Below are 72089 nucleotides of genomic sequence, written 5' to 3'. Positions count from 1 at the left end.
CACCAATGCAGGAATGAGTAACATGTCCTGGATATAAGGCCCTTATCTTCCTCTTATCTTCTTTGCTTTCCTCTAAGCTAGAGTGTCAAGAATCCTTGAGATGCTCTGAGCAACTTTAACTTTCTTTTTTCTCTTTCCATTGGGCTCTCTCTCTCCCTCTCTTACTCTCTCCCCCTCTATCTCTATCACTCTCTCTCTCTTTCCTTGGCAAGACCTTTGAGGGCAGCACAGACCATCTCTGCTCTCACCGCTGAGGCACCTACTCTGTCATTTTGGCTCCTGTTGGCTACAAGGAGCCTGACCTGTTTTTCCATAAAATCCAAAATGTATATTTGGATGTTGAAAGGAAAATAGAGGCATTCACAAAACCTTTCTTTTTGAGGCTATTTTACCATGTCTGACTTAGGAAAGATGTGAAGGAGGTTCAGTCCAATTACCAGAGTCTTACACTGAGGCTTGGAGGCAAATACTAAGCAGAAATATTCTTCCATTTCTTTATTTTGCCTCCCATGTGCACCTCCCTATTTTGAGGCAGACCTCATGAGGAGAACTGTCTAGACCAAGGCAGAAGTCAAGTATTTCTGAACACTCTAGTCAAATATAATGGTGATAGCCTCCTAACACCACCCCCTTAATTAAACCCAATCTCCATGACTTCCAAAACTCACCTGAAATAATTAACTCCCTAGGATTCATGGAAATTACAGGGGAGAAAGAGTTGCTGGGGGGGGGGTTTCTATGCAAATTTTTTCTTTCCTCTTCTCACCCTTTTCTGTGACTAAAACACAGCGCACACACGCACACACATATACACACAAGCACCACACAAATTAGATTGAGACGTTTTCTGGAAAAACAATCCATGGTTCTGTTTCCATGGAAGCAATGTATGTCCCCAGTGGCAGCAAATGGCAGGCAGACGGCAGTGAGGGAGCTCACAGCGCCGCAGTGGGCCTTCTCCCTCATCGCCAAGTTGAGCAGAATGCACTGCAGGAAAGTGGGAGGCAGAGTTGAGCTTCACCAGAAAAACCAAACCTCAAGGGAGACAGTGAGCCCCAGCTGTGCCCCCTCTTTTGGGGCACATGTACATCTGGGCACTCTGGGCACAGCTCCAGCCAATCAGCCAGGCTGATCCTCCCACAGCTTTTCACAAAAGGCTGCTCACTCAGAGCAGATGGCGGTGCCTTAACCAAGATGGAGGCCGCCCGGGGGCTGGCGCTGAAGGAACATCCGTTGCTCTATGCAAATGTCCCATTCTCAGCACCCCCGTGGGTAGAAGCTCCTTGCTTCCCTCAGCTCCTAAAGTCAGTCTCCCAGAATGTGACACATGCACCACTAGTGGCACACAAGATGATTTGAGAGCATGGATAAATATGCTTTTAAAATGCTAAGAGTTACAGGCCTCCCTGGTGTCACAAGGGGTTAATACACAACCTATGAAGCTATCCACAGCCACTGCAGCATGAGTTTGATCCCCGGCCCGCCAGGGAGCTACCCACATGGCGCAGCAGACCTCTCCTGACTCACCTGCTGCTCCCCTCAGCAGTGTATTTCAGTACATCTGCCTGTTCTGTTCCCCACTCTGTCTCTGGTGAATCCTCTCACCCTCACGCCTCTGACCTGTACCCCAGCTGTTTTATGCATAAATAAATAATTTTTTAAAAAAATGTTAAGGGTTACATATTTATAGCAATGTGTATTAGGAAAGAAAATATATCGACTATGATTTCATGGATGTTGTTGCTTAGTACACAACTAAACATGGTGTTTGAATAAAATGGGAGTCAGTCTAAGGAATTATTAAGTCAATAATGTATTTCATGATATGACCCCCCAAAAAAAACCCTGTGAAAATTATGTGTCAATAGATAACATCAGGGAAATATGAGTGAAAGATTCCATTGTCCTTTTTCAGGACTAGGTAACTTTCTAAGCCAGAAGAAAAAATTATTGACATGATACAAAGTGGGGACCCAACCATGTAAATTTTCCATTGAGACCAATGTGTCGGGGTTCCCTTCATCTCTCTTACATGGCACCCAATGTCACTACCCAGCATATTGCCAGTGTTCCCAAGAGTCATGAGAGGAATTTTTTTATACGACCAAATTCCTAAACTGGATCAGTTCTCCTGACCAGCTAAGCTCATAATGTAGAAAGTTCGTCTGTTGAAAGACCTCTTTGTCTTCCTACATAGAACCATTTTCCTGGAGGCAGCTCTAAACAGCCAGCAGTCTACTCCTTTGCCCTCAGCCTCACCCTCGTGTTAGCTTTTCAGACTCCAAAGTGTCTTCTTAAAAGACAGCACCTCCAAACCTGAAATGTCGAATTTAGCCAATGGGTGGCAGGGCCAAGACTTCAACCCATGTCCATGGAACTCCAAATCTTGTATTTCATGGACTCAGCTGCTTTCCTTTCATGGTCTTCCTCAAAACTCCATTGTGTCCTTTTGTGCCTGTCCCAACCCTCCCTACTTCCTCTGTGCATGTAGTCAGAGGAGGTCCCTGGAGAGCCCATCAATCTGAACCCCTGTAAAAGGCCATTTCCTCATAACACACCCTGAACATCTGTAAAAACAATTTCTCCTCAAGCCCACAACTGAACCTCATAATAAAAACTCGCCATCCAATATAGCCTTAAAAAAAGTTACGATGGCATTTTAACTACTGGAGGGACTTAGCGATGTTTACTTCTTAGTTATTCTGGGAAGATGCTTGCTACTTGCCTCTTGCCTCTTTGGAATAGGGCTGTTTATGGGTCACCAAGTTACTTTTTTCCATTGGGAAGATTTTGTTGGTCTTCAGTTGTATAGATTGTGCTGCTGTAACGATCCCCAAATATTGACCTCTTAGGTTTATTTCTCACTTAAGCTAGTCAGCCCAAGCTTCAGATGATTCTCCAGATAGCGAGCCTCCAGGTGTTGACTCAGCGTTCAGGTGGCTTCCTCTTACAGCCCTCCCTCCTCCAAGGTTGCCAAGGCAGCAGCATAGTGAACATGGCAAACTACGCATGCGCTAATATTAGGGTATCTAAGCAAGTCATAGGTCAGAGCTAATTCAGAAAGCTGAGAATACACAATCTTACCATGTTCCAAGAAGAGGAGAAACAGAACTATGGGGGATGCACTGTTTATCTTCTATAGCACTGAAAGATTTTGTTGTTGTTGTTTCTAATTTTTTTTAATTTAATTTAATTTTATATATTTTTTTACATCATGATTTTTGCACAATATATGCATTTTCATCTTGGTTATATTCCCCATACAATTCCCGCCCCCCTTGTCTTGATCCTACTCCCTTTGCCCCCCCACCCCCCATAGTGTGTCTGTGGTTTATAGTTGCTTGTTGATTTTGATTTTTACTTTATTATAATTACTTTATTATAATTTACTTTATTATAATTAGTGTTTTTCCTGGTCCCTTATTTAGGTTTTCAAAACTCCTGCTATGAGTGAGACCATCCGGTATTTTTCTTTTTCTTTCTGGCTTATTTTGCTGAGCATGATCCCTTCCAGCTCCACCCATGTTGCTGCAAATTACATGAGTTTATCGGTTTTTTTGTTTTGTTTTGTTTTGTTTTTGTGGGACCCTCGCTGGTGGCCAGGGATCGAACTGGCGCTGCAGAGGCCGCGGGCAGCCTCGCAACCCAGCTCTCAAAGGCTGGGCCACCAGGGGAGGCCCAAGTTTATCTTTTTTGATTGATTCAAAGATTTTTTAACCCACAAGTGCAAGAAGAAGTAGCTTTATCATCAAAAAAGGCTCAGTGAAGAAAGCATATGAGTAAGAGTCAGGAGAAAAGAGTTTGAGATTCTTCTCAACCATTTCTCAGCTACCTGACATTATGGAAGTCACTTGGCCTCATGCTTGCTCAAGTTTCTCATCAGCGTAATGGCTCAGTCAACCTCACAGAGTAATTTTGGTGGTTACTTCAAATTAGGCAATGATTGTGTTTTTCCACATCAAAAAAAAAAAAAGTGTTTGTCATGCGCTAGTACTTTTAACATTCATTTTTTCCGTCATGTGGGAGGCAAGGAATAAAAACAAAATCAAATGACAAAATGTGAGCCAGTTTCCTGTGTCCTGAGTTCACAGCCCCTTTATTAAAGTCATTTAATCTGAGAAACTCAATTTACCCATTTGTCAAATAGATGGTGGTGTTGGTTCTATCTACCCCACTTGAGATAATGAATACAAAGCGCTGTATAAATTGCAAGACTCTCTACAAAGGTGAGGAAATATTATCCTCCCTTGCCTCTTGTCCCCAAGGTTTCTTCTCCTCCCTCACCTTCCCTTCAGCATTTGAACAAGTCCAAATTTTTTTTCTAAAAATTTATTTATTTATTTATTTATTTATTTATTTATTTATTTATTTATTTATTTACACAAGCACTGGGTACAGTCAGAAGCGCGGGAGGGTGAGAGAATTCACCAGAGCCAGAGCGGGGAGCAGAGCAGGCAGAAGGACCGAAGTACACTGCTGAGGGGAGCAGTGGGCGGCAGGAGAGGTCTGGACACCATGTGGGACCCTTGCTGGCGGTCGGGGATGGAACTGGCGCTGCAGAGAATGCGGGCAGCTTCGCAACCCAGCACTCAACCTCTGCGCCACCGGGGAGGCCCACAAGTCCAAATTTTTCAACCTTAAATACCAATTCCTAATTCCCCTGTATAATTTTCTACACAAAGTTATTTCTGTTGACCACCAAATTCTTGAAAACAAGACTACGCATGTGCCTGGCCTCCTTCCTTGCCTTCCATTCACTTATCATAACATTTTTCTTTACCTTCTGCCTCCACTGTTAGAGAAAAGTGTCTCAAAGTTCACTTGACCTCATCAGTCTATTTCTGTCCATCTTGCCTTTCCTTGACCTATCACATTGACAGTAAGGACAACCCCATCCAATCTGACTAGTTCCATGTTCTGTTGATTCCATCTGGGTCCTACTGGTTATATCTTATATATATATAATATTGTTGCCCTTTGATTCTATCACTGCCACATCTCTAATAGCCATCATTTGCTTTCCTCCCTACTCCAGTTATATGTCCTATTGATTCTCAGTTATTGGCTCTATTCCTGAAACTGCTCTTATACCCATCACTTCATTTCCATTCTCCTTGTTCCTACCCTGGTCCAAGCCCCCAATTAACTCTGGCATGGATTATTCCCTTGGCTACCTGGCTTATCTTTCAGCTATAAAATGGGGACTATAAGATCTACTGCCTATGCTTATTATAGAATAAAATTAATTTATGAGCTTAAGGAAGGCAGTACAGCCAAGTGCTGGTACTTACTAAATATAGATCCTTTTCTCCTCCCCAGTTTCATATGCTGTCTATTTTTATCAGGCTATGATTGGTTACCATTCACCTACAAAAGTCTTCTAAATTTCAGCATTTCTTCAAACTCTGGTCCAAATATCTCTTTCCATGCTTATACTCAAGCCCTCTCACCACTTCCTGTTACTATCTGTAACTGAATATTCAGTGTCCCCAAAATACACTACCACATGTATTTAGATGCATTATCTTCTCCATTTGGAATGTACTTCTTCCCTTCTTCGTCTGAGAAAACAATTCTTTCCCTACCCTACACATCTCAATATAAACATTAAATTCTTTGTAACGTTACATTTCTCCAACATAAAGCCCTCACCCTTAGGAACAAATCACTATGCCCTAATTCTCTTTTCCCACACTTGATCCACATTTCTGTGGAAATGTAGCCATTCTGTCCTTTCCTAGATAGCAAGAGTAAAACCATCAGACCACCCCCAGGAAGACAAGTCACTAAAATGTGTGCTTGAGAACTAGTAAAGGGCTTCTTCTTCTAGAAGGAGGCAAGAAGGCATGGAAGAGGAAGAGCAGGACAAGACCCGAGAAGAAGGCAGAGTTACCTTCTTATTTAGTAGGAGGAAGCATGATTCTGGGGTTAAATGGAGCCCTGCCTGCTGGAAGTCCAGGGCAACTCAGTGAATAAAATGGGAAGTGCAAGTGGATTTCTAAGAAAGAGAGCTGTAGGGTGCCTGTGAGTAGAAATGAAACAGTGCTCATCCCTGGTTTCTAGTGTGCTGCTCAAATGCAATATGTAGCACTTTTTTTGTTCTTCCCATAAGTCAAGTTCTGGGAAGGTTCTTCCTATAAATGGAGCTTAGTAGTACATGCACAGGGGGAATTTGGAGTGTCCATGTTCAAATACATCATATAGATCATGCTAGATGGATTCAATGGGTTAAGTAAGAAACTTCAAACCAACCTCTCAAGGGAGAGCAGGTGGCCAGGCCTGGATCACTTGCACAAGTTCTGGAAACCAACAATGGCTTCAATGGCATGGAGCCAGTAAGGTAACAACAGTGGGCTTAGGCAGGCCAGGATTGGTGTGTGCTACGAGGAACCAAGTCTCCTCTCCCTTCCTTCTAGTCTTAGAGAGGCTGCCAAGTCTCAGGCCCCATATTTGCTTCATAAAGGAAACAAGAGCCCCCTCTTCTGCTAGCATTTCATTGGTCACAACAGGGCAGGATGTGGTCACTCCTGACTGCGAGGGAATTTGGGCTGCTTGTCCACAGCCTTCCAAACTCCGTATGAAAGGCAAAGGAAAGTATGTGAGGCATCCTGCCACATCTGCCATAGCTGAATTGAAACAAATTTCAGATTTTTTGTTTTTGCATTTTCTTTATGTTTCAAGCTCCCTGAAAACAGGAACACTGGTTTAGTAATCTCAGAACAAATAACTAAGCAACACCAGAGAGTGGGCATATGTTAATATTGAACAAATATTGTTGAATTAATATCTTGTTGCAGGAAATAATGAGAAATAAAACACGAAAGGTGAAAGCTGGTGGCCAGGATAAGTTCTGCTCCAAGAGGAATGTTCTTAAAGACCACTGGGCAAAGCTGTATATGGAATAGCTATTGAAAACGGAAATGTATCTTTACCTAACATTACTACAAAAAGAGTCATTGAGATCATAGCACAAAATTAAGGTAATCCAAAATAAAGAATTTCTGGATCAAAGCAAAGCAGAACCATCTAGCAACAACTAGGAAGCATTGCAAGTTAGAACAGAAACACATTGAGAATGAGTCATGCCAAGTGGAAGGCCAAGCATCAAAGACCTTGGAGTTGTAGTTTCTAGGCATGAAGAGATATGATCATAGGAAAGATGAGAAAGGCCAAATAAATACAAGGAAGTCATCTGATGGAGCCTGATGTGGTCATTAAGCTCCTTAACAGGCTCTGGTCCAACCTGCTAGAAGAATCTCTCCATTGATGACTGCCAGGGTTCTGGAAAGACACTGTGAACACTTGGTTTTCTTTTGTGCATCCTCACCCAACCCCTTTTAGAGAACAGAACCCATTTTTAGGATTTAACAAAATAAAATAGTTTACGATGAGTCAAGTATGGTAATGAGCACTTAGACATGTCTCAGTTGCTTGGTTTCTGAATCAGGGGATCAACTAGTAAAATTAATTTTAGTTTGAACTCCCCTGTCCACCTGTGACTATGCAGGTGCCTCTCTTCCTCTCTCCTTTGCCTAATAAACCTGTCCTTTTAAATGTAAAAAAAAAAAAAACCCAAAACTTTAGTTTGATTACTGGTCTGTTTGAACTTCATACTAGAAATAAGCCAGGAGTGAGACAATAGACGCTTCCTTGAATGAACGCATCCAAAATATGCTTCACCCAAAATATGTAAAGTGCTTTCACTCACACTGTCACATTTGTTACTCAAAACAAATGTTCATTTATTGAGCAGCTTTCTGGTGATTGACAACAAGGGGAGGGATTGCCTACTGTCAAGGGGAAAACGAATACAGAAAACTGAACACAATGGGATGCTCTCTAGAAGCTCAGAATGGGAGAAGCTGGATCGCTCTGGTTTCACCAAAAGGTGGCTTCAAAGCTTTCAAAGAGTCACGTGGGCTGTGGACAGAGAGGTCGAGGGATGTGGAGAAACAGAAAGAGGAGAGAATAGCAGGATGTTGTTCTGCAGTTGGGCATCAGCAAGGTGCCCTTTCGCCCTTTCATGACACCGCCTTCTTCTTTTTTTAAAAAAAATATATTTATTTATGCATACAAGAGCGGGGTTACAGGCCAGAGGTGTGGAAGGTGAGAGGATTCACCAGAGACAGAGCGGGGAACAGAACAGGCAGATCTACTGAAATACACTGCTGAGGGGAACAGCAGACGAGACAGGAGAGGTCTGCTGCAGCGTATGGGTCGCTCCCTGGCTGGAAATCGAACTCGTGCTGCAGTAGCTGAAGATAGCTTCATAGCTTCATAGGTTGTATCTTAACCCCTTGCGCCATGAGGGACGCCTGACACCACTTTCTTAAACTTTAAGCATGATGGAATTTTATTCCTTGCAAAAAATGATTCTTGATTACAACAGCTATCTCAGTGTTTTTTGTTTCTTGACAATCAGACATAAAAGCCCCATAATTTAGGGGCCTCCCTGGTGGTGCAAGGGGTTAATTCGCAGCACTATGAGGCTATCCACAGCCACTGCAGCACGAGTTTGATCCCCAGCCATGGAGGTGACCCATATGGTGCAGCAGACCTCTCCTGTCTCGCCTGCTGCTACCCTCAGCAGTGTACTTCAGTAGATCTATCTGTTCCACTCCCCACTCTGTCTCTGGTGAATCTTCTCACCCCTTGAGCCTCTGGCCTGCACCTCAGCTCTTGTATGCATGAATAAATAAATCTTTAAAAAAAAAAAAGCCCCATAATTTAGCAGGATTTCTTAGTGAGCACTGGATTCACCTGCCTGGCTCTTCCTTCTTCTTGCCCCTACCTTCTCATCCCACTGACACCACCTCCTCGTCTCTGTCCAACATCACTCTGGTCCTTTTGCAGCCACACTACTCTCCTGCTATTGAGACATCAATGCCTGTGTCCCCTCCCCAAGTCCTGTGTAGATAACTGAGCTACCCAGCTCATGTGACTGGGTAACCACTCAAATCTGCTACTAAAGGCAGTTCTTTTTTTCCCTGAAAACACACCATTAATTAAATAAGCAAAAAGCAGAAAATAAAACACACATTTAATCCATTCCCCAATTATATCATTGTTATCATTTTTCAACATACTTCCAGTTAGGTGAGTCATGTGCTCTTAACTGCAAAGAGTTGAAATCAACTTCAAAATGGCTAAAACAAAAAGGGAAGAGGAAGCATCAGATGGAATTCCAGGAAGACTTTCACAGCCGAGCAGCCAGGCTGCGTGGATTCTTCCACATTCCCCTCCCTGCTTTGCCTTCTTATCTCAACATGCCCATCTCCCTGATCATCACCCTTCACTAATAATTAAAAGTCACTTTGTGCTTATATTGCCCATCTGAGGCCTAATGTTGAATATTTCTCTGTTTTCTTAACTCCATTTTTTTCAACCTGTGCCTTTCCCTTCATTCAAAAAAGTGTTTCTTGGATGGATTTAAATAAATTGCACTATTTTTATTTCAGAGTCCGTTATCTGACTAAAATGTATTCCTTCCTTCCTTCTAGCTTCCTTGGATCCATTTTGTTATTTTTTTTTTCTAACTTCAATCTTCTTTAAAATAATAAAGGAGACATGTGAACCTTTATCAAGCACTTTCCTTAACAATGTTCCCTCCTACACCTTCTTACTCCAAGGGGAGAGTGTGGGTGGGATTGAAGAGGCAGGTTAGAGCCAGAAGCAGCACTTCTGGAAACACAGGCAGAGTCCTCAGACTCGTCACTCCTGATTCTAGAAGGGCCTGAACTGAATTGAGAATTCACATTAGTATTTGCTATTTGCCAGACATTGCACTAGTTGCCTTGATATATATATATATATATATATATATATATATCATGTATGTATGTGTATATATATATGTGTGTGTGTGTGTGTGTATACACATATATATACACATACATACATACACACACACATACACATTCAGAAAGGAAGAAAATATAATCTCCATTTTACCAATATAACAATGCATAAGCTGAAACTAAAGTGATCTATCCACTTACCCAGCTCGTAAGTGACAGAGCTAAAGGGAGGGTCTGTTTATCCAAGCTCATTCCACTACTGCTTGTGTTCCCCCCAAAATTCTGAAAAGAAACCAATAAAGTCATAAGAGAAAAACCTGCCTAGAGCAGAACTATTTGAAGCCAACAAAACTTTTTAAGGTGCTTATATTTAAACTCTCTGGCATCACAGAGGTTAAGTGTTTTATCTGTAGCTCTATCATTCATAAACATGTAGATAGCTATCAAAATATGAATTTATATAGATGCTAATACATATATAGGTACATCACATCGCTACAAATAGATGTATTTTCATATCGCTTATCTCTATAGATGAATTTTCCTTGATTTTCTGAGGAGATGGGCTATGAAGAGGCAGCAGAAGCAGCTGTTTTGGAAATATTGCCTTTTCTTTGTTCTGAATGCTATTTAAACATTGGCAGGGGGCCTCATTAAAGATGAATCGTTGAATTAGCAAGTAGTGTTGTAGCTGGAGGAGACAGCATGTGTTCCTGTGGTGAAAACAGATTTGCACAAAGGAGGGAAGGTTTGGGGGTACGTGGGGGTGGGAGGTGGACAGCGGATGAAAAGACCTGAGACATGGCAAAGTCAAGTGTTTCATTTTGTTCTCCAACTTGCCCACTGCCATGAGGAGGCCCTTTCTGAGGCATGAATGTGAAGAGGGAGTCGTTCACTCTGCAGTGATCCTGGTTATTAATAACCTTCACCTCCAACACTTTATGGTGAATGAGTATCTTGTGGCCTCAGATGATCTAAAGACTTGGGCACTAAGACCCAAAACAACCAAACAAAACAGTGTAGGAGTGGAAATCCACCCCTCTCCCTGCCCCTTCCCTGTGCCCCTCTATCTCAGAAGTGGCAGCGAGGTATGAGGTATCAGCAGTTTTATTTCTTTGACTGTATGTCTCGGTTCCCACATTGTTTTCTTACATGCGTTTGCCTGAGGGTTTGGGAAGGAAGCAGGCAGCCAACAGGGATCCTGTGGGACTGAATTATCCCTCCTCGAGGTAAGCGCTGGTCCTGACAGCCGCTCTCTGCAGTGGAGTCTCCTCTTCAAGGGCTGCTTCTCAGTGTGTGTGTTTCACTTCGATGTATCCCCCCACCCGCCGCCCCCCTGGCTCCACGAATGTCTGATGTTTCTGTGTTTGGGGAGAAGAGAGGTGAAATGCAAATGGATGGAGGAGGCAGGAAAGACACTGCATTGAGCCTCTGCTGTGTGCCAGTCACAGGGTGAGGCATAAATGCCAAATTATTTCTTCCCTGCAGAGACTCCAGGGAGAGTTTTATTCCCATTTTACAGGCAAAGCGACTGAGACTCAGAGACAATTACTTTTTGCCCAAATCGCAAAATTGATCCATCGCTCAGCTGGAGCTCAAAGCCAGATGTCTAACTCCAAAGCTGCACTTTTCGTTTGATTGTTTTCGTAGTTATTCATGGATGTGTTAAAAGAAAGGATCTGTGTACATGAGTCAGCAGCCAAAACTGGGGATCCTAAAAGGCCTTGTCTCCAATTAGCTCTCTCCATGGAGACCCGACGGCTCCCTGCCTGCCTCTTCAACAGGAACTAGCTTGCTCCTTTCTCTCACTCCTGCCATCCAGCTCGTGAGATCCCTGCCTGTATGCGCAGAATATTTAAAGAGTCAAACCCAAGCAGCCAAGTCTTCAAGAGCAGCCACGTCCAGAACCTTCCTGCTCGCCAAGGTCAAGCTTTCTGCTCTGCTGCCCTTCTGGGCTCCAGGCTTTTAGCCAGCTCCATGCCTCCCTCACCAGTCATGAAACCCTTGTATGTTTCCTCTAGAAACCTGTGCCCTCAAAGTGCAGACAAAGAGGAATTTACAAAGGGCCAAGCTGGTAATCCACCAGCCTTTGAGAGGAAGAGGGTGCCAGGCAAGGATGCTGTTCCCAGACATTGACCTCACTACCATGATTGTCATGTCCCAGAGTCTTCCCACAGGTCTAAGACTAAAAGCCTTGTTAGGACCCAGGGTCCCATTAGCCCGGTAAAAATACAGTTGTGAGACAGATCTCACCTTGGGTTTTCATCGGGCCCTTCATCACCAGAATGAACCTGAGGTTCCTGAAGTGTCTGCAAGGAGAGAAGCGACCAAAATATAACCTCAGATTTCCTCACACGCATGCTCAGGGAAGGTGGTGCTGCTGATTATGCTTTCACTTTCCACGTGTGTCCTACTCAGCACCCCCCCCCCATGTCCTTCTCCTAGTAGAAGTTTCAGAATATTCTAAGCCAGCTGCTGTGGGAGGCACAGAGGAAATGGTCCATGGTTGCCATTGGTCAGGCCTCCACACATCTGCAGGTGCTCGCTGCTCCGGTCTGCCATAGCCCCTTTAAATAAGCAGAGACAGCCCTCACGCCCCATTCCAAGCTTACCAAAAAGCCAGTAGACGATGGCAAACCTGCTATCTGGTTCGCCCGCATTCACCAGAAATATCCAGAACAGCTCTACCTGTCTGAAACCTGAAGAAGACCTCAGCGCCTGGGAGTTAGCTCATTACCACAGGTCGCGGAAGTTCAGCTTTCTGCTTCTCTCGTCATCTCTCTTTCCTCACCCACGGCGAGCACATCCTTCACACTTGCGGGCCACTGTCCCCAGGAGAACACTATGGCACAGCACAAACTCCTGGCCAAGTAGCTGGTACATCTAAGCCACTGTGTCTTGATTACTTGTGTGACCTTGGGCATGTTCACTTGTTTGAGTCTGTTTTCTCACTTCTGAAATGGGAAGATACTCCATGGCCCACAGAGTGAGTCTGAGTCTTGAATGATAAACGCGTGTAACTGGCACAGCTCATGCCCCACACAGCCGGGCATCGGGCAGCCGGAGGGCCCTTCCCTTCAACCTCAAGCAAAGGCTCTTGCCTGCTGAACTCTGCACCAGATTAAAATGGGTTATTACCCCAAATGAAAGCACGCACCTTGTCACGTCAGAACATCGGTTCAACCTGCAAACAACCTGCAGCAAGGCTTTCAGGTTGCACCACCTGGTGAAGAACCTGCTATGGCTGGAATAGAAACAGGCAACCGCTGGTACAGAAATGCTAAAATCAAAGCGGCCTTCTTTTGAGAACAACCACTTGTGCATTGATTTCTCTACATGAAGACCTTTCTCATTTCTTTGAGTTCACTATTGTTTTAAATCTTCTCCTTCAATAAACGCTTGTTCTTTTCTTATTTTTAAGATGTAGTCACTCATTTCCTCTAGAGAGACAGGAGAACAAAAGGACCGAGTGCCCAGAAATAAATGCCCATGTGTTTGCCTCCGCTCTTTTGAGACTCAGTCTGACCTAAGTTTACCTCCAATAATAAGCAAAGGTAGACAGGCGTCACAGAGGAAACAGGGAGAGGAAACCATTAACCATTTAAAAGAAAAGGAATCACCAACAACTAGAGCTTTCCAGGTGTAATCCTGCCCTGTTGCTCAGTTTGTTGCTCCAATAAAGAATGTGTCTTATAAACTGACGTAGCCTGACATGTCTAAACAGACAGGCCTTCTGCTAAGAAGGTTTTGTTTCATACTGTTCGCTACCTCTGCCTTCCCTGTACTTTCTCAGGTTGGGTCATAAAAAAAAAAAAAATTGTACCAAAAAATGTACTAGAAACTATTGATTTCTGTTGTGCTAAAGCCCCTGACATTCTGGCGCGATGAAGATATTGCTCTGGACCCTGTGAGCCTTCTCATACTTCTCTTCTGCTTATGAGGGTCTCTGAGGATGGTATTAAAGATATTGTAGTTCCCACTTTCTGACTGTGGGATATCAGCAGGGTCTCTCCTGTGTAAAGAATAATTATCAGCACTGCTGTTACCTCTAGTAAGTGTGTAATTACATGCTCGGTTTTGTGGGCTCTAGGCTGTGCAATTTTAAATTATACAATAATGTCAAATTCTCTCTCGCTCTCTGTCTCTGGCTCTCTCTCTCTCTCCCTTTCTCTTTTTTTTATTTGAAAGGGGAGGTAGATAACTCTTTTTTTTTTTTTTTTAAGAGACAGAAGGAGGAGAGAGGGAATGAGCCTTCTCCCCACACTAACAGAATCGACAACGTGGTGATCGGCGAAGGTCAACCACTTCCTCTCCACGGCAGATTTCAACTTAAGAGGAGCCTCTTTAAAGATCAGGATGTACTTGGAGGGGAGAGAATGGGGTGAAAGAAGAGGGAGGGAATAAGGAAAGAGAGGTGTGTGTTGGGATGGGAACTGGGGAGGGGGTGAAGGGAGAGGGGTGACAGAATCCCCAGCACCATCTCCTCCAGAAAACAAGCCTTCGGGAGCCTTATTAATAGCTGATGCCCAGCCAGAAATTCAAGTACTTGGAGTCAGCCTGAGTGTAAAGTTTGGGGCCTGATTCGTATGGGTTCTCCGCTACTAACCTGGCCAGCACGCAGGGCACAAGGACAGCCTGGAGGGGTGCAGTGTTACCATCCTGCACATGCACAGCGCACTGGCCAACCAGCAAATTCCAGGGACTCTTCCAATCTGGACCTGAACATGTCCACGGTGGGGGGAGGCAGGCAGCCCTCCTATGCTCCCAACTACTTAGTGTGGACCTGCAGCCCAATCTTCTCCGTCCCCCTCTCTGATTCCTCAAGCTGCAGGTTCTGGGAGCCCAAGAGGTTAAGGGAAGAAACCTTAGGTCCCCCTCAAGCCTAGGACTATCCACAAGAATATACTTGTTCTAGATCCAGGCTTGCAGACATCTATTTTATAATCAGTCATTCAAGTGGGCATTTATTCAACTGACCTTTTAATAGGGAGTTTCCTTCCTCTGCTAATCACCCCCCCAATCCTCTTCCCCCACACTGGTCATTAGTTCTGCAGCCACCATATCTTTGCAATAGCTACATGTCTTGAACATCCCGGGTGTTCAATAAATAGTTGGTTAAGAAATGCAACACGGGGGCCTCCCCAGTGGCGCAGCAGTTGAGTGCTGGGTTGCGAAGCTGCCCGCAGCCTCAGCAGTACCGGTTCGATCCCCAGCCGCCAAGCAAGAGTCCCACATGGTGCACAGACCTCTCCTGCCGTGCCCACTGTTCCCCTTAGCAGTGTACTTCATCCGTCTGCCTGTTCTGCTCCCTGCTCTGGCTCTGGTGAATTCTCTCACCCTCCCACACTTCTGACTGTACCCAGTGCTTATATAAATAAATAAATCTTTAAAAAAAAAAAAAAAAGAAATGCAACACACATTTTACAAAGCCAAAAACATAAATGACTTGCCCAAGGTCACAGAGCTATTTAGTGGCAGATCCACTGGAATCCAGTTCCTCTACCTACCTTCATGTACTGGTCTCATTTCACCATGCTGCTTCTGAAAAGGCAGAGATTAGAAAGAGCCAAGATTTATCTTTCTCCTTCTGATTTATTTCACTCAGCATAATCACCTCTGTTCCAACCATTTCATCTTTTTTTATAGCTGAGCAGTCCCCCAATGTGTATCTACACCACATATTCCTAATTCACTTATTTGTCACTGGGCACTTAAGTTGTTTCCATAACTTGCTGTTGTAAGCAATGCTGCAAGGAACACAGGAGTGCATAGAGCCTTTTAAATTAGTGATCTTGCATTGCTTGAGTGACCCTAGACCTCTGAATCATATACTGTGTTGTAAACCAATGTAACCACAATAAAAAAGAAAATGCCAATAATTTTTTTTAAAGATTTATTTATTTATTTATATAAGCACTGGGTACAGTCAGAAGTATGGGAGGGTGAGAGAATTCACCAGAGCCAGAGTGGGGAACAGAACAGGCAGACGGACAAAATACACTGCTGAGGGGAGCAGCGGGCGGCAGTAGAGGTCTAGACACCATGTGGGACCCTTGCTGGCAGCCGAGGATCGAACCTGTGCTGCAGAGGCTGCGGGCAGCTTCGCAGCCCAGTGCTCAACCACTGCGCCATCAGGGGAGGCCCAAATGCCAATAATTTTAAACAATTAGAAGAGTTGAATTGATATAGGAGATCTTTTGTATGTGATAATTAGAGTAATATTTCGGAACATTTATGGAACTTAAGCAGGTTTCACTTGCTTCTCACTGTAGTCACTGGAGGTAGGTACTTACTAACCCCATAAAGATGAGGAAACTGAGCCACAAAAAGGAAAATGAACTTACCCTGGCTCCTAGGCTGAGCCAGGATTTGAACTCGATTCTGCCTCACGCCACAGTCCACATATTTAGCTCCTACGCTAGGGTTTCCCACAGAACACACTTGTAAGTGAGCTGAGTTGACACTTAAGAATGAGCCCATACCCTTTGGTGGATATTTCTTTCCTGTCTTTCCTGTCCCCTTCATCCCACAAAACGTAGCTCCCCATTTCTCTCCTACGCAGTCGCAAATTGATTGTTAGTTGCAGCAGTTCAAGTGCATGGCCTTAAATCATCTCAAACTGACAAGGAATCAGTCAGCGGGCTTAAGGAAAGCTAGCTCTCCCTCTCTGAAGGCACAGGCTGCCACAGCCCCTAACAGACATCCTCCTCACAGTCCATCTATAAAGCTTCTTCAATCTGCAACGAGACAACTGCGCCGGGAGATTGCCAACCAAAACAGATCTGGCCAGATTAAGTTTCTGAATTTAATCACCACATTCCGTGGTTCTTCTCGGCCCTGCAGTTCCAGTGGAATGTGGTAAAGGTAGGCAAGGGAGGGGGAATAAATATAATTTTAAGACTGTAAATAACAACCTCTTGGATTTAAATAGATGTTTTCATTTCATAGTGTTTTCACATATATTATCCAAGTTGATGCTTCATCAAACCTGTGGAGAGAAGGCAGCTATTTTTATTCCCCTCCACTCCCGCCCCATCACCATCTTTGCAGAGAAAATGGAGACAAAGAGAGATTGCGTTACTTGGTCAAAAGCCAAAAAGTAAAGGAAACCTGGGTGCAGCACCCCGGCAAGTGCTGAGTATCCTGTGCCCCCTCAGGAACGGCCACCCTCTATTTGTGACTACCGTTCTTTAGTTCCCCAGCAGGACAGCATTCACTGCATGGCTTCGCAGGGAAAGGACTAGCACCTCACCACGATGGCTACTGTTAAACAAATGGAAATTAAGTGGTGGTGTGATGGCAGAAAATCAGAACCCTTTGCACTGTTGGCTGAGAGGAATGTAAAATGGCACAGCTGCCATAGAAAACACTATGTTGTTGCTCAAAGATTTAAAAATAACACTTCTACATAATCCAACAATTCTGCTTCTGGGTTCACACGCAGAAATTGAAAGCAGAGTCTCTGGGAGAAATGTGCACTCTCGTGTCTATAGCAGCACCATTCACCATCGCCAAAGCCAAAAAAATTAAGCAGCTAAATGTCCATGAACAGGTGAATGGATGAACAAGATAGTCTGTACATGCCATGGAATATTATTCTGCTTAAAAAGGAAAGAAGCCTTGTCACGTGTTACAACATGCAGAAAGCTCAAAGGCGTTATGCTACGTGAAATAAGCCAGTCACGAAGGACAAACACTGCAGGACTCCACTCACAGGACATAGCTAGAATAGTCAAGTTCATAAAGAGTATGATCGCCAGGGCTGGGTTAGGGGGGAGTGGAGAGTCAGTGTCTAATGGGCATGGAGTTTCAGTTTGGGAAGATGAAAAGCCTTCTGCATGGTGGAGATGATGGTGTGGTGTTGTGAAGGGACTTCAGGCCACTGGACTGTACAACGGCTAACAAATGGTGAAGACGGTAAGTATTGTTCTATGTTATTTTACTATCATTAAAAACAATAAAAATACATTTTGAAATATTAAATAAAGTGTAAAATAAACAAGTAGAATAGGATTGAAGTCTAAGGAATGCAGTGTGGAATGGGTCCCCCAATTCCAGCACCTCCTTCTACTTCCTGCTGCCCCCAGTGGGCATCCAATCAAAGTGTCTTGTAGCCTTTGCCAGGATGCGTTTGTTTCCCTAGATTTCTCCTGCCACGTTTATCTCTAACTCTCTGCACATGGCATTCAGGAAGACAAAGCTCAGGCTAATGACCAAATCCTGTCTCTTAAAGCTGAAATGTCAAATCAGGGCACATTTACCAAGAAACTTGCCAGAGACTTGGAAGTTTTACAGCAGAAAGACAGGTTCCAATCTTCAAGGAGGTTGCAGACTGGCTGGAAAGAAAAGACCTTAGGAAATTAGGACTCACCAGAAAACTCAAGAAATGAGTATATAGGAAGCACAATACAGGTCTGGGGAGGATTCTGGGGCTACCCTCGTGGGAGAAAGCATCTGGGAGTCAAGTCTTCACTCAAATAAATACATCATTATCAACTTGCTAAGTGGGATGAAAGAAAAGTACAGGGAGCCCTAAGTATACTTAACACAGGGATCTGATATGACGGGTGGTCAGGGAGGGCTTCCTGGAGGAAGAGTGCCCTTTCAACTGAAAGCTGAAGAACTAGAGTTTGATTCAGCTCTGTGAAGAGTGGATGGATACAATCAGTGGGAAACAGTGTCAGAGGAGGGGAGATTGGTCTTGTGGTCTTGGAAATCTGAAGAGATGAGATTCGAGGTGGACCTTAGAGGATGGTGGATGTAGAAAGAGGATGAGTATGAAAGTCATCTCCTATGGAAGTTTTGTGCCAGTGGGGTCCAGGGCCAGGGAAGCCTAAGTGCTGCTGAGGTCTGATGGTTTGCTAGTACTGTGTCCTTTGCGCACCGGACAGTCCGATACTAACCTCAGAGAGACAAGGGATCCTGTTGGTCTCAGTTTCCTGCTCCTGCATAATTTTCTTTGCCATCCTGACTTTCATATGCCATCCCCAAGGCAGCTTCAACTTTCAAAATAGTAACTCAAACTATAAACAGGGAAGCTGGTGAGATGGTTAAGGCAAGAAGAGCAAGGGTCTAATATCCATGAAGGGACAAGAATATTCTCCTCGAGCAGAGAATATGTAATCAATACATATTCTCTCAGCTGGGAAAAGCATGGCCAAGGGAAATCTGGGGGCTGCAGAAACTGGAGTTCCAGGCATACCAGGGGTGGGGAGGAAGGAGTGGATCCCATCCTGTAGGCCTGAGGTTCTGGGCAGCACTCCAGTTCCCCAGAGAAAGGAATTACAAAAGCCAGGAGGAGCTCAGCTGGGAAGGAGGCCAAGGCCTGCCTAGGGGCAGCCCCCACCCTGGAGGTGCACATGTTAATGTATATAATGGCTTATGCAAATAGGCCTTTCATAGGTGATTGTGATGACAGTAAAGATAAAACTATAGGTTTCCAGATACCCATCAAGTTCTCTTAGAGAGCTCACAGAGTTATTAAACTTGCAGCCTTTTAGAACTGAAAAGGACCTTAGAGATTATCTGTGGTACCCTCTCTTTTTACAAATGAGAAAACGGAGATCCAGAGACATTAAATCACTTGACAAGGTCACACAGCTAATTAGCCACAGAGCTAAGGATGGAAACCCAAGTCTCTTGACTCTTAATCCACTTCTCTTCCCTCCACGTACTTCTCATTTTTAACTTTTAAGAGTTAGGTTTAAATTAGAAAAGAAGCAATCTATGGCCAGTCCCGTGATGAGCGGTGCATTTTCTCCTCTCAGCCGACATGAACTTTTACTCTGAGACTAGTTCACGTTTTGTCTGGGATCATTATTATATTTTATTTTATAAAATTGGGCTGAAAACTTGTCCCAGGTATTAATAGGATGGCTTTTAAACATCAGTACAGATTGTTTCTATCTCTACAACCACATGTGTTGAAGTTTCCAAATTTCCATGACTTCAGGAAGATACTCTGCATGTTCCTGCACCTTTGCTGTACCTGGGCACAGGCGAGGTTCCCTGCAGACAGTTTCCTGGAGAATGTCATTGATCCACAGCCACTGGATCTGTCTTTGAATCCCAGCTATGTGATTGTAAATATCTAACTTAGCCCCTCAGGGCCTCAGTTTCTCTCTCTGCTAAATGATGATGGGTCCCTGTCTACCTAGCTCATGGATTGTTTTTATGTTGAAATGTCACAGTGTTTCAGGGCAACTCATTTGGGGGTTGCCCTGTACCAACAGTTGTTGGTGCCCAAAGGCCCGGTATCTGCAGATCCTCAGCTATATTGATAACTTTCATGGTGCTGCCTCCCTATCTGCTTCTCCGGGAATATACAAAATTTACTTTCAACATATTCCACAATTAATAACTAGGGCGTCAGCCCCAAATTCCTTATTCTGGTGAAATGAACCAAATTTGAGCATAAAAGGGTCCATAGGAGTCTGATTAGAGATGGGCATTAATGAACTATTCCATGTCCCACTTCATCAAGCCAGCATATCTGAAAAATTGTACTAGAAAAAATGCATTTGTGATCAAATATGATTGGGGAAATTTTTTCCCATTAATTTTTCATTTATTCAATAAAAAGGTCTACTAGTCTTACTTTATGTCAGACCAGTGTGGGTGCTCTGTCTGAAGAGAGCTCACATGATTAGCCTTGGATTCAGCATCTCCAAGGATCTGAGAAATCCAACCAAGAATTGTGCAAAACTTGATGTAACCTAGCATTTCTCCAAATTTATTGGACACAGAATCATTCCTACTTGACATTCTATGAACATGAATGGAAAAAAGTCTTCCCAAGACCCCATTTTTGTTGTTACTTGGTTTTCTGAGAACAGGGGCATTTTGCAAAGCAAATTTCCCCAAGACCTAAATAACTGCAACTCGGGGATGGAAAAGGAAAGAGGAAGAGGGAGTTGGGGTACGTGATCAAAGAAAGAGAAACGTCTCTGCCCAACTCTAATCTGGTGAGTCCTGTGTGGGCCGCCAGAGGCCTTCCTGGCCCTGCTCTCCTAGGGGATATGGCCTTGGGTTCCTCTCTGGAACTCCATTTCTTACTAGTAGAAACTCCTCCCTGTCTGCCTCAGAGCTCTGTTCTTTCTTGTCTTGACTTCACGTCTAGCTCTCAGCCTTCTCACTGGAATTTGATGCTCTGTCCCTCTCTGAGGACCCTGCCCAGGAAGCAGATTCTTGCATTTGCTCCTGCAAAGGCAAAGGCCCCCACCTCCTCACCTAGTGGCCTTAGCCTATCAGGGCATCGTGTTTTCTAGCCCTATCTCTGTGCCAGTTTTTATATAGCAACAAATTCAAACTCAAATTGTCACCTTGGTTCCTACCTGGCCATCTGAGGAAAGGTCTCCAACATAAGCCTGAGCCTCGCATCCCTGGCTTACTGAGGCCCGCATTCCGGCACCAGCAGTGGCTGCCGGTGGTGCAACAACTTGTGACAGATGTGCCCAAAACCACTTTTCCTGGCCTTAGCAACATTTCCAGTCACTGGCGACATAACTGTAGCTGGAGAGCTGCCATGTGAATCCAGAACCCAGAACCCAGAACCCAGAAGATATTGGCCTCAGCTGGACTCTGCAGGCCCCATTCCTTCGTTGGACCTTCCTGTCCCTCTCCCAGATTCACTTTGATCTGGAAGTTCACAGAGCAGCAGTGGCCTTTGGGGTTCATACTTGGTAGAAGTGAAAAATCCTCTCCTCCAATGCCTTTCCAGACATCTCACAGTGAGTCAAGATATCTTTGCATATTTGCCTCACTTATGCCTCAAAACCCTCCCACAAAGGGCATATCATTAATTTATTTAGACACGAAAAGTGAAACCATGACATATTCCTAGACTCACAGGTGCTGCGCAAGGATCACCATCACGCCTGCAGAGCCGGACTCCGACGTCGCTCTCGCTCCATGACACTAAGCCGCAGGGAGCGAGACAACTGCCTGTGGCAGGGCCGTGTCACTGGGGTTCCCATGTGCCAAATGCATCACAGATCAGAATGCCAGCCCCACATCCCCTATTTCTAAGCTAATTCTAAGCCACTGTCTGCTGATCATGAGAGACTTTCAAGCTGGCAGAATGACCTCCCAAGAGAAACCCCAGGGAAGTCCCACTGACTTGTGCATTTAAAGTGGTCCTAGATAAAGCTTCCAGGAACATTCCACAGGAACAAATCTGTAATTGGAAAGAAGGAAATAACCAAAACAGTCTTTCCAAACTCACATGTCTGTCATTAAGTTTCTCCTGGGGGAAAGGGGCAGAGAAACCAGGACAGATTTGGGGAAAGGTTGGTCTAATTCTTTTTATTTCCTCATTATAGCAGTTGTCTAGTTCTAAGTCAGTGGAGAGATACCACTGTTAATTGCCAGTAGAGGAACTTGCTCACCACCGCGCTGCCCCTTCCACATGTCAATTTCTGCGAGGAAATTCAAGGTGAGGATGACTTTGTCCATGGAAGGGAGAGTTAGTCCCCCACGGTGTAGGGCACTAGTAATTTCTTTCTGTTTAATGTAAACTAAGATTTGCAAATAATTTTTCTTGTAAGTTAAAGAAAATTCTAAATTTCCCCCTTATTCTTGCTCTGATGGGCTTTTGAGCGGAGATGAGAAAGGAGAGCAACGAAAGCCAATGGCACAGGAGTCACCCAGAGCTCTTGCCTTTGACCACGAGCTGGGGACGTGCCTCTGCACAGCCATCCAGGTGCAAAACACTTGAGCCCGCAGAAGCTTATCGCTTCCTTTTCCTCAATGCCGTTAGCGACTTCTCTAGTTCTCCGAGGCCGAATATAATTTAATTTTTAGTGTAACTTCTTTATTTCTAAATACATTTAAAAAAGCATAGAAATATCCTTCAATGACCAAGAAACAAAAAGGCAACAGTTGAATTTATGTTTTTAATTCTGTCTTTCTTTTCAAAACAATTCTGATTTAGCCTATGTGTTAACTAAGCACGATGCAATATGGAGAAAGAAAAGGAAGTCAAACTTGGCATGTTATGAGAATGAATTAGACCTAAGAACATTGGTGGTATTTGAAAGAACGGAGCAGGAACCAAGAACACAAAGGGCATTTCTCTCTCATTGTGAAGTCCCGCAGGTCTTTCTTAATGTAAATTGTGCCGATACCTAGTATATTATTGTGAACTAAACGTACCTCTTTTATAAAATAAACTCAAAAATTGTAACCTCAAAAAAAAAAAAAAAGGCCACAGTTTAGACCCACTTCCTACAGGCACTCTCGAGGTGATTTGGAGCAAGTCGGTTAATGCCTTGGACCATGGGGGTTTCACATGCAAGACTGGATCATCTGTTTTTCCTGTATAAGTCATGGGGAGGATTGCTTTGACTCTCAGATGCAAAAGAGTAAGAACCAGTGTTATTAAGCACCTACTACGTGTTAGATGCAAAACATATCTCATCTCAGTTAATCCACACAAAGGTGCTACCAGAGAAATTATTATTCTCATTTCATAGAGAGACACTGAGGCTTACAGAGGGAAACTGAAGCATGCTATAAGCAAATATAAGATATTGTTATTATTATTGACACCACTAAATATGAGTTGATCTAAAAAATAAGAATGAAATACATAATGAAACATATTTTGAAGCATAAATTAAAGGGTGAGGAACCAATAAAATAACAGATTTGGGAGAAATATTTATAGAGGTAGGGAAGATTTCCTGTATCGATTCCTTATCTTGGCACTAAGATGCAATAATGAACAAAAAGGCTCCAAACCCTTTACCCTAATATAGTGTGTGTTCTTAGGGTGGACACAAACAATGAACAAATATAAAAAAACAGAGTACCTCAGATGAAAAAGAGTGAAAAGCAGAATATGTCAGATGGTACAAAAGTCAAGGAGAAAAAAATACATCAGGAAATTGGAGAGTGGAGTTGTGGGTCGAGTGGTCAGAGAAGGTCTCGGAGTGCTTCAGGCAGAGGGATGAGGTTCCAACTCATTTGACATTCTGGGACATTCTGCAGGGTCAGGCCACACTGCTAGTGTAGTCTAAGGATGCTGAGTGTCACACTGAGAAAATACAGTTTAGCCACTAACAAGCCAGGGGCCTGCCTGGAAAGTGGATCTTTTCTTACCCTAGTTTTTTAATATAAATGTCACCCATCTTGTTACACAGAAAGGCCAATGTTATTCATCCTTATCAGAAAAATCCTCCCAATGCAAATGACTCACACTGGAATCCCATTCAAAGGCCAATGCAAGGTATCAACATTGTTTTAAGAACACACAAAATTGTTGAACTTTTCCCGCAGTTTTCTAACATCTACAAAACTGAATGGAAGAGTGTGCCTTTTGGTGTTGACAAAGCCAATCCTCTGAAACTCTGTTGCTAGGCATGGTAACCTCTTACAAACCCAAGGCATTTCCATCCCCATGTGAAAACCCAGTGCACACTTGCCCAGCCACTTCATGGTCTCCAGCCCACTGTCTCGGGTGGGTGCTCCCTCTACATTCAGTGACTCCCTTCACTGCCCCTTCCCCCACTCATTATTAGGTATGCATTTCAGATTTTGAATGGATCTCCTTGTCTGGTGTTAATTGACAGTGAAAGCCCGGTTTTCAAAGCCAAGGTACCAGCACTGAAGGTAAGTGATCAGAGGACTGCCCTCGTAATAAATCACTGCAGCGCAGGTCACTGTTTGGAGTGTGAATGCAGTGTTCAATAAAGAAACACACTCCACCTTTCAGCTTCAAGCCGACCCTGGCTAATTGACCTCATTGTAGTCCCTCCATTAATCATTCTGGCACATGGGGCAAGAGGCAGTTTCACTGCTTAGGTTTGCAAGGAGGAGGGGGACTAGGTCCACGTGGGGGTGGGTAAGGGTTGAGGGGGCAGTTATAATGTAAAAGAAAATCATAGACAATTCTCCCTTAATTAACTCATTGGATTTCCAGGTTGGCCAGATATGGTTTACTTTGCTAAAGGAATGTGGGAATAATGCAGGGGCCTTCATTAACTTCACACCAGGACGCAGGAGTTTGGGTCTCGAACAAAAGCAGATGTGAGCATCTGTGCCCCATCCAGAGAGCCGCTTTGCCAAAGGACAGGGGAGTTAGCCTAATGCTACATAATCATTCAGTGTCATCGATCTCCCCAGACCCTGATTAATAAATTGCAGCAGAAGTCTTTTACAGGGGTGACTACAATTTTATTTTGCCTATTAGAGGCACGTCACAGCACACCCCAAACATGAAGACTGTCTTACATCCCTCCCCCACCCCCGAGCCCCCTCCCTCACACCCTTCTGCTCCTGTCCAAGGCTCTTCATTTGCTTTGCTGCTGTGCCTTTCCCCGGTCTGTTTGGGTTGAGAGACTAGAGAGAGGCACTTTTTGTCTGTAGAGTCAACCCTGAGCTGATAATAGTAAGCAGAATGGGATCTTCCCTATAAGGGTCAGTGCACGCTGCAGCTCAAGACCTGTTTCTGCAATGCAATCCAACAAACAAAATTTGAGCACCTGTTCTGTGTCAAGCTTTGCACTGCATTCGAAATAAACACACACAGAATAAGATTTGTCCTGGTCCTGGGAGATCCTGGGGTCTGCATTGATCCAGTTACAGGAATCTCAAAATGCAAGAACTGCTTTTTTTGTACTAACTTGCTTTAAATTAGGTTTTTTTAAAAAAGGTTCTTTTCCTATGATTAGTTGCTGTTTTTCAGGAACACAGGAGTTTCACAGTTCACAAGCATAAACAAAGCCCAGAGGGTCTGCAATGCTCACTTGCAAGGAGAGGAGTAAAAAAGAGAGGAGGGAGGCAGTAAAGGGTGAGCAGAGAGCGATCTTTCATTTTACATTGGTGCTTTTTCCTGCTGCTCATCTTCCCTCGGTCCATTACTGTTAATGAACTTAATTGTTTGGTTTCAAAATGCCAGCCTGAAGGCATCACTCTCCTTCCCCCCAGTGCTGAGATTCAGTCTTGCTGATCTCCAAATTAACTTGTAAGCAAATACTTCAAGTCTGTGCCCTCCCTTCCCTGACAAGCACCTGGAGGGAGAAATTCAGGCCAAGACTCCAGGACAAATTCAGACAGAGAGTCCAGAAAGACAGAGTGAGCGTGTTCAGATCCCCATTTGGTATTGTGTGTAATTCAATTCCACTTAACAATATTTATTATGTGTCTACAATATGGTCTCGTAATTGTGCTCGTCATTGAGCTTAGAAGTTGATAAAACACAGTCACTGACCTCAAGGAACTCATGGTCTCTTACCAACCCACAAAACGGATCACATTTCCTCTCTTCTACTATCAACAACACAACCGCACCTACAGGACCTGAGAGTTAAAGCAGCCAAGCTTAGTGGGAAAAACCACAGGTTTTGGAATCACACACATGTGGACAGAATCAGAAGTCTGTCCATTTATAACCCATGCAGGCTGGCCCGTTAGGTGACCTCTCCACTGCGAAAGTACGGTATCCGCCCCTTAGGCCATTGTGAAGATTGTAAGAGTGAATAGGTAAAGTGCCGGCTCCCCCACTGTCAATACTATGCTTGGTGTAGGAAAATTCCAATGAATTACTACAAAGACTGTCTACACAAATAATACCATGTCAGACCAGAGCAAAAATACAGTCTAAGATGTTCCCTCCCTTACTCTTTCCTCTGGAAGCAAATGACACTCATCAACACCCAAAAGGAAGCCCTTCTAGACGATACTGCCCCTCCCCCATCTAAACCAGACCTTCTTCTTGGCCCATCAAAAGTCCCACCCTCTTTCAGATAATCTTTGACTGCACTCAGGGTCTAGCCTGCTCATTTACAGGCAGAATTGTTAAAATCTAAAATGCTAAAACAGTGCCAAAAATTAGCAATCATTTACTTATATCTTCTCACTTAAGAAAACTGAGCTGTGAAGAAGTTATAAGAATTGTTAAAACTTGCACTATAAGGGTCAGTTACAAGTAAGATTAAAGCTCATATCTCCTGATATTAAATCAAATGATCATTTTAACACCTGAGATTATATCCAATTGCATTCAGATCGGTACCTTATTTTATAACACATTAAATTATCTTTAAATAGTTTAATATACTTCTTTACTAATCGCCGTACTTCATCTCTCATTAGGCTAAATCTGTATACCATTCTCCTGGTTAAAACACAGAAAGAAGATAAAGTGATGTTAAATAGATTAATTAGTTAATCATTCATAGATTTTTTAAAAAGATGAAAACTCACTACCAGAAAAAAAAAATCTAGACAAAATTTTGTCTGCTACCATTTTAAGAAATTTAAGCCATTTAAAAGAAAGAGGAAAAGGATACACATTAAAAATTATATAAGGAATGTTATATGAGAAACAAATTAAAATCTTTATTGAGATACATAACAGGAAAAATTCTTGAATGGAGCAATGAACTATGTTCCTTCTGGAGATGGCTCAGTGTTGTAAAGATGCTATCATTTTTAAATTAATTTCTAAATATGACTCATTCCAATCAAACCTCAAACATTTTTTGTGACTGAATAAAATAATTATCCAGTTCATTAAAAAATAATAAACACCTGTCACTAAATAAGAAAAACTAGGACAATAAAATGGCTTGCTTCACCCAATATTAAAATGTATCAGTAAGCTAAACTACTTGAAAGAATAAATTAGCACAGGGAATGACAGATGAATAAAATGAAGCAGAAAGCTCCAAACTCACCCCATATACATAAGAGTTTATGATAAAGGTAAAAACAGTGTAAAATGAATTATTTAATAAATTATGTTTAGACAAGTGGTTCATCACTTGGGAGAGAAGTAAAGCTGAATATCTACCTTACACCATATATCAAAATAAATTTCAAGTGTACAAAAATTTTTCACTTAAAAATGAATTAAATAATAATATAGAAAAGATACAGGTGAATGTTTTAAATGATGTCAAGATAAGAACTTTTTATGTGTTCTCTGAAAAACAGGGAACTTAAAGAATGATCAGGAAGCTGAAAGCTGATTCTGCAAAGCTGATGGGGGAGGGAGTGAAGAGGAGTTTATCAAACAAGTCTATTGACTTAAGAGCTCAGAAGGGGCCTTTACAGTGAGGAGGACTCCTGTACATAATAGGGGCGTTGAAAAGGCTGCCACCCCATAAAGAGGGTACTTTAAAAACCCATCCAGGAGCTCAGGGAAGAAAAACATCATTATCTCTGATGAAGTTTTTGAGGGAAAAAAACAAAGTTCCTGGAAGAAGATGAAAATCCAAATGTATACCATATACAGACATGGAGTACAATCTTTCTGGTAAAAGCAAGCCCAAACCAGTTATTTTTAAAGCACATGTGGCTCTCACAAGAATGTTCTTTAATTGCTCCCTGGATAGGAGCATCCAAAAATATTATAAAGCTTGAGAGGAAATAATCTTCCATGAGCAAGAGTCACAAGCTCAAAGAAGGTGAACATTTACCAACTCCCAAATACTGCATGCAAGTTTTTTTTTCAACTGAAGAATATGAACTAAAAGTGTCTTAACTTGTTTACATGATTAAAGGCAACAAAAAAAAAATACTGAAAGAAAAGGACATTGTGAAAATAGCATGGATAGATTTGAAAAAAACAATAAAATGGAACATAAAGATATAAAAGATATTGTCTTTAAAATAAAACCTTGAAGAATAAATTAAAGCAGCAGATGAATCTCAGATAAAAAGATAAGAAAGGTTTGGTAGAATGTTCTGAGGTAATTACCCAGAATGAAACATTCGATTTAAAGAAATGGAAAATATGAAACATTGGCTAAGAGACGGAAGACAGAAGGAGAAAGCCCAACATACATTCAATGGGAGTTCTAGGAAATGAGACTAGAGAGCATGTGGAGAGGATATATTTAAAATAAAATAGTTCTGAATCTTTCAGCTTGTATTTATTCATACCACATATATTTATTAAGCTCTGCTAGGTGCCACGCTACTCTTGTAGGTACTGAGGAGATAGTGGTGAACAAAACAGACAAAAATCTTTGCTTTCATGACATAGTCAAGAGGAAAAGAGATGCTTTTTTATTGTTATTATTTTTTTTATACAAGAGCTGGCCAGAGGCGCAGGAGGGTGAGAGGATTCACCAGAGACAGAGGAGGGTGCAGAACAGGCAGAGTGACCGATATACACTGCTGAGGGGAGCAGCAGGCGCAACGGAGAGGTCTGCCAAGACATGTGGGAATATCCCTGGCTGGCCAGGAATCATACCCGTGCTGCAGAGGCTGCGCACAACTTCACAGTGCAGCACTCAACCCACTGTGCCACCGGGGAGACCCAGAGACCTTTTCAAGTAAAATAGATAGTATGTTTATTACTAAACTTTTTCTATGGTAACAAACAATCCCCAAACTCAATGGTTTACAATGACATTTATTTGCTGATATTGTTCTGTGAGTGTTGCAAACGGCCGTTGCTCCCTGGCTCTGCTCCCAGATGTGGGTTCCCTACCATCTAATCCATGGAATCCTTGCATTCCAGGACGAGGACTGAAGACCCCCAATCTAGACATGCTCTTAGAGTGGCAGAGGGCAAAAATGCAAACTACCAAACCAATCATGCTGTCTTCTATAAATCTTAGGTTTAAAAGTGGTGTGTGGGGGGGGGCCTCCCCTGGTGGCGCAGCGGTTAAGCACTGGGCTGCGAAGCTGCCCGCAGCCTCTGCAGCACCGGTTCCATCGGTTCCATCCCCGGCCACCGGCGAGGGTCCCACATGGTGCGCAGACCTCTCCTGCCACACCCACTACTCTTCTCAGCAGTGTATTTCATCAGTCTGCCTTTTCTGTTCTCCACTCTGGCTCTGGTGAATTTTCTCACCCTCCCATGCTTCTGACTGTACCCAGTGCTTGTATAAATAAATAAATAAATAAATAAATAAATCTTTAAAAAAAAAAAAAGTGGTGTGTGCCATGTTTATTCACATTTAATTAGCAAAAATAAGTCATGCATGCAAATCGGAGAACGAAAGGAAGAAGTTTACTGTATAGGAGACAAGCATGGCAACGGTGGCTATGACTGATCTTCAAAAAGGAAGGGGGAAAAAATCAAAAATTAAATCTACCATAATTTGTTCAGTGGTGGTATTTGCTATGGAGGAAATGGGGATAAGAATGATTATGGAAATTGCAACTTTAAGTAGGCAGGTGAGAGAGGCAGCAAAAAATTAACATGTGAGGAAGACCTGAAGGATAGCAGGGAGTAGACCATGCAGGTATCTTCAAAAAAATTGTTTCTGGTGGAGGAACAGCAAATCCAAAGGCTCAGAGTCAGATCAGACCTGATGTGTTTGAGGAGAAGCAAGAAGGCTGCTGTGACTGTCATAAAGCGAAGGAAAGGGAGAGTTGTAGAAGAGATGAGAAGGTAACAGAGGCCAGATTGTGTAAGAATTACAGGTCACTGGAGGGCTTGGTTTTCACTTGGAGCAAGATGAAAAGTCATTGGAGGGTGCTGAGCAAAGGAATGATAACGTGATCTGACTTCTATTTTACCTTAACCAGAAAGCAAGGAAAGCCCTAAAGGGGAGCAAGGGAGACCATCTGGTGACTGTAGCCATAACCAGGGGGAGAGGATGGAGTCTTCACCAGGGTAAAGGTAGTAAAAGTGGTTGGAATCTGGACATATTTTAAACTTCATTTGCTCAAATCAGATGTAAGGTACAAATGACAAAGCAAAGTCAGTCATTATGTTTGGGGTTTTGGCTTGGACAATTGGAAGCATTGTGTTTCTGTTGACTATGGTAACTATAGCATGAATTTGGGGGACAGAACACAAAAGCTCTCCTTGAGTTAAGTTTTAGGTACATATAAGACATTCATGTGGAAATATGCAGTGAGCAGCTGAATGAACTCATCTGGAATTCAGGGGAGAGTTTCAGACCACAGATATAAATTTGGAAGTCATCACCCTACTACAGATCAGGAGATGACAAACTTTTTCTATAAAGAGCCAGATATAAATATCTTTGGCTTTGCAGGCGCATGTAATCTCTCTTACATATTCTTATGTAAAAACCATCTTTAGCTCATTGTAGCAAGTTGGATTTGGCTCACAGACTGCAAGTCTGCAGATCTTGATAAAGAGAATTTTTAAGACCATGAGTTAGGATTACTAAGGGAGTAAGTGCAAACAGAAAACAGAAGATGTCCATGTACTGAATCTGAGATAGGCCAAAGTTAAACCGCTAAGGAGATGATGCGGAACCGATAAATAGACTAAGATGCGCCATCATGAGGTAGGAGGAAAGCCAGGAGGCTGTGCTGTCCTGAAGGCCTGGAGAAGGGGCGCTTCCAATCAGGATTAGTTGTGCCAAATTCTGTTGAGGGGTCAAGCAAGAAGGGGACTGAGAACTGACCATTCAAATTAAAACAGGGACATCACTAGTGACTGCCTGCTTAACATATTTACAGGAAAAATGGAGGCAATGCGTCTTCCGAGGAGTTTTGTTGAAAAGGCAGAGAGGAGAATGAGATGCCAGTGGAGTCAAGAAAGAGCTGATTTTTCAGTTGGGAAAAATAAAAGCATATTTGTGCACTAGTGGAAAAAGTCTAGTGAAAAGATGACAATGGATATATAGGGGCAGGAGGAGTAGCCAGAGCAACATCCTAGAAAATACCGCCACAGTAGCAGACGAGGAAGTTGTAAGAACAAACATGCAGGGCCTCCCCGGTGGCGCAGCGGTTGAGCGCTGGGTTGCGAAGCTGCCCGCAGCCTCTACAGCGCCGGTTCTATCCCCGGCCACCGGAGGAGGGTCCCACGTGGCGCGCAGACCTCTCCTGCCGCCCGCTGCTCCCCTCAGCAGTGTACTTCGGTCCTTCTGCCTGCTCTGCTCCCCGCTCTGGCTCTGGTGAATTCTCTCACCCTCCCGCGCTTCTGACTGTACCCAGTGCTTGTATGTATGTATGTATGTATCAATCAATCAATAAATAAATCTTTAAAAAAAAAAAAAAAAGAACAAACATGCAAGCCAGTGAGTCATTTGTGTGCTGAAAACTTAGGGAAAATTTCTCCTATTTGCTCCTATTTTCACAAAACAATGAATCCAAAGCAGGACAAATGAAAAGAAATCAACTCTGAGATACTGTATAGTCAAAGCAAATATAAGGAAAAGAAAATTTTAAAAGCAATCTAAAAGAAAAGACAGGGGTTTTGGTTGCTCAACTTTTAACAACATTAGAAGGCAGATGACAATGAGATCTCCTCAAAGTGATAGAGCCAACTAAACGTTCAGATTGAGTCTTTTTCCAAAAGACTCTCACCTAGGATCTGCTAGACACTAAAGGATATAATTCAGTGAAACGGAAAAAAAACTCAAGAAGGAAGCCATGGGAACTAAACTAATGATGACCAGAGATGTTAAGTAAGCATTATTGTTACTATTTCCCAACTTGCTTAGAACATCGTAAATGGGCATTGAACTTTATCAAATAAAATCTCCACATTTATCAATATTTCCTTATGGTTTTTATCTTCACTTTTGTGATATAATGCACTACATTAATTGATTTATATTAAATCAAATATTAAACCATCCTTACTTCTTTGGAATAAATTCCATTTGATCATAATCTATCACCCTTGTGATATAGTGTTGAATTTGGCTTACTAGGATTTTCTTGACAATTTTTGCCTCAGTATTCATAGTCTATTTTATTTCTTGTGCTGTCTTTATCTGGTTTTAGTATTAAGGTAATGTTGGCCTTGTAACATGCTTTAGGGAACGGTACCTCTTCTTGAATTTTTAGAAATAATTAGAGCAAAATGTGCATAATTTCTTTAAAAGTTTGATAGAATTTGTTTGTAAAACCATCTGACCGTTTGCTTTTGTTTTGGGGGAGATTTTTGTTATTGCTGTTTCAATTTCCATGTTTTGCTACAATTTTCTAAGAGAAATACATATGTCACAAATTTAAGAATCAGAGCTGGGAAAACTGAATATCCACATGAAAAATAATGAGTTTAGATCCCTTGCTTAGACCATACACAAAAAAACTCAAAGTGGTGGCTTGCCATAAATGTAAGAGCCAAAACAATAAAACTCCTAAAAGAAAACACATAAATAAATCTTGTTGACCTTGCGTTAGATGAAATCTTTTTAGACATAATACCAAAGCACAGTGACAAAAGAAAATGATAGATAATTGGACTTCAAAATTTTAAAACTTTATGCTACAAATGAAACCATTGAGAAAGTGAAAGATATACTCAACAAAGCAGATATACAAGGAACATACCTAAACATAAACAAGGCCATATGACAAACCCAGAGCTAATATCATGCTCAGCAGCAAAATGCTGAAAACTTTTTTGCTATGATCAGGATAAGCAAAGATGCCTACACTCTTTGCTTTTATTCAACATGGTATTGAAGTCTTAGCCAGAATAATTAGGGAGAAAAAATTCAAGGTATCTAAATTGGAAAGGGAGAAGTAAAATTGTCACTATTTGCAGATGACATGATATTATATATATAAAACCCCTAAAGACTCTAACAAATAAAGCTGCTAGAATGAACAAATGATTTCAGTAAATTTGCAAGATGCAAAATTAAGATACAAAAATCCATTGTTTCTATATACTAATAATGAACTATCAGAAAAATTAAGAAAATAATTCCATTTACAATTGCATCAAAAAGAATGAGATAATGGGCCTCCCCTGGTGGCGCTGAGGTTGAGCGCTGGGCTGCAAAGCTGCCCGAAGCCTCTGCAGTGCCAGTTCGATCCCCGGCTGCCAGCAAGGGTCCCACATGGTGCGACAGACCTCTCCTGCCGCCCGCTGCTCCCCTCAGCAGTGTACTTTGGTCCTTCTGCCTGCTCTGCTCCCCGCTCTGGCTCTGGTGAATTCTCTCACCCTCCCGCGCTTCTGACTGTACCCAGTGCTTGTATAAATAAATAAATAAATCTTTAAAAAAAAAAAAGAATGCATTCAAAAAAGATAAACACATGCAATTTGCAGCAACATGGATGGCGCTGGAAGGGATCATGCTCAGCGAAATAAGCCAGAAAGAAAAAGAAAAATACCGGATGGTCTCACTCATAGCAGGAATCTAGAAAACTTAAATAAGGGACCAGGAAAAAGAATAACTATAAGAAAGTGAAAATCAAAATCAACAAAAAACTATGAACCAGAGATACTTTTTGGGGGGTGGAGGGAGGGAGGGGAGGGATTGGGGTCAGAATGGGGGGGTTGCAATTGTATGGGGAATATAAAAATAAAATTTATTATTTAAAAAAAAAAAAAGAATGAGATACTTAGGTATAAATTTAACCAAGTAGGTGAAAGATACATACACTGAAAACTGCAGAACATTAATGAAAGAAACTGAAGTTACAAATACATGGAAAGATATTCCATGTTCATGAGTTAGAAGACATAATATTGTTAAAATAACCATATTACCCAAAGCAATCTGTAGATTCAGTACAATTTCTATCAAAATTTCAATGGTATTTTTCATAGAAATAGAACAAACAATCCTCACAAGGGTATGGAATCACAAGAGACTCCAAATAGCCAAAGCAATCTTCAGAAAAAAGAACAAAGAGGGCCTCCCCGGTGGCGCAGCAGTTGAGCACTGGGTTGTGAAGCTGCCGGCAGCCTCTGCAGCGCCTGTTCGATCCCCGGCTGCTCCCTGGCCACCGGAGGAGGGTCCCGTATGGCACGCAGACCTCTCCTGCCACCCCCTGCTCCCCTCAGCAGTGTGCTTCAGTCCTTCTGCCTGGTCTGCTCCCCGCTCTGGCTCACCCTCCCACGCTTCTGACTGTGCCCAGTGCTTGTATAAATAAATAAATAAATAAATCTTTAAAAAAGAAAGAAAAAAGAACAAAGATAGAGGAATTACACTCCCTGTTTTCTATTTTACAAAGTGATAGTAACCAAAACAGTATGGTATTGATATTAAGACAGACATACATATCAATAGAGAACCAGAATTAGACCCATATACCTATCAATTCATTTATAATAAATGAGCAAAGAACACACAATGGGGAAAGAAAGTTCTCTTCAACAAATGATTTTGGGAAAACTGGATGGCAACATGCAAAAGAATAAGACTGAACCACTATCTTAATACCATACACAAAAAATAACTCAAGTACTGTAGGCAAAAGTTTCTAAAAAATGGCATTTCTTCTCTGTTTATAAATGAACAAATCTGCACAAAGTTGAAGAAGGAATTTTGACAATATGTACACATTTTTAAAATGTTCACATTCTTTAATGAAGCAAAAATTCTAAGACCTTAAGGATATATTCAATGTGTATGCAAAAAGATTTCTACCCTGATATCCACTATTGTTCCATGTATACATGTATAGATATATACACATAAATACATATAGATGTGGAGAAATAGACTAGACTATTAGTTGAACACTGGTATAACATTCAAAAGTTCCATGTATCTAATCTAAATAATTAATGAGGGAAAGAGAGGATCTTAGGCCTCTAAGACTCCAAAAAAATTAAATACCCCTAAAAGAAAGGGAGGTGCACACAACACTCAAACAGATATAGACAATTTCTGTAGGTTATGAGAGTAATTACAGTTCATACCTTTTATTAGGGAAGAAAAAAAATCTGCCAACTAATTCCTCACACTCCTCCAGAAGCGTCTTTGTCTAAGTAGCTGCTGCTATTCCCTGTCCCCTCCATTCTACCCAGCTGGCCATTGGCACACCTTCTTTAATCTGTGCCCCTAATGATGGGTCACTTTGCATTGTGACTGTCTATTTGTTTTCTCTCTTCCCCACCAGCACTGTGAGAAACAGGCTGCAGACCCAATTGGCTTCATACCCCAACACAGCACAGAGCCTTAACTCAGGCATAAAGATTTGCCCACCCGATGACCACATGTGCAGTCCTGGAGGATGATACCACTCCATGATACATCTAGACAACACCTCGTCAAGAGAACACACACTCCTCACATATTTATTAATCCAGAGTCAGCAACCTCTGGCCAGGTCACATAAGCCCCAGCCTTAGCAGATTTTGAAATATGCTCGATTTTCAATGCAGCCTTCTCTATTTTCTCAGAGAATGAGATGTAATATACACTGCATATAATTGCAACCAAGGCACATGGGAAGCAAAGCTCCAACTTCCTGTGCCCTCAGCCTAACGCTCAGCTCTAAACCAGCCACAGCAGTAACTTAGACAGTCAAATTAGCAGCAGCTTGCTTTCATTCCAGAAGACAAGCTCTCCAATCTTTTCTGAAGTTATTTCCCTTCGTTTCCCTTCCCGTTATTCCCTATTTCCATCAAGTGGAGCTCTTGAATGCTTTCCCCGCCAGCTATTCAAGAGGCCATTCCCCCTGGAGCTGGCGACACAGAACCTATTAATAAGCAAACAGAACGAACTGGCTCATTCTCCTCATAGTTAAATTCCTCTGCCACCAATTTCTCAAACACTTCCCTTTAGGGTTTTCCTGCAGAGTCCCATTCATTTAGAGGAAATGTGGAAAATTGTTTAATGTTTCTTGTTGTAAGCAAATGGTGGTAAATGCCGATTACATGTGGAGAGTAAAGCGCCTCTCGTCTCCTTGGCTTCCAAACCCATCTGGTGGCCCTGGCAAAGTCGAGCTGCACTCCCCACACACGAGACTCATCCCCATCACACGGCTGGTAGAGAGGGCTGCAGATGGAAAACACTGCCTTTGTCAGCAGACCTAGGCTTCAATTTTACATCAGTTAAGTCACCAGTATAGTCTTTGCCTCGGCTTCTCCAACTGTAAAATGATGACAAATGTCTCCACCTTTTAAATATCTGATTGACACAATTCAGAGGCACTCTGTCATGTACCTACGGTGGGCTGTTGCATGAGGTGGGGGCTGCAGCATAGGCACGTAAGAGCTCCTATCATTTTAGTTTCTAGAAAGAGGCTGGGAAAATTCCAAGCTCTGAAGAAAAGATGGGATCAGAGAAATACAAAGTATTTGGGTCTGATGCCCCCAGCTAGAGAAAGAGAGAAATTGATGACTGAGAAAAGCAGAAGTCTATTCATCTTGTTTGTTAAAAAATAAAAATACCAAAAAGATCTTAATTTTAGTTTACTCCTCCAATATGCTTCAAATAATGGGGCTCCCTTCCTTTGTTGAGTTGTTGCTCTTACAGTAAAACAAAATTGGGAAAGAGACCTACTTAAGCCCCTCATTCTTCAAGTAGGGGAGTGGGGAGGATCCTGCAACAACAGGTGAAATTTGGAGCTGCTTTCACTACAGGAATTCTCATCATCCAGCAACAACAACACAAACATTAAAACAATTAGGTTACCATCTTAACTGTCTTACTCCACCAAATGTTCCTTCTACCTCAGTTAAATGTGGTCGCCTCCTGAACTACAAAGACACTTTGCTCATTCCTTCTCATGTGGTTCCCTTACAAGCAAGACTGCCCTGTTTGACTGCACAGGTTGTGCACTGCACAACTCTAGAAATCTTATTCACATTGTAATCCATATGCTAGCCCAAGAGGTTCTTCTTATTCTTTTATTCAAAGTATTTTAATGTCATTCTTTCATGGAGTCTTCCTTGAATTGATGACACATTGGTTTCTCCTTTCTCTGAAGGAGATTCTGATTTGTACCACTTGCAAGTTTCTTATTCTTTGCACATTTGCACAGGATCTCTGCCATTTTTGATTCATGATTGTATGCACTTTGGGGTGTTCTTCCTTGACACAGCATTAGGCCTTAGAAAGAGAAGGTCAAGTCCATTTGTTTACAATGTGGTGACTTGACTGACATTCAGGCCTGGTTCACTCCCAATCCTACTTTTCCAAACCTCTGCTTATTGAAGCCTTAGCTAGTTACAATGAAGGAAGACAAAATATTTTTCACTTTTTTATTGGGGTAAAATGTTCATAACATAAAAATTACCATTTCCACTGTTTTTATTGATATGTAATTGGCATAGAACATTATATACATTTCAAGGGGAAAACATAATGATTTGATAATTGTATGTATTACAAAATGATCACCTTTGTAGGTGTAGTTAGCATCCATCATCTCACATAGTTATAATTTTTTTCTTGGATGACAACTGTTAGGATCAACTCTTTTGGCAGTTTTCAAATGTATAATAGACTATTATTTACTATAGCACCATTGAGAGGACTTGTTCATTTTATAATTGGAAGTTTGTACTTTGTGACTGCTTTCTCCCACATATTCATCTTTAAATGGACATTTCCGTGGCATTCAGTGCATTCATAATGCTGTGCAACCTTCACTGCTCATTTGCAAACTGAGAATGTTGGCACTCAGATCCTCTAGTTCTCGCCTTCTGCAATTCTAAGGAGAAAACCAGGGAAAGGCAGCAAACTTGCTTGAAAGAAGGAAGATGCGGGGCCTCCCCGTTGGCACAGCGGTTGAGCGCTGGGTTGCGAAGCTGCCCGCAGCCTCTGCAGCGCCAGTTCGATCCCCGGCTGCTCCCAGGCCACCGGAGGAGGGTCCCACATGGCGCGCAGACCTCTCCTGCTGCCCGCTGCTCCCCTCAGCAGTGTACCTTGGTCCTTCTGCCTGCTCTGCTCCCCGCTCTGGCTCTGGTGAATTCTCTCACCCTCCCGCGCTTCTGACTGTACCCAGTGCTTGTATAAATAAATAAATAAATCTTAAAAAAAGAAGAAGAAGAAGGAAGAGGCATAAGTTTCACTTGCAAAGAATCTTTGCAACTATTGAGAGGAACAGTGGGAAAGTGGGAGGCATAGGATGCCCTGTCAACAACCCAGTGAAAAACATCAACATGACAAAGAAGAGAAATAAATTTGTAACTGTTGCTAGGTGTAATGGAAATGACAGGAGATAATAATGAACTAAAAGCCTTGGTTCTATTCCTTCCACAATATAAACAAACATTTTTTCAAGAAAACAGAGCAAGCCTGAAAGTACTGTTTTGTGAATAAAACTAATTCCAACTTCGGTCTCCTAGTCATCTAACCTGTGCTTTCTGCCCAGCTAAATTCACAACTGACAGGGCATTTGCTCCATGACTACTTGGGTTCCTTTGAGCTAATGTGTAACATATAAAGTTTGTCACCCATAGTACAACTTTTGGGGCTTCATTCAGTTAGGTAAAATGAATTCAAAATAAAACCTCTAGAAAAATCTCACCTTTTAAATGTTAAGTCAGGCCTGGTTTATTTGCTCTCTTGTTGAATTGTTTTTCTGAGCAAATTTCTCAATTGAGCCCATGTGGACTTAGCTGTGTTTCACACTGGGCTTTGTAGCTTAGGAGAATGTGAATGAGTATGTGTGAGTGAGTGAGTGTGTGTGTGTGTGTGTATGTGTTCTTTCCCATGACTTGTTAATGCTGCTGTTAGTTCTTTCTATATCAAGGGTAAAAAACATATAGAAAGAAGACTCAGTGCAGTTTTTATGTTGGCAAAAACAAAGTGTCTCCCCATTACCTTCTTACCCTTCCCCCACCCACAGGTACTTTATTGTCACATACCTACTCATTTCTCATCCTGACTGACTCATTTTGTACAAACGTCAACCTCATTGCTAATGTATGTACTGACACATATAATATTCCCCTGAAAATATGATGGTGGTGTGTTTTCACAAGAAGAGAGAATAGATAGGTTTTCTTTTTTCTGTTTATTTTTCATAAAGCATCCGTTAACCTATATCTTGAATTCTTTTCAATGACAGTGTCAATAATTATCCTGCCTAGACACGCTTTAGAAGCAACTTTGAAGCTATAATATGTATGTATTTTATGTATATTTATATATTATATATATAAGGAATAATTTCAGGTCACTCTTAATGTTTTAAAATGAAGAGATTTCTAACCGACACTCAGGATTACAGACCAAAGAACAGAACAAAGGAAGCAACAGAACAAAGGAAGTATTATTTAATCAGAGAAAAGAAACTTAAGATGTGGTAGGATATGAAAATCATTGCTTAATTTTCTCACCATAAAAAAAAAAAAAAAAAAACACTAGACATTCTTTCTGGGACATTATACTAATCACTCACCAACCATTTACTCACCAAAACTTTACTAAGCACATAGCACATGCCTTAAAGGACATAAAAGTGGACAGGACATCGGGCAGCTGACCTCCAGAGAAGAAGACACACACATAATAACCACCACAGAAGAGGTATGTAGGTGAAGTGCTAGAGGAATTCAGAAAGTAAAATGTCCTTTCTGACAGGAGACATCATAACGACTTCATGGAAAAAATGTTCTTTGAAATATTTCAAAAGGCAGAGAGGGGAAGAGGGAGTTAATGGGAGAGAATGACTTGAAAAAAGGCTCAGAGCTGGGAAAGCCCAGGACAGTTTCCAGGGAATGATTTTCCACAAGATGAGAAGCAAAAGGTGGAGATGGAAAGACAGGTGGAGGCAAGTCACAGATGCCACCAAGGAGCCCGCCCTCGGCATGAAGAACTTCTCCCATGACCACTTGGAAGCAATTCAGTCCAAGAGTCTCTTTCTGCCTAGCATGTCCGAAGACTCTGCAATTTTCACTTTACCATACTTGACTTCTCATTTGAAACAAACGTCAACCCCTGAATTTTAACCACCAATTCTTTTTGCTAATTACCAGGCATATTTCCTGAAAAGCAGCTAATACTGAGTGCTTATTATATGAACTAATCAGCTCATTTGATCCCCATAACAACTTTGTTACTGTCTTTGTAATTTTCTTTCTGCAGATGAGAAAACCGAGACCCAGTGAGGGTTAAGGGCTTGCCCAAGATAGTGCACGAAGAACAGTAGTAGAGTTAAACTCGGATACCCTGGTCCTAAAGTCTATATGCTGAGCCGTCACATTATACTGCCCCTGGGCAAGACAGCCATGGTCTTTTCCTCCCCCTTGCCATTATACTACTTTGAAATCATCTACCATTTATTGATTGATTAAAACCATGAATACTGAAACACATGGGTGGAAACAAAATGGATTCACAGCAATACCAGAGTAAATCAGAACCAAATTCTAGATGTAACTTAATTTTGGATCCAAAGCCATAATCTACTGGAGTGGACAAATTTATGGTCCCCCCCAAACCAGGAACAAATCCTCAAAATCTGACTATGGAACTGAAGCTACAAAATGGGCATGGGGAGGAGGGAAGACAAGGAGGGAGGGGGCAAGCGTGAGCTGGTAGTGGGTACAGCTTAAAAGGTGTGACCCTATGCCTTTGAATCACAGACAGGATTGTAAACCACGGTAACCTCAATTTAAAATAAATAATAAAGACTAAGAAGCCAGGGATCGAGAATGGGTAACTCAAATGGAGCTAAGGGACGGTGATTAAAGACTTGGGGAAATCTGGCAGAAACCTATAAAAGAGAGGAAAAAAATCCACCATCATAGTTTGCAAATAACAGAAGCCTGTGGGTATTGGAATGCACATAAATGTTTTTTACACAATTTTATATTAAATGACGTAGAAATATGGGGCCTTCAGCTTTAAATACATTAAAACACCAACTTTACAACATGCAAATGGTTTGCTTAAAAACATTGTCTCACTCAGGAAATGTTCAGACACATTGATATAAAAAAGTAAACATACTGGACTTTCAAGGATTTACATAAACCATTGCATGACGGCCACCAGACCATTGAATGCAAACCCTGTTTTTGGTCCTGTTTTCTGGGTGCTCATCTAAGAAACAGCCCAAGTGAGGAGGAATACAGTGAGAAGACACCCAGTGTGACCCTTGCTTGGATGTCAGGCCTCAGTTGAGAGTTTGTTTGCCAGGATTCAAGATGATCCAGCATCTGATCCAGCAGCATTAATGTCACCGCATGGGGCTGCAGGGTTGCAAGCAGTGCAGGATGGAGGAAAGACAACTCAAAGTCCAAGTAGAGAGAAAGAGAGAGAGACCTAGAGGGGCTTACACCTATAGAGATGCAGCCCTCTCCCCCCACCCTCACCCGGCCTGTCTCACATTTATTAGGTATCACATTCAGGGAAGATGGGCAGGTATGTGGAGGAATGTGTGGAGGAATGTTCATGGTGGGGGTCCAGACTGGGGATGCATAATAGTCTGGCACAAGCTAGTGGGGAGTGAATAGGGGCTGTTGCCTAGTGGGCTCCATTGTTGCTGCTGATCAAAACATCCTCTCTCTGGTCCCTGTTTACACTTCCTATCAAAGTAGTCCAGCTGGTTATGCTGATATGGCCATAATGTCTGTTTGCTATTTTCAGCAGATATCCTCATACCAAGACTTTTGTCCTGGTAAGAGGACCCCTGCCTGACTCTACATTTTAGCTTGACCAGCATCAATTTTGGGTGCCATGAAAAAATCCAGAGAACAAGGAGGGCTGGGGAATTCATACATTAGAGGGAAACAGATTCATCCTCTTATTTATCAAAGAAGTAGAGGTGTAGAGACAATAGCTACTAAACATCATATCACTGCTGTCCAAGGCACACATGTAATATATACACCAAGTGAGCACATCTGATTTGTAACAATTCAAGTCCTCACTAACACAAAGAACAAAGTTTGTCAATAGGTCAAGTCTTTGAGCATTATTTCCCATCACTACCCCAGTGTACCCAAATGGCTAATTTGGGTACTAAGCCCCAAATGGCTCATTTCTAAATAGGTAGAAAGGAGTCTGGAAATGTCTGTGTGTGTGTGTGTGTGTGTGTGTGTTGGTGGGGGAGGGGGTGATGGCCATAGTTGGATTATTTTAACAATGACACATTTTGACATCCATGGCCAGCCCCAAGCAAAGGGAAACAGATCATGATATTGTTCTTAAAAAGACAGAGTTATTAGCCTAATGTATTGAAAAGGGTGATGCACTAGACAAGACAAATCACAACAATCACATGAACGCTGACAACGTAGGCAGGGAACAAAAGAGCAGAGCTGTAACATGAACCATATGGCTTAATAACTAATAACACTTCTAAGTGTCTTTATTGTTGTTATTGTTTTAAATCTGGCTAACATTTGGCCTCACTTATTACAACTGAAATGTTATCTATAGCTGCTATCTCCCCTGTATTTCAAAATGTTGTTTTTAATGCAAGATAGGAATACATCAGAGACTCTTTCAGATCTTGCAGAGGGAAAGTTCAAATGCAAGAGTCTCTATAATAAAGCCTACCCAGATATAATAAATGGGGCTGTCAGATTGATTCTCACTTGAGACACCAACTGTAGCTAATATTACTGGATATGCAGATGTTTTCTGTCTCTTTCTCTTGGACCCAAAAAAAAGAGCATTTAAATGGAATAATGATAAATTGGTATTAATATGAAGAGACTCTGCTACAGTGTGGCAAAGGTCAAGGGTTGGAGACACATGTGAGTGATGGAGCCCTCACCTCTGCGCTGAAGGGTCTCCAGAATTTATTAGCTGAACTATTTGTTCTATCCCAAGACCACACAACACTCTTTAAAAGGAAAAAATAAAACCCTGAACTCTACTAACGCTTCTCTTGGCTGGAGACAAGGTCCCTTACAGGGCTTCGAACACGCCACCGTGTTGCACAAAGTAGGTGCCTTAATGAAGAATAAAAGCTCATACAATTCTGGCAAAGGGGTAAAAAATAGAAAAGCAAATGCTGACAATTCTTTATCCAAATGTCAGAGCTAATGCGTGTTCTCAATGGGTTCCGCTGTCCCCGGACAGGCCGCCTGTCTGCCTCCTGGAATTCCATTCCACAGCGCCAGCAAATAGTCACCTTCACATTTGGTTCCACTTAAGTTGCCCCCGCCTTTCGCCTCCCCCCACCCCCAGCATGCAGGTACACAACACTGCCGAGGAATGTGAAAAAACTTCACTTAGCCTCTTTTCAGAAAAGAAAGAAAAGTAAAACTAATGAAAGGAGCAAAGGGCAAAGGGTCTAATGGGGCATCCCCTTAAGTGATGAGGCATTTCTTGCTAGAGGATACTTGGAAAACTCTGAGTAGGCATCTCCTGGCAGTGCTCACACAGTCCCTGAAGTCCTTAGGCCCTACAGTCTGTAAACCTGGAACACAGCCTTTTATTAAGCTTCTGAGAATTTACTTTGGACAAATATGTTAGCTCCATGGGAAGAGGGGGTTTGAATTCACCTGAAAATGTAGTGTGAAAATGCCCAGTCTACAAATGAATAAATTGAACAGATTTTAGGCATTCGTTCATTCAAATACCTTTGATTGGTGAAAGTCAGAAACCAGAAGACAGCCATGGAAAATGAAGCGAATATTTCTCCATCAAGCATTTCTAAATGACTACACACCCGACTCTCAATTTTTCATAGAAATGATCCAGATAATTCAGAGTCTCCAGATTATACCCAGGAGCTAGTTTTAGAACTATACCCAGTACATTATAGAATTCATCATAAACTAAACAGAATTCATCATAAAAGAATTTCTCTTTCTTGAGGTTTGTCGACTTATTCAAATTTTGGTAGGTTAATATCTAAGCAGTGCCACCGATATTCAGGCTAAGAAGGCAACAGAGAGCTTGACTGTAAAGAGGAAGTCATGCCAGGACAGTGACACGCCAGAGAAGTTTCACTGGGTGGGGATTGCAAGCAACTGACCTACCTATATTTGCAGGTTAAGTTCCTACTAAATTCAGGAACAGTCACTCCATTGTGCCGGTGATTCCAAAGTTCCATTGTCAGGCCCCTTTTTAACACAAAGCTCTTTCCCTCCTCCGCTGACCAATAAAGGGGAGGAAGAGGATCCATGTCCTTACAAACTAAACTTGAAAGCTTGAAGCCATCTGTTACATATCCCCCTCTGCACTGTCTTCAAATCCGTGGTCCCCCCTCAGGACACTGGGGCAGCCTTACTGTGCACTCCTTCTCGTGGATTCTAATGTCCCAGCTGCAGATGCAGGAGGTGTTCTGTCTCCTCTTTCAGGATTTTCCCTCCTTATTTTCACTTCCAAAGAACCTGAGCTTTCATTTCCCCCAAATAAGGCATCTGGCGGTATATAAAACTAAAGGTGTGTGTCATCCTGCACAGAGGGTCAGTGGAGAAATCACTTCCAACCTAAGTGGCTCTGACTTATCTGAGGGCTGGCTCCTTTGTAACACCAAGAGTTTCCGTGTAGGTGCCAGACACACGGAGCCTTGGGTCCCAACGCTGTAATATGCAGTGGGAGCAAAACACTCCCCCAGCACCGCTGTGACTGGATTCAACCCTGGCTGAGCATGTGGCGGCTGCATCACCTCGGACGAACTGGACCTTCCCAGTGTTAGCCTTCTCATACACCAAACGGAGTTATAATAAGTGCCGTGTTGGTTTATTGTGAGGATTGAATGACGTGATTCAATTACAGCCTCAAACAGAACTTCTCACACAGTAAATGCTAAATAAACATTAGCCATTCTTATTTTTTCTTTACTTTTTGTAGAACTCTAAAAGATAATATAGGCAAAAGTGCTTTTTGGACTCTGTGCAAATACAAGCCCTTCGTACATATGTGTACCATTGTGCTCTGCTCCTTGATAGGCCCACAGGTTTTTGAAAATTCAGAAAGATCCTTGTTATCACTGTTTTACCTGTGACTTGCTTCTCATAGGTGGAGAAAGACAACTCTGAGGACAAGCTGTCCCTAAAACTGAGAACACAAAGCACAGGTCCTTGCTGCCACATGGCATTGGCAGAAAGTACCATGAGCCCATGACCTCTGTGATTTCACACCTGAATAAGAATTTTTGCCATTCCCACTCCATAGATAAGAATATAGACCTAAATAATGACGCAGGTCAAATTTGTCTTAATCACTTCCTTATCATTTTCTCTAGGTGTTTAAAACATCTTCCATGTTCCCATTCCCTTTTAGTTCTCAGTGTAACTTCACTGACTAGAGACTAACTAACAAAGAATTTAGACTTAAAATAAGCCAATTTATACTAAAATGTGAGTGACTAATTGAATTGTTTTCTTCTGAAAGTATTTGTATCCTAATAAAGATCCATAAACAGAGGAGAATGATGCTGAGCCAACATTTGACACTGAGAAGCCCAGTTTATTTTAGGCAGAGGTACTTTCAGGGTGACCAATTACCCAATCTAGGATGGAACTGACGAGTTTCCTGGCACAGGGCATTTTCAATGCTAAAACCAGGACAAGTCTGTTACCCTACCTTCCAGGCACGCACTCGCCATTGAAAGGTGACTTGCACAGCTGCAGTTCAATCTGCCAGGAATATATCCTCACCCACTTCCCCACACTATCTTAACCAATTAATTTCTCCTTGTTCTTCAGGATACAGCCCAAAGAGAAATGCCTTGGGTAGCCTTCCCATCCTGCTCACCCCAGATTGAATGAAGTTTTCTTATTCTATGTTTTCAAGTCACCGTGTTCTATCCCTTTCTAATGGCTGGCTGTTTCTGATTATTGCAAATAGAGTTTTCCCACCAGATGGTAAGCTTCAAGAGAACAGAGACAAAAAGAATAGTCTTCAGCTGATTCTGGTGTAAGGTGGTTGAAGGAATTAGATTCTCTCTGCCTGCCCAAACCAATAGAACAAAAAGGAGTGCTCAGGGCATCTTTATGGAGAACTTCTCAACAAGGTGTCTAAAATGTCCAAATGAAACTGCCACAGCCAGGCTGCATGTGCCCTCTCATGTCATCTGCACAACCACTACAGGGAAAGCAGACATTCTGGAAGTGAACATATTCCAGGCAGGCTCTGCAGGCCTGGCTCCTCTGATCCAAACTGACCCCGCTCCCATCACCTGCTCCAGGTCACACATGCCCGGCTTTCCATTGCAAGGTGGTTGTCCAAAACCACATATGAGAGAATTAACTGATAAACTAAATAAGGATAGGGGAGTCAAATCCACATCCTAGTTAAAAAAAAATTTATTAAAGATTTATTTATTTATGCATACAAGAACTGGGGTACAGGTCAGAGGTGCTGGGATGAGAGGATTTACCAGAGACAGAGTGGGGAACAGAACAGGCAGACTGACTGAAATACATTGCTGAGGGGAGCAGCGGGTGAGAAAGGAGAGGTCTGCTGCACCGTGTGGGTAGCTCCCTGGCTGGCAGGGGAACTTGTGCTGCAGAGTCTGCAGATAGCTTCACAGTGCTCTGCTTAACCCCTTGCACCACCAGGGAGGCCCACTAGTTAAAATTTATCTCTCCTTTTTCCCCATAACTTCCTTTAGGAATCTAGTCCAACAGAGGCTCCCAAATTTGTGCACTGGGAGCAGGGAAAGCAAGGACCTTATTTTGTGTGGTACTCATCTCCAGATGCAGGTAGCTAATAACAATTAACTAAATTATTTACATAGTATAATAGCAACCTTGTACGAAATCCTTCATAGTTATACAGGGCTTGGAAGGGGGACATGAATGGGAGCAAAAAGCTTTTACAGATGGTTGCTTTGGGTGCTGAGGTCTGCATAAATGTTTTTTTGCTTTTTCCAAATTTTTTATATTGTACATGATAAATTCTATTTTAGAAAGTAAATGTAGGAATATGGAAATTGTTGAATCCTTGTTGATGCGTGATTTAAGGCTCTGGTAGATGGATGTTTCTGGTAGCTGTGAAGGGTAAAGCCTATGAGTTTCAAACCATCACTGTTGCTAACTGGGTCCCAGCCTCCTGGTGTCCTGCTCCCCCCGGCACAGCTTCTCGGGTCCACTGGGACAAACTCCTTCACCAAATCCCTTCTCCCCTTCCCCCAATCACTCAAAGAAAAGAAAACTCTATCTTGCAAAAACCCTTTTTGACAATTATTGAGGGGATGGGTCTTATTTACACCCAACTTTGTGAAAATGAAAAAGTGGTGGTGTAAGTGAAGTGAAAAATACAGGAGAAAGTGTTCTTCAAGGTAAGGTCAACACTCCTGCAACTCATTTGTCAAAGGACACATGGTAACTGACTTCAGGAAATACAGGAACTGCTTGGAAAAAAGAAAAGACTATTCATTTCCAGATCTTGCTAGGAAAGGTCATTTTAAAGCCCATGAGCCAGAAGGAACAGTCGTATGTAAACAAGAGACTGAATTGTATTCTAGAGCCATTCATTATTGCTGTTTATCCTAACAGTAACCCTCAGCCTTTTTGCAGCCCTCAATATTTGCTTCTGAATATCCCAGGGAATAAAATGAACTAATATTCTTTTTCTTAATTGCCAGATTAAGAAATCGAAGGTTTTTCTTTTTTTTTTTTTATGAAAATGTGTGAAGGCACAGAAAGCTTTGAAAATTTAATTTAAAGCCATTTAGACTTCAAGATTTAGAACACTTATTTAATTAACACTTATTGAACATTTATTATGTGCAGGGCTCCATGGAAGGATCAAAATATGGTTGAGACACAGCCCCCTGCCCTGGAGGAAACTTCTAGTCCAGCAGTCTGGTAGCACAGTCAGGGAGTGGAGGAAAGAACGTGTGTGCAAGCTCAAGAGGTAGCTCCCCAGTGTGCCTTCACCTCCCCTCAATGAAGAGCTCTGGTCCGGTTCTGTCACTGCTCCTGGGTCTTGTCAACTGCAGAGGAGAGTGGAGAAACTAAGCTCCCCCTCCCTCCATGAGCCTGCTAAAGGGGAGAGAAGGAGACTTTGCGGGGAGAGTTTCCTGGAAAACAGTTTACAGAACAGTCTGAATAAAAATGGTCACATTATCACAGGGAAATTCCTGGCTCCTACAGCTCTTTAAAATGTTGTCAACTGGCTTTCATTTTCACTTATGGATGCCATTTTCCTCTTAGGATGCTTTTGAATGTTAGACCCTTTCACACTGTTGAGAAGAGAATAAATGACATTTTACCTGTGACTATTTTCCCTCCTGAGTAGGTGTCGGTACGCTCACCACCTCTTCTTTTATGAAAATGCCTTTTATTTTAAGAGTAAAGGAATTTACAAATCATCTACTTTGGTCCCTGGAGAAACTTCAACAAGGTGGTTTGAGGCAGAAATTTTTGTGTCATTTTCTTCTAAATGTCTCTTTCTGAAAACTAAAAGGATTCAGTTCAAGGACATAACAGTCAAGTATTGACTGTTTACACAACTCAAAAATGGTTTGAAAATAGAGAAAAGCAGACTTATTAATTCAGTGGCTTATTGAAATTCCCCAAACATTCTATTTCACCTTACCAAAATCTATGAGTTCCATTTATTTCTTTGGGAATTTTGTGGTTGTTTTTAATAAAAATGTAGGATTTGGCTACGTGAAGATAATCAATTTCAACTTTCATGGTTGGCAGTTGTAATTTTAGTTTATTCCTTAACTGGCAGATGAAGAGATGTGGCAACGTGAAAGGAAAACACAGGAGTGATTGGCCTTTTTAAGGCTCCCATCCAGGCAAGCCCTAATCTCTCAGGTCTCCTCTTTGTGGCCCCAATACTGCAATGCACAGACCACTGCCCCCTACCATTAATGGCCCACCACCCCCTCGCCACTGGTCCTCACATATGGTGTGCGTATTCTCAGTTTTGTGCGTGGCCTATTCTGCCCTCTCTCGCCTGCAAGGCCTAAACAACCCCATTCACCTTCAGAATCCTTTCATGGCAAAGACCAGTGGGAGCAGGGCCTCCCCAGTCTGGTCTTTCCAGATGAGTCCAGGTTGATGCCCATGTTTCCTAATCTCTGTCACTACCATTCTTTTTTATAATTCTATCCAAATTCTTTGTAGTTCTGCCTAGTTTTAAATTTCTTTTAATGTGTAGTGAAATGTCCTGTTGAAGATAGAACCTATGTTTTGTTTTTCACTGCTTCAGCAAAGAGGGGGCTTGGAGATGATCCCTGCTCATTTTTTAGAGGGTGATGCAACTGAGATAGAAAAGGCTTGAAGTGAAGGAAAGTGAAGTGAAGGAAAGCAGTTGCTCTGGGGTTCTGGGGTCTAGGAACATCTTAGTGGCAAGGAGTTTAGTGAAGGGAGTGGGGTAGATGGAGAGAGTGTTTGGAACCCTTGGTGTTTCTGGGCCTAAATGGAAAAGCGGCATCTTCTGGAGTGGGCTCCCAGGACTGGGAAAAAGACAGATCTGTGAGCCCAGCAGTAGGCTGATGCCTGAAATCTCCTGCCAAAGCTCCTTGGCGGTAGAAGGACTCTGTGACTATCCCAAAGGACTAGGACTAAAGCCTGTCATCTAGAAACCCAATGAAGAGAGCAGGCCACAAAACATAACTCTTAAGTAGAATCAACTGGGATTTATCCTCCAAGGGGTTAAAAAAAAAAAAAAAAAAGGCATCTGTCCTATGCCAGCATTCAACAGCGGCCCCGTGTGGCACCAAGGAGCTAAGGCAGGGGCAGGGGCAGGGCCTGGCCGCCAGGGAGGACCCAGAGGTCTCAGCTATTTTCTGTAGGCCTCAGAAGAACCTCCTTCACCTCACCAGGGTTTTAGGTGGCTCTGGAGATAGAGGGAGGGAGCCTTAGAGGACTTAGACTTCTGACCAAGTTGGTGGGGCTTAAGAGCACAGGGCAGGAGACAACTTTAATCTAATTGAAGAAATTAACAGGCTATGATGAATCCCTTGCTAAGCTACAAGCTCCTTGAGGACAAACACCATTTTTGTCTCAGTGCCTTGGCTACAACAAGGCACTGAATAGAGTACATTAAATATAAATACCTTTCCTTTGCATATATTTGAGAACTAAATAAATGAGACTATGAACCCCAGGGAGACAAAACAATCATTTAACCATTTCCAGCCAGGCTCGTCCCAAATGTTGTGCACCAAACCAAAAGCAATTGTTTTGCTTCGTCTTGGATGGACACCAAAAAAAGTGTTTAATTAAAACACTAGCTAACTCAACTCCACAGATATTTTCCATGATTCTCTAGGATTTCACTTTTGTTGAACCCTGTGATATTTACTCAGGTCATAATTTTCATCTTCTTAAGACCTTCCCTGCTAAGTCATCCCTGACCTACTAAAGGTACTAAAGCAGAACCCAGTTAAGCTGTCACAGGTCACTGTCAAGTTCCTGGATTCTTGTCACCTGTCAGTCCTCCTATTCTGTGTCAGGTTCAGCAGCCTTCTTGTCTTGTTTATAAGTTGCGTCAATGTTTTCAATTTATGAAAATACACTTCCTTCAAAGTCACTGCTCTCCCAGGATGGCATTATTTTAGGTCAGAGTCCCTTCCTTAGTCTGTTTGCATCCACTGTTCCACCTTAACCAACGGCCTCAATCAAAGGCAAACTATTCTCAAGTAGATGAGAGAAGTGGGGCTTGAAATATAGAATATATCGTCATCTCCTCTTCATGATAAATAGCTGCTGTGGTCATTTACTGTTCCCATGTTCCAAAATCTAAAACTGCTTTACAGATGTTCTTTAGCCCAGCTTCCCAACATCTGTGCAGGGAAGGCTGGGTGCAGTTACCAGCTCCATTTTGCAGATGAGAATAGTTATGGGAGACCCAGGGGGCAGCAACTTGACATTTTTAGGACACCGTGATTATAGTTTATTAGCTGTACTTATACTGGAGCAGTCGGCAAGCAGCGTGTGTCAATGCTCAGGGCAAGGTCATTCCAGAAAGTCAAAAGAGCTAGAAGTAGGAAACAAGACATAGGGACTTCCTATCTCACGTTGTATTTACTGTTTTCCCGAGTCAGAGCGAAATGCATAACCTCACAAATACACACGGAGAGAACAGGAATACACATGAGCACGCATTTTACCACGCAACACAGTAATTAGCTTTACTTTCAAGAAGCAAAGCAGCCCACTCTGGCTCTCTCTGGTCTCCTTTATGACAACTGACCTCAATCCAGTGGGTCACCCAAAAGACCCAGTCCCTAAGTAGGGCTGATTTGTCTTGTGGGCTGCTGAGTCTCTCATGAATATAAAGTAGGGCTGTACTCCTGCCGCTGTCTTTGGAGTCTATCCAAATAGGAATCAGGAAGAAAAAGTAATATAACGTTATGCTGGGATTTCCCTACCAACACTTCAGAGATAGTTAGATGTTCTCTCAATTTTTTCCTAAATGAGGTCTATTACCTCGAAGCATTTCCCGAGGTGCCCTTATCTATTGTCTATGTGAGCACTGAGTACTTAAAAGGCCGGGTTTGGGTTGCGCTGTGCAGCTGGTTGGAAAACTGCATTAACCTATGTCCCCAGGTGAAAACAGCAAAGCTCCTTTGCAAGCATTTGGGAAAATGCCCCATTTTTCATTATTTCACCCTTCCTTCCATGGTGGGGGTACTCAGTGCTCAGACCAACTACCAACTTAAGAAGCATTTCCTGGGGAGACATGGCTACCTTTCTCGCCCCTCATCCCAAACCCACCCAGGCCACGCAGCTCGGCAGAGCAGGTTAGAGATGGCCCCGGCAGCAGCCTTGAGAAATACCCATGTGTTTTAGTGCCCTAATTCTAGATGGCATTATTTTTGGTCCTCAGCAGAGCAAAGAGCTAAGTTCTGGGTCTTTGACACTTCCCTCTAATTATTACTCTGAGTTTGGAATGAAAGCAATTCAATATCCTCCGTAGCGTGTTGCCTGCAGTTAGGTATGTGACACCAAGTGAGTGGAGACTCCTATGGAAACCCCATCATCTGGGCAGAAGACGTACTTTAAATGTGGAAACATTGGCGTGAAAATATTAACATACGCAGTGATTCAAGGATCCTGTTTTTCATTATTACTGGAGCTCTTTAATGCCACCACACTAAGAAATAAGATGATTTAAATGAATTTAAATGCATGAAGTCATAACCACCTAGGTATAATTTGGCTCATTTTTTCACTATTCCTTAACCATACTTGGTGATTTAATTCAACCTTAATTTATCTTCAGTTTTCATTAGAACACTGTTCTCTCACCATGCAACTTTCTCTTCTAAAGAAATCATTTCTAGGAATGAAGTGATCACCTCCACTCGAACTGAAGCCCTGTTTGGTGTATGACCTCTCCTGTGTGGATAGTTCTCTGCTTTGGCCATGTACAACGGGTTCCCCTCTCTGCTGTTGGAAAGTCTGGTGTGTCCGAAAGTGAGAACAGACGCTGCCATCTCCTCCAGTGAGGACGCAGAAAGTCATTACCTTGCCTAGATTTGACATTATGAAAGTCTTCCTTTACTTTTTTTTATCATCAAAAAGCAATGTTTTTCTGCTCTCCGATTTAACAGATTTTCTAAGAGAAGCCAGCAGTGGTTTCATCATTGCACCCTGAAGCAAATATTTCAGAAAAGTTCCCTCTGGTTCTTTGTTTGTTGCAAAACAAACACCAGAGGTCAATTGCTTCTTTCTCTGGCAGCCTTAGCTCACAGATGCTCTTGGCTGGGATTTACCCAAGAGGCTTGGAGGACAGAGACCTCTCCTGAGGTGGATCCTGGGAGCAGTGGCCTTTGATTCCAATGGAAGGAGAGCAGAGAGAGCGCTTAAGATGTTTCTATGTTACTTAAAAAAAAAAAAAAAAAAAAGGCAACTTAATGAACCTTCGCTTCTTAATGAACCTCTCCCTCCATAGATCTCTGAAGAAGCCCCGTTTCAATTGTATACTAGAGACTTGGCTGTGTTATACTGGGTCAGCCCTATAGAGCTCCCCCACCCCCCAGGATTCCCACATATCATACCCATTCACCCCTTTCAGGCACTCCCCATGGAGGCACAGAGAAAAGAAAGGCTTTTCTGGGTCGTAAGGGAAAACCTGACCACATGAAAACTCCAGGTTTTATACAACACCTGTAATGGGGACATAAAATTATTTTGCTGAAACTTCCTTAATACATAAGATACTTAGTATTGGTAACATTGTGGTGGACAAAAGTACCTACCAGTCCTTGAGGGACTGTCTGGTATGCTACTATAAACAAAGGTTGATTGGAGCTCTTTGAGTGAGAGATTAAAACGGGAAAAAAAAAAATTAACCACAGAATGTCCTAGGGTCCTGTGATATCAGTGCTGTGGATTCTGTCTGAAAAACTGTTTAACTTAAGAGTAATAAGTATTCACCTCTCATTAGAACAGCATCCTGTTGTTTTTTTTTTTTAAGATGTATTTATTTATACAAGAACCGGGGTACAGGCCAGATTTTCAGGACGGTGAGAGGATTCACCAGACAGAGTGGGGAACAGAACAGGTGGACTGACTGAAACACACTGCTGAGGGGAGCAGCGGGCGAGACAGGAGAGGTCTGCTGCACCATGCGGGTTGTTCCCAGGCCAGCTGGGGATCGAACTTGTGCTGCAGAGGCTGAGGACAGCCTCACAGTGCAGCCCTCAACCACCTGTGCCACCAGCGAGGCCCCATCATCCTGTTCTTTTCTGCCTCATCCTACAGTCATCAGGCAGGGCAGAAACCTCAGGACAAATGTAGGGGAAAGAGGTGTTTTGCACTGGGTCTCAGGGCTCAAGGGCCTGTAGCAGGAGATTTGACTTTGCCTTCAAAGAACAAGGTCAAAGTCTCCCCATAGTTCCTAGACATCAGCCCAGGGGGCTATTGATGCACCCTCAGGTATGGGCCTCAGGTGTGGCCCACAGCTTAGCTCTGGCCAAAAAAAGACATGAAGGAAGAGGGAGCTCTGTGAGAGGAACTGGAGAAATCACAAGGACCAGCAGGGGACGCTGTGATTGGCAAAAGCAAGCCCACTGTTTACACCACACCATGGAAGGACAATCTTCAAAACATTTACACAACTTACATCCTTCTCACCAAAAAGCAGTAATTCAAGCCTAGACGTTTATAAAATAAGAGTGACCAGATCGCCGCCATCTTCTTGCAGACTCCACTCTCTCGAAGGGAGTAGGAGACATTCCTGAAGTCCGCCTCCTGTGATCCTCCTCGCTGCCACCTCTCCCTCTTTTTCACTCTTTTCATTTTCTTCTACTACTCTTCTTCCAACTCCCCTCTAAGATTTGAGCCTCAGATAACAGCATGAGAACTCTGGTAAGGTTTGAGAAGAAAACCTTTCCAGTTTCTGGTCCTGGCCTAAAGAACTTTTGAGGCCTTAAGTAATTAAGCTCTCACCACCTCTGAGTGTTAAGAGACACGTGCTGCCATTATCTCCCATTTTATAGCGGGCACAACAGAGGCAAAACCCAGGTTTAAAGACTTTCCCCAAAATACCAGAGTCAATAAACAAGCAAGAAACACACACCCTCTTCTGCCCGCACGACTCACTTTCAATAGACTCATTTATTGTCAAATGCTTGCTTGCTTTGTGGGGTTTTAATCCCCGTGCTATTAACATGGCAGTCTGGAACATGTTGGCTTCTTAACAGCTCACAGAACCACAATCATTTAGGATGAAAAGTAAACAGCATCTTATCCTCATAAGGGAGGCGGAGGTCAGCCGAGAGGGAAATCAGGGCCAGGAGCCTGCCAGCCAGGCCGCTGAATGCAGCTCCTCTCAGTGATCACACACTGCGGGACTCGCTCTGGGCCTCTGTCAGAGACAGCCGGACTGATCTTCACCTGTGTCACCTCCTGGGGCCAACGATGGAGCAATCGCTCAGATCCCAGGGCTTTAGGTGCCCCTTGTTTTTGCCATCGGGCACATTCCCCTGCATCACTTCTTCAGTACCTATCCTTTACTGCCCAAATCCTGGCCAAAGCTAATATCTGAGTAGGGAGGGAAATGCAACTAGAAAAGAGAAACGCAAGTCTGTAGCACTCACTTCCCTGCCTGTCGTGGGAGGAGGAGGGTGCCTGGCACAGAGACTCCCCGCATGGAACAAGGTCTGCAAAGTGTGTGTCTAGGGGCTTCCTGGCCCAGGCAGAGCACAGGGACTCGGGGCGCCTTTCCACTTTGCTTCATTGAATCATCACAACTATTTGATTAGCCTTGCGCACAGTCCCTGCCACTTTATTCTGGGCCTGTTATTAACAGCTGAGAAGTAGTATTTGACAAAAATAAAATTACAAGGAAGGAAGGAAAGGGAAAGTAGGGAGAGGAAGAGGAGGGAGGGATGGACCAAGGGCAGGAGAGAGATAGAGAGGAGGAGGGAGACAAGGCGACAAGGCAGGGAGGAAGAAGCAGCCACAGGCAGCTGACTGGGGCAGTCTTGCACAGAGCAGCACGCTAGAAGATATGGAGTCAGAAAACTGAGCTGCACATCTTGTTGTTGTTTTTAATTTTTTTTATTTTTTACATCATTTTTCATTTTTGAACAATATTTGCTTCACCGCCCCATCCCCTCAGGTGTAGTCCCCATAGAGTTTCCTTCCCCAATGCTCCTGTGCACCATCACCTCAGTCCCCTATGCTCCTCCCTCCCTCCCTCTGATCCCATCTTGTTTTTTAATATGTGCTACTTTGGTAACCTTGAGCAAGTTATTTACCCTTTCTTCAGCTTTCTTATCTTTCAAACAAGTTTATAATAATAATGCCTACCTCATAAGATTATTTTGAGGAGTCAATGTAATAATGGACGTGAAAAGTGTCTGGTATAGTGTTTGGTTCTTAACAAAGGGAAAAAGAATGCTGATTGAATTTAAATGTCAATCCTAAGATTATTCACATAAACCCTCCTAGGGAGGCTAACTCAGTTTCCTCATCTGAAATAATCAGAAGAGCCATGCAGGCTCAGAGTGTGAGCTGTGGCGTGTCCTAGAGGGACCCGCAAGCTTCACTGGGTAGTTGCAATATTAAGTTGTTCTTATTAAAATAAGCTCACCAGACTGCATGGGGACAGACTCAAATCCAATCCATCTACAGCAGAGCAAGAAGTAATCAGTCTGTTCCTCAGCAAGAAACGATAAATAATTCAGCAAGATAGAGATACTAGTGTTCTGATTTTTCTTCTTCTAGTGATGAATCTTGCTCACATTCTCCCAAAACCATAAATGGAATATAATTTCACAAACTGAGGAGGAAATAGAGCATGCTAGAAATGTAAGAACACTATGACAATGGTTTCCCTAATCCCTGTCCTTTGTGATCTTTCCCTTGATTTGAATTCCTTTAGCATTAAGTTTACAATCTGCGCAAGACCACTGGATGGTCAAACACCTTGAAATGTTTCTCTCTTCGCCTTGAAATCATTCTCTATTAATAACAATAATAAGAGTCATTTGCTTATTTAGCTCTCATTCTGTGCCAGCTATTATTTTATCATTTAATTCCCACAGCAGTAATCTAAATTGATGCTATAATTATCCCCATTTCCAGGGTAAACACTGAGGCCCAGAGAGTAACTTGTCCAGTAGCAAACCATTAACAGTGACACAGCTAAGATTTCAACCCAGACAAGCTGATTCTAGAGCACCTACTTTTCATCATTCTATGGTACTTAAGACCAGAGTTCAAGTTTCTCAAGGACCAAGGACACAGCTCCCACCAAATTTGCTTTCCCATACTTCTTAGAATCACACTGAGAACTGAAAGGTGATGAGTTGGTTGGTATACTGACCTCAGTTAAGGTTTCCACAGGCCTCCACCAACACATATTCTTCACCCTACAGAACTACTGCCTTGCACAACTCCAGGGGGCGCCCTTCACAAAGAACACAATTGGAAGGCATCTGCTAGAACTAAGCAGATTATACTAACCTGCGATTTCAAATTGGAACCATTTCAGTGCACTCCAGCCCAGACTCTCCCTCTGTCACACACAAACAAGGAGCTGTCGGGAACACTGTATGTATCTTTTATATCTCAATGCTCTGCATGTGGAAGACATACAATGAATATGCACAATATAAAATCAAAGGGAAAGTTCTGTCTATTTTGCCTTTTGTGTATTAAAAAGAGTTCAAAATATGATGGGAAACATTAAGAAGCTTGAATGTGTTCTCCTATGACCAAAAACAAACTCAATACTGATCAGGAACACTTCATTGGGGAACTATTTTATTCATATCCAGCTTAGCTAAATCAATATTAATACTTGGTTCCAATATAGCTAAGAGCATTAAACTGCATCACACTTCATAATCAACAGTGATGGGAGTGGTTCACCAGTACCACCAGCAAGCGGAGACATCAAGAAGGAGATCATGTTGACGTCAGCCAAAGCACCCCAGAACTCAGGATCCCCGCAAATATCAACTTAACCCTGGGGGTCAGGGTCAGCCCAAGTGTGGGTCTGCCAGTAAGAAGGTTGTGGGGTAGCACTTGAATAGCTTAGATTCCCATGGTAGGAAAATCCTCATCTAGTTAGCTGCCTTTTAATACTACTGGTTAAATCAAAGGGAAAGTCTACTTTTACAACCTCTCTACACTTGTTAATAGCCTTTGTTAAACCAAAAGAGAGCAGGGCTTACCTTCAGAGTCTTTAGCATGCAAGTAAATTTAGCTAGAATTTATTAACATTGTTCCTTTTTTTCCAAAGCCTTTAAAAACAATACTTTCTTTATTGACCAATGATGTTGGTTTTCCATATATAGTTGTTATAAAATTTCTCAATAAATGTATTTTAAAAAACTTGTCTATCTTAAAAAAAAATGATACAAAGTCCATATAGGGTCCTGGCAAAGATTGTGAAAGTGGCAAATTAATGAATGAAAACTTGGAATCACAGCTAAGAGCCTGTGCAGGCAAATAAAAGTCAATGCAGTCTGTAGCTTCCAAGGAGCTGCAGAGAGCAGAGGAAGAGGTAGCCAGCGAGCTGGTGTGCATGCATGGCTGCAGAATTAGTGAAGGAAGCAAGATCCTACTCAGATTTGGCTCCTAGAGCTGAATATCCTGGTCAAGGGGTTGCAAGAGGGAGAAGCACAGAATGTGGGCATTACCTGCCACCCTCTGGGAAGACAAGCAACCTCGGGTGTCGGAAGACATGGCAAGGAAGTAGGGGGAAGAGGAAATGTTGGGTAAGTAATAAAACCTGGGGCTCAATGTAGACAAGTACTGTGTGCAGGGTGCCAGGAAAGACCCTACTTTGTAGTGTCTGACTCTGTGACCCAACATGAACCCTCTCTCTGGATCTCAAAAGCCTCACCTGTGAGCAATTCCTTCCACTATGCCATTCTTTGGACTTGTGTCCTCTAGTAAGTATATTACTAAAATTTCCAACTTGATATTGGGATACAACTTAAATGAGACCATAAGACCACATATTTGCTTCGAGAATACACTCTTCCCTAGCCAACTTCCCCCTGACATACACATACACACCCCTGCATTTAGAGTTATAATCATTTGAGTGTTAATATAATCACTGGCAAATGTTGGCCATAAATATTCATTGCTAACGGGGTCAGATTCCCTGGTGGACACTGAGGAATTTGCCAGGTGGGTGGTGGAGGGAAGCCACTTTTCCAAGGAAGTAGAGGGGAATTAACCACCAATCTATGCCTCCACGGCCTTTCAAATAACACCAACACTCTCTTCCTGGCCCACTCGACAAGTCCTGCTTCCCTTCAAGAAGAATTTGCTCATTCCTTTGGCAAAAACATTTTGACTTTTAATGTTGGCACTTAAAATCACAAGTAAAATATTAAGGTGCGAAAAGTCACATCTCTTCTCTCCTGAGAATTAGGAACACAGGAAGGCAAAGCATGGGCTCTTGCCTTGGTAAAGTTGAGGTTCAGATATTGCTGTTATGGGACTCACCCAGAAACATTCTCACTCTGTTTATTGCCCATTGAAGGGTTATTTTGCTGCCATATGGGGTTGAAGTGGCAAATGGAAAAGGAAGCAGAAAAACAAAAGTACTGGAAGGATTTACTGAGCATCTATTATTGTTGGGGAAAGAATGCCCTGAATGAACTCCACAAACACAGTTTTTAGGGACCCCACCCTCACCCCAGGAGAAAGAGATCCAAGCACCAAGGACTACAAATCCCATAATGTCATCACCACCGAAGGGAGGATTGCTGGGAACTGAAGGTGGAGTTAAGCAGCCAGGGTTGGTGTATAACCAGACATGTGGGCCTTGGGTGTCTCTCGGCTTTTCTCTGGCTTTCAGTGTGCTGTTGGGGATCCAGCTGAGCAGAACCGGTAGGACACATTCACCAATTTATCTCTCCCCCTCAGTTATTCATTTCTTCATTTTCTCATCTTTTGTAAATAAACCTTTTATTAACCTTCTTGTGTGTGCCTGCAGTTGAGTCTTATTATAAGCCCCTTAAAAGCGCACAGGTGAGGGCCCACAGTCAGGCAACCCACGTAAATATCGGGGTTGCCCTGTAACACTATCAGCTGTCCACAGAAGGATTACATATGACTTCAGCTCTCAAGAAGCTTATAATCAGACTAAAAGTAGAGGTTAATACACACAGGACAATGCAATTGAGATCTGAGCACCAAATTAGGGGATTTCCATTTAAGACATGCTTCACTGTCACTGCCCCACCCACAATCCATGCCCCACACCCTGGGTAAACATCCTTCCAATACAAGTCTAACCGTATCACTTCCTTGCTTTAAATATTTCAACAGCTCCTCATAACTTACCATGGTTTTCAAGTTTACCTGGGCTGGCCTCTGCTACCACCAGGGTCTCCTTCTTGACCAGTCCTCTTCCTTCCAGGTCCTCTGTGTGTGCCCAGAAGTTTGCACTGTTCCCAAAGGATTGGTGAGAGTCCCTCCACTCTTCTGTGCTGCTCAAGCTGTTCCCCTGCCTGGTACATTACACACACGCCCCACTTTGCTGACCACATATTCATCCTTCAAGTCGTAGCTTAAACATCATTACTTGTTGGGGCCCCTCCCCTTGCTCCAACAGTCCCCTACGCCCCCACCCCATCACAGCACTCACTTTTATACCATATTATCAATTATTTAACTGGCTGTTGCCACCATTCTTCTTTAGCAACTCTTACAGGGCAACCCCAAAGTAAAATGGGTTACCTGACTAGAGTCCTTACCTGCACTCTTGAAAGGGGCGGATCATGAAACTCAACTGCAGGCACACACAAAAAGGGGTAATAAAGGGTTTCTTTACAAAAAGGGAAAGTGAAGAAAGAAATAACACAGAGAGAAAGAGAGAGAGATAAATTGATGAAAGTGTCCTACCAGTTCTGCTGAGCTGGAACGCCAACAGCACGCTGAAAGCAGGCAAAAAACCCAAGGCCCCCTGAGGCCCACATGTCTGGTTATACACCAACCCTGGCTGCTTACCTCCACCCGCAGTTCCCAGCAATCCTCCCTTCGGTGGTGATGACATGATGGGATTTGGAGTCCTTGGTGTCTTGGATCTCTTTGGTCTGGGGTGGGGATGGAGCCCATCCTTGCCCCCACCCCGATAGAATCACAAGGGAAGGAACCACAATGATCTTAACCAGCATGGTATTTCCTCCTCTAGACAATGCACATTTTTAAGTGTTCACTCAATGTGCTGGAATGAAAGATAGTGTGCTGTCGATAGAGAAAACGACGATTAATAAGAACCAGAATGAGAAAGGAATATTGCACCGGAGCATGTGTTACTTCCTTGGACCTTTATGGGTAAGTAGAATTTCAAAAAGGGAGAGAAGAGATTGGATAGTGGTCAATATTGTAGGTGAAACACTTTCTACTGTATCCATGGAGGATGTTCAACTAATAGTAAATTAATAGGTTTGCTGACCTCAAGCAAAAGCAGGTATTCCAAAACAAAACAACAGAAGAGAGAGAGCAGAATGCATCCATGGAGAGACCCACATGCACGTCCCCAAGCCAAGCTAGCACCCCCAAACCTTGGAGGACCTTCCCCTCCTTTCCAGAGGAGAGGAAAACAGTATCATTTCTTCTAGGAGTTTTTCAGTTTACATATTCATGAGTACTCTATGCTCCCAACGTCATTTTAAAAGGATTCTACATATTAATATGTTCGTAGGTAAATGTGCTTTTTAAAAAAGATTTATTTATTTATGCATAAAAGAGCTGGGGTACAGGCCAGAGGTGTAGGGGGTGAGGGGATTCACCAGAGACAGAACAGGGAAAAGAACAGGCAGACTGACTGAAATACACTGCTGAGGGGAGCAGTGGGAGGAACAGGAAAGGTCTGCTGCGCCATGTGCGTTGCTCCCAGGCCGGCTGGGAATTGAACTCATGCTGCAGAGGCTGCAGATCACTTCACAGTGCAGTGCTTAACCCCTTGCACCACCAGGGAGGCCCTGGTAAGTGCACGTTTTTAAATGAATAAATGTGTAGTGTGCTTGATGAAGGGAACAACAAAGAACTTGAATTAAAGGTATATTTCCTTAAAAAGTAACTATTCTCGGGCCTCCCCGGTGGCGCAGCAGTTGAGCGCTGGGTTGCGAAGCTGCCCGCAGCCTCTGCAGCACCGGTTCGATCCCTGGCTGCAGACTCTGCAGCACCGGTTCCATCCCCAGCTGCTCCCCGGCCACTGGAGAAGGGTCCTACAATGGCGCAGACCTCTCCTGCCGCCCGCTGCTCCCCTCAGCAGTGTACTTCGGTCCTTCTGCCTGCTCTGCTCCCCGCTCTGGCTCTGGTGAATTCTCTCACCCTCCCGTGCTTCTGACTGTACCCAGTGCTTGTATAAATAAATAAATAAATAAATCTTAAAAAAAAATTAAAAAAAAAAAAAAGTAACTATTCTCTCACCCTCCCGCACATCTGGCCTATACCCCGGTTCTTGTATAAATAAACAAATATTAAAATTAAAAAAAGTAACTAGTGTCCCTTATTAATAATTCCAAGCATATGGCACAGAAATTGTGAATGGGGGTACAGATTATGGAGAAGTCACAAATGGCCAGGCACTTTCCATGTCCTATCTCATTTCCAATATCCTCCTGCCCTGCCTCCACTTGGATGTCCTGTTATTATTTTTTAAGAGGTCCAGGAATCTAGCAATATGTATTTAAACTTTATAGATATTCAGTGAGTTTTTTCCACAGTTCTTGCCTTCAAACAAAAGGAAATTTAATCTTTCTACCAAACATATACCCAGAACGGAGTTGACAGACGGTTATGTTAAAGCCAATCTCAAAAACATTTTCCTGGTGTGATAGGTTCTGAGATTTACCCTTTCTCAAATGCTGTGGATTATCCTGGAATTTTTTATTTGGTGTGCAATTCTCCTGACTAAAAGTCCTGATTAATGGGGGACACCGAGGCCTGTTTAGAAAACTTCAATACATTATGCTCTAGTCTAATATATCCTAAGCAACTCTTTTTGCAAACCCTCATTGTAGCGTTCACATTTACTCTCTCCTCTGGGGGTTTGAGGGGCCAGGAAAGGGAGAAGTGAAAAGAAAGAAACCAGCTTCTTGGCAGCTTCTCAACAACAGCTCTAGCTCCCCATCCCCTCAAGAAAAAAAAAAAAAAAAGAAAAAACTTTTACATAGTTGTTCTAACCAAGAAAATATGCATAGCTTCCTGACAGATTGGATAATGTGGAGATTTGAGAAAATTGTGCAATTCCCCTTTTTTTTCATTTCACCCCCAAACGCTTTGGGTGTAAGTAGAACTTCCACCCACATGTAACAGTAGTTTCATTTTCTGAAACAGACGAGAGGGATCGGGGAGCAGTAGTTGCACAGAGGCTTGCTCAGATAGGGGACATCAAAATGACACCCAATTTGCTTGGAGGTTCCCCCTTTTGGTAGTTAGGAGTCCAACCTCCTTCAGCAGCAGCACCAGCGGCTGACCCAGGTTCCTTGAGACTAGACATTCATGGACAACGGGCGGAAACTTTCCAATGTGTATGTTAGAAAATCAGAAGGAACCTGAGTCCTCGTTCACAGTTGCCAAGAAACTCTATAGGATGCAGGTGCAAATCATTTTTCCTCCCTCTTTTAAATTCAGACTCATTAAAATATGTATTTTGCAAGGGGATTAAATTCAAACATCTGGGAAAGGGAAAAAAAAATCCACCGCTCTAAAATAGTTTTTAACTTGGTTTCAGATTTTGATTGTTTCATTTCTTTTAGGTTGGGGGTATGAGGCTGCTTGCTGGTGGGATGGCAGAAAGGGGCAAGGAGAGAGCTCAAAAATTACTTCGAAGGGTCCCAGACTTCATCAACAGCCATAATTGTGGGAAAGTAACCTGAAGATGCCAAACAACAGGAAATTACCAGAAGAATCTGTCAGCACAATCAGCTGCTATTTTCATTGTTCTTTGGCAAATTTATACACAGTCGGGAACACCTGGGCTGGCCTGACGCCCAGGTTTGACTAATTGCCAGGGGAGAGGAGTCGTCATTTGTCTTCAGAGGGATTTCCTCCATTCGCTCCTCAAAACATGTGGTTTCACTTTTCCCCTCTCTCTGCAGGAAATGGCAGGACAGTGAGACGCAAAATAAATGAGTTCACTTCCAAGAGGTTGCCTCCTAAGAGGCCACTCCAAAAATAACTGTCTTGTGAGAGGTTGTTAATAACCAAGATTCTATATACTGTCCTCAGAAAACAACATTTCAAAGGCACAATGCTTTCCACCCCCAAAGCCTTTCCCTCTAAATGCAGCGCACATTAAAAATAAAAGCCATGGGAGAGAGAAGTAATCAAGTCCTCTGTCTTCTGGAGGTAAAGAATGTCACTTCCCTCGCTCCTCAGCAAAGCCCGGCTCCTTGGAGCATAACTGTACCCAAATCCTCTTCCCTGACAAGTGGAAAGAGAAATTGGAAGTGTAAGACATGTCAGAGCCTGGTCTCCCTAGCTCTTCCTTGCTGCCCATCACTTCCCTCCAAAACCAACCTTGCAGCTTCCCCGGGCGGGGACCAGTGAGAATCCTGGAAGGCATGAAGGTTGTCCTGCTCCCCTCTGGCTGCCCTGCGGCTGACATAGAGTGGGCGCTGGGTTGATATTTGTCAAATGAAGAAACTTGAGGGGCTGCAGGAGTCACCTGCTTTGTGGCTTGCTGCCCAGGAGTGGGTGTAGATATTTTTAAATTTCTTGAACTTCAAGAGATCACCTTTTTACGAGAACCACCTGCCAGAGTGACAGCCTTCTCCCCTAACCTCTTTCCATATTTTTATGGGCTAACATACCAATACACACACACACACACACACACACACACACACATACACACCTCTACCTTATACCCCACTCATTATTTAAGCATAGCTCTAGTCATAATATCCTACTTGGGTAGCAAAGTCATATTTTATATTCCTTCTTGAAACCAATCGAGCTTTCTAACTTAATTGCCCAGTATTTTAAATGTACTGATGGGGAAATGTCACCGTGACAGTATGTTTCATATTGAAATGTACATCCGCCTTTGGTAGATTTTCTCCTGCATTGTGTTCAGCCTCTCCAGTGATTTAGGGGTTTCTGGCATCACGTCAGTAAAGAATCAACTGCTTTTTCTTTCTTCCCTTCTTTCTCTTTAAAACATTTAGAGCATGCAGCAGATCATTACTGCCCTAGGTGAAGCCAGCAACATTTGGGTTTGATTTGCCTTTAGTTGCAGACCCCTTACTCAAAGTCGAGCTGCACTGTAATTCTAAACTGACCCACCTTCCCCCCTAGCAAAGGTGAAAAAATGTTATGGAGCATTTTACAACCCACAGCACATCATTTATGCCGAAAGATTGAGAGAGTTCAGACTTGGCTTATTTTCGCTAACTCAGAGATGTTTTGACATGTTTATTTGTTTAATTTGTTTATTTTGACTAGCTCTGATTATAATTGGCAGCAGTGTGTAGAATTAACATTAGACAGTGTCTTAGACTTGTCTGTTATAATAATGCAAAAAAGAATGTGAAGAGAAATCTGTCCACTACGAACAATAGCAAGTAGGCAGGAAAACTACAAGAGATTGCTTTCATGAACCCCAGCTTTAATCTTTTTTGAAATGACATAAGTAAATAGAATTTACATTGGTGATTGCACAAGTTACACTTATACTGTTTCTTGCATTCAATAAATCTTCCCCATTGCTAATGAACTTGTACAACAGTTGTTAGAAGTGGAATTTTAAAAGTCTATCCTTTGAAACTTGTTGAGATTTTTTTATGCTGTCTATGGGTTCCTTAAACTAAAGGCACAATAACTATTCAATGACATCACGGTAATCGAGGAATAACCAGGTACTATCGAGTGCAGTGGTATGACTGAAAATGTACTTGCTGAATTCTTTGTCTAAAGATTCTGAACAATGAGATACACAACTCAAACAGGGAAGTATATGTGACTTAGGAACTTCCCCTGGACTTTGCCAGAAGTGCCAGGACAGAGGTCACACCATGTTAACTTTCTTCTTGGTACTTGCAGAGTCTTTATAAGTCCTGCTCACGGGGTCGACCCACACTCCGTATATAAAAAACATATGAACCATTTTTAGAGGGAAAAAATTCTGTGTTCATTGTGTAGCCAGACCACACATGGAAGTCCCTGTGTCCTTTTCCAACACTAATTCTAAGCCAGTTAACAGCCTCCTTTTGCCCCAGACCCACCCTTGCCCTGGAGTTGAAGACTGAGCTCCCAGACTTACCTGCAAGGAATCTGGCCAAGCTCCTTAAAGAGGAAAATAAGAAATCGGTTCATCTACATATTCTACTGCCAATTATGCACAGAGCACAAACAAGCTTTGCTCACATGTATTAGCCCATAAATATTTCCCCCATGCACAGTATGGTACGTTGCTGTGTGTGATCCTGCCACGGAACGCCATATGCCCTCTGAGAGGGGGCCAAGTTCAGGTGGTGTCTCTGTGCCAAGCAGCCCAGAGGTCTCGGCTATGAAATGTGTGTTCTAAGAAGCCTGGCGTCTCTAGACAATTGATCCTTCTGCTTCCATTTCCCCTAAGCTTAAATCAGACTTCTCGGGGCAAGAAAACCCACCTCCGAGCCCGGGAGTAGCCAGCCACATGGTCTCCCCCAAAGGAGTTCCTTGCTGGGCTGGATCTGAGGCATGAGCTCTTGTTATTGAAGGAGCTGGCAAGATAGAGTTTTCTTAGGGGGATGCTGAAGTGTTCTTTACAGGAAACTGAAAATGTATTATTTCCCCCAACTGCGATGACAAATACAGGAATTGTACAGTTACAAAACAGAATATGAGATCAGACAACAGGGCAGTTTTAAATATAATATATGGATATAAACGTCAAACAAGCTGGGAGACTAGATCTTGGTTATTCCCACCACCAGAAAGAAATTACAATTAACGAAAGTGATAGGGGTGCTAGCTAAAGTTACAATGGTAATATATTTCAATATATAAATGCATCAAATCCACATGTTGTACACCCTCGTGTGACATGTTATGTCAAATATACCTGATTTTAAAATACATAATTTGGAGAAAAGATAGCAATCCAGAATTCTGCTTTCCCCAAATCACATTCTGAATTTTTCTGAGAGAAGAAAGGGAGATGTATGAAGGACAGGAAGGCCAGAATGGCAGCTGGCAGTGCCCATGCCTGCACAGATACGGTCCCTCACCCTGTGTGCTTTCACTGTGGGGAGCCTGTGCTGAATGCGGGGTCACCCAGCCTCACTCTGGAACAACTGGATTCAGATGAAGAGAAAAGAGGAGCCAAGACCAAGGGCATGTCAAGGACGCAGCAGTTCTGCACTCAGGGAAAATACAATCCAGGTACATCTGGACCTCACAACATGGTCATGTCCACTTCTTGTGTCTGATGTATCAGCAGGTCTGACAACGAAAGCCACAGCCAGATCAGAGGGTCTGATTCATGGAGGAGAGACCAGACCAGAAGCCCCGGACTGAGGAAAGACATAAAACAACCATTGAAACAGGAACCGTCACTACACAGCATTCATTTACCACTTGACTGGAACAGCTCAATCCCTCACTCCCTGGGTCCTGGGCTAGTCCAGACCTTACCATACACTCTGCACTATCTCAGCTACGTCTCAGGAAGACCAGCCACAACAACGAGATAAAGACTACAGCCTCATATCCAGAAGCACCGGCCAGAGTGGAAGACTTTTCCTTTCAGTCAAGAAAAAATGAAATTACCCAAGATTTATAACAGGGATCTAAAAAAGGAAGTCACGTTTCAAAAAATTTACTGTCACCATCCTTGTAATCATGCTAAAGGGAGGGTGAACGTCAAGTGAAAAGTTCTGCCTCTGAATTCTACTCTGCCCCCATTTTACTATGTTATTTCAGTCCAAACACTTACTTTATCCATTCTTTATTTTCTCTACGAGTTCAGTTGTTCAAATTACTTTGAGCTTCTTGGAAGAGAATGTGTCATACAGACAAAGTACTATTATTATTACCTGTCTCCAAAGGGAGAGCTTAAATTTGTTCATACAAAATGGGTTGGCTTTTTTTTTTTTTTTTTTTTTTTTTTGGTTAAACTAAGTAATGAAGCAAGGGCCATAAGTGTTTTTAAACTCCTTAGATATAGAGGTTATATAAATACAAAGCAATATTATTGAAATGAAACTTCTTTAGGACGTTTGTCAAGGGACCCAGTGTTAGGAATATCTTACAGAAGATTAAATGAGAGATAGTCTAATGAAGTCTTGCTGCTAGAGGTTCCAGGAGGGCCAGTCCTAGTCCCGCTGGATAGCTGGGTGATTTAGAATGAGAAGAGCAACCAAAAAGTGGCAAACTTAAAGAAGAATTTTAAAACCATTTTGCTGCCTGCCAATGTAGTTCTATGGCTTCAGAGATTTCCCAAACTCATTATATTGAAAATTATCAAGATGTATCCAAAAAAATCCTTCAGGATAAAAATACCTTATATGTGTTCACCTTAAAAAAGTATTCCCTCTTCTAATCATCAGGAAAAAACCTCCGACTTTTGGAAATCAGATTCCTTTGCTTAAGCAGTTCTTTCGGTCTAGTCATTTTCAGATATATAAAAGCTGTATCTAAGATAAAGGAAACATTTGCACAGTAAGTTATATGGACTGCCCAGGACTGTAAACTTTTTTTTTTATTTTTTTAAAGATTATTTATTTATACAAGCACTGGGTACAGTCAGAAGCATGGGAGGGTGAGAGAATTCACCAGAGCCAGAGCAGGGAGCAGAACAGGCAGAAAGACCGAAGTACACTGCTGAGGGGAGCAGCGGGCGACAGGAGAGGTCTGCACGCCAAGTGGGGCCCTTGCCAGCGGCCGGGGATCAAACTGGCTCTGCAGAGGCTGCGGGCAAATTCACAACCCAGCACTCAACCGCTGCACCACCGGGGAGACCCTGTAAATATTTTTTTAAAGATTTATTTATTTATGCATATAAGAACAGGGGTACAGTCCAGAGGTGCGGGGGGGTGAGAGGATTTGCCAGAGACAAAGTGGGGAATAGAACAGGCAGACAGACTGAAATACACTGCTGAGGGGAGCAGTGGGCTAGACAGGAGAGGTCTGCTATGCCATGTGGGTAGCTCCCTGGCCAGGGATCGGACTCGTGCTACAGAGGCTGTGAATAGCTTCATAGTCTGTGCTTAACCCCTTGTGCCACCAGGGAGGCCCACCAGGACTATGAATGTTAAGGGGCTGCTTCCAGATTTGAGAAAATGAAATTTAGTCTATCGTTTTCCCATTGCCAACCCCTTTCCTGGCCCCTCCCCCCACCCTGCTACTCTCTGCCATACACATAGCAATAATGGTAATGAGACATTTGGAGATTTTTTTTTTTTGAGGTCACATTTTCTGGTGAGATTTTATAGAGGATAGAAAGTTGAGAAAAACAATGAAGCAAAAAAAGGAAAATAAAAATAAGACTCAATAAAGCATCTTCTGAACATAAATACGATATCTTAGAAAATATACAAAAATAACTATCAAGCTAAAAAGTAAAATAAACACCGCATAGGGAGACAGGGGACCTGACTACAACCCTACTCTTTCAGCACCTGATGGGTGACCATGGATAAGTTACTCAACTGTTTCTGAGTCCAAATATTTGCAGTGGCAAGTTAGGGCTGCTGATAACTATCCTCCCACCTCACAATTGCTGTGCAGCAAAGCAGGTAGAGGGTATGACCACGCTTGTTAATGTGTTCATTCTTGTACAAATATAGAGTATTATTTTCCCTGAGGGCTGAGGCAAACAAAATTAATTCAATGATCACCTCAGAAATATCAAATGGTCTAAAAAGCAGAGATTATGTCCCACCCTCCTTGGTACTGCTAGTTATGAATGGAGAAACACTGGCTGCCAAAACATCCTACTTATGTGCTTCAAACACATAAGTAGACACATACTGGCTTTTCAATATAACAACAGTTTCTTATTTGATCCAGACGCAGGATGAAATTCTGTTCTCTCTCAAGAAAAGTTCCCCATCTTGTCTCTAATATGTTCTCCAAGAATGCTCCTTTTTTGTTTCGATGTCATACAAGGTCATATGAATATAAACTAGTGTTATTTTATTTAATAGAAAGTATATTCAATTTGATTCAACAGATGTCCAGAGAAGTCCCTGCCTTGAAATCTGGGCTTCTCCACCTAAGCATCTCCTGACCTCCAAAGCACCTCTGTGCAGAGCCTCGTTCAGGTTCCTCAATCCTCAACCTGAGTCTTCATCCAGACTCTCCTGCCTGCCCTTTCCTCAGAGCTCCCGGCTGATGAGAAGATCAGGCGGGAGGGAGGCTGTGTGAGTGGAACCTATACAGTCCTGCTCCAGTTCTCAGCTGAAGAGACATTGCCTTAGGGGGCTTTCTGGACTCCCACTGTGAGCCCCAGACCACAGAAACCTCAAGCTGCAAATCCATCAGGCCTTGGGCTCTCCCACCTAGCCCAGGGCCATCTGGACTTCCCAGTGGTCAGAATCTGGCTCTGGATGTGCTGCACACACCACCTCCACTGAGAGCCGGGTGCGTGGACGCTGACTGCAGGCAGACTCTGAGGGTTCTGGGTGAGGAAGGCACCGCAGGCAACCGTCATCCTGAAAATGTTCCTGCATTCTTATTCTCACTCTTCTTCAACTCTCTTTCCCCTTTTCTCCATTCCTATGTGACAAGCCAGTCAGTGGCTCTTGCTGATCACACTCAGAGCCAGAGAGATTTTTGGCTTTTTCATGCTTGCAGTGTGGCTACAAAAAGAAGGCCGTGTTTGCACTGCCTCCCCAGCTCGCTGCAGCTACTGCTCAGCAACTTTTTGTTTTTAGAACAACACTGTCACGTTAGTCCCAGGGGCACATGGCCCCCCACAAGTCTTGGTGTTCCTTTTTACGAGCAAGATTTTCTCTCCCTCAAGCAGGAAGCCACTTGAGCTTCCCGCTCTTCACTCACACGCCCATAAATCCTCCCATTACCCCATAGTCAGACCGAGCCAGAAGAGGATGGCTCCCCAAGGCGGGAGCCCCTAGCCCGGAGCCTGGCAGGGGCCTGGTCTAACTGTGTCTGTGGGCAGGTGGCAAACAATGGCTACTTAGTTGTTATCTAATTCAAACAAACCAAGGGAAAAAGGTATTCAAAGAGCTGCAAATCCTCTTGTATAAAAGAGAAGGGGGCACAGCAGTGTATTTCTCAGCAGTCTGCCTGTTCTGTTCTCCGCTCTGTCTCTGGTGAATCCTCTCACCTTCCTGCGCATCTAGCCTGTACCCCGGTTCTTGTATAAAAAAATAAAAAATAAATCTTTAAAAAAAAGAGAGAGAGAGAGAGAGAAGGGGGCAAATGGTGCTTGGCTGTTTCCCCTGAGGCTCAAACGTGACAGTATCTTTCCCAAATCTTCCTAAAAAATGAAAAATACAAATGTGGCTGAAACTGGACATGAAGAGACAGGAGAAGGGCAAAGGGTCGGAAGGTAGGGTCTCAACAGCCAAGGATCAGACCTCTCAACTAAAATTCTTGATATTGTTCCATTCAATAAACTCGGGGTTTAAAGCACAGCCTGAATTTCCTCCGGCAGCAAGGACAAGGCTTCGGCGGCCCTCTCTTGCCACCTAGTGGCCCAGCTCTGCGCGGGAACGGTTCCAGGGCACACAATTCAAGCTGTATAAAACCAACTTATCCGCCAAAGAATTACTAAGGCTTCCAGAATGTCCCCTCTCTCCTCCTAGTCCTCCCACCTCCCTCATTAGCTGCCTTTGTTTGTCTTTGAGATAAAGGGAGCTTGGCTAGCTTCTCCTGTTGACTGAAAAACTCAATACGGAAAAAAAAGGAACAGCTTTTGTGCCACTTGAACTGAATTTGCAGTTCCCTTAATTGGTTTAAAAAGATGGGGAGAGGGGTTTTGAGAGAGCATCAATGAGAACGGGGAGAAAGTGAGAGCCGCTGGCTTCATTTGAGTACCAAATGGCAAATAAGCCCTTTTTATGGACTCATTTGGCCTCAGCACTCCAAAGGCCTCTCTAATTGAGGGAGGAAGCAGACAAAAAAGGCAGTTTTAAGTGACATTTGATTCTTCCTGAGGAATGCTAAAGTTTGTGTTGATCTGGAATGCAGATAATAGAGATTCTCATTTCACTCTTTAAATCCCTGGGTTAGTTAATCCAGGGGGAGGCCTTCAGTTCAAATTGTCCCAGAATTTTCTTTCAAGCATATACCTGACTTTTCCCTCCGCAGATCTCCTATCCGATTTATGATCCAATGCAACTAGAATAAGTCCAGAAGCCAGAGACCTGTCTGTCTGAACAGCAGACACTGCCCAGTCTTTACACCCGACAGTCCCATGTTGCTGCATGTGGCATGGGGTGGGGAGGGGCAGGAGG

Source organism: Talpa occidentalis, unplaced genomic scaffold (assembly GCF_014898055.3).
Source record: "Talpa occidentalis isolate TD23 unplaced genomic scaffold, MPIMG_talOcc4v2.1 talOcc4.8, whole genome shotgun sequence".
Taxonomy (NCBI): domain Eukaryota; kingdom Metazoa; phylum Chordata; class Mammalia; order Eulipotyphla; family Talpidae; genus Talpa; species Talpa occidentalis.
The sequence above is the reverse complement of the archived record's forward strand: the minus strand, read 5'-3'. Positions refer to the sequence as shown.